This window comes from Gymnoscopelus braueri (genome assembly GCF_963280865.1).
Source record: "Gymnoscopelus braueri genome assembly, chromosome: 2".
NCBI lineage: Eukaryota > Metazoa > Chordata > Actinopteri > Myctophiformes > Myctophidae > Gymnoscopelus > Gymnoscopelus braueri.
Window position 1 is genome coordinate 44,803,691 of NC_137604.1, and position 72,089 is coordinate 44,875,779.

Sequence of the window (72,089 nt, forward strand, 5' to 3'; positions counted from 1 at the left end):
CAGTAGTATTCACCACAGGGAATCGGCAAGGAATTCACAGGGAGACAGGGTGGAGTGTTGCACAAAGGCAAAGTCTATACACACCTACAGTATAGCATGATGCATACATTTGCATTTACACTAGACACTGAGAGAGAGAGAGAGAGAGAGAGAGAGAGAGAGAAAGAGAGAGAGAGACGACACAGAGTCACAATATCCCGTCTCATCAACGTACCTCAAGAGTACTACAGAGAGAGGGAGAGATGCAGTTTTGAGGTACTGTGTCAGACAGCATGAGTATTATTATTGGGGCGTGCGTGCCTCCTGGTGGAGATTTTTAATCCAATAGCCTATATTGCACTACTTTACGAGTCCTTGCATTTTGCACTTAGATAGCTGACATCTAATGCGTTCCTTTGCACTGTTAATTTGGATGATTCCTTTAGTTTAACATAGTTTTTGTCCAAGTGATATGTGACTCACATCTAGTGGATTGTTACTATAATCATCTTTTCTTTTCTTTTTGTATTTATGGCACCTCTAGATATGCGGGTGACGATGACTCCTTCCACAGTGACAGAAGGACAGAAGGTGACACTGACCTGTAACACCAACTGTTCTCTGACTGACAACCCCACCTACATCTGGTACCAGAATGGACGGGTTCTAACCCACACACAGAGACAACAGAACTATATGGTTTTAGACCCAGTCAGCAGTCATCATGCAGGAAAATACTCCTGTACTGTCAGAGATCCAGAAGGGCTCATAGGTCCAGGTCCCACAGAAACTCTGAAATCAGTTTTGTTTGGTTTTGGACGGTGTACTGATAATATATAAAAAGACTATATTGTAGTGACTGTCTTGGGGCATAATTCACCACGGGCTCTTTAAGAGAGTGGGGGGGGTCTGATTAGAGACAATACGGAACAGGTGTGTGTTGTTGTGTTGTCAGTATCAGTGAGTTTGTGAAATAAATGGGACACGTTGTTCTGCGTGCCCAAAGAGAGAAGTAGCAGTACATTCCTTCTTGCAATTCCTACAATATGTTAGCTACTCGCCCTGAATTAAATTGAGCCCTATAGACAATTTTTTTTAAATGGCTTCAGTGTACTATAACAATCTATATAGTGTACATATCTTAGTTAACATAACATATAAATTCTCTTTCTTGAAAATATAAACATTTAAAACTAGATGCTCCACAGATTGCCTTAGTGAGTCCATCTGATGCATTTATCCCTGGAGTGGTGTAAAGCTCATCAGTTCAATTAAGCTATTGATCACTGAACAACTCCACTGATGTTTGAGGTTGTTTGTCATGCTCCACAGGACGGAGAACTCATTACACGTCCACATTTCCTGCCCACCTGGATTAGCCCACCCCAGGTCATCAGATCAGAACCGGCCCTATAGGCATAGGTGGTATAAGCCTAAGCGGTCGCCTAGGGTGTCATGACACTGGGAGGGTGCACACCAAGGATGGATTGATTGATTGATTGATTGATTGATTGATTGATTGATTGATTGATTGATTGCATCCACCTGTTTAATTCTCTGTAATATCTATTTGGCAGATCACTTATTTATTATAATATCATAATATTTCATGCTTACAGAGCCTTGACACCAAAGTATGCTTAAAATAGATATGCTCAATAAATATCTTTATTTCAAGTTGTCTGACTGAACTAAAATGAGATTTTTTATAAGCAAATATGTTGGATGGGTGATTTTCTCTGCCCATTTTCCAGTATTGTTCCATAAAGCCCTGTATGTAATTCAGACTCTCATTTACTTTAATTGTTTTAATGAGTACCTGATCCCCCAGCACCATGGACAGTACCTGATCCCCCAGCACCATGGACAAAAATAGCTGCAGCTGCAGGAATTCCCATAGTCGTTCTCCTCATCATATCAGTCTTTGTCTTCCTGTGGGTCAGGACTTTGTTTTCCCTTTACACTTTAATTTAATTGGTCCTCACTAATGGTATTTTATCAAATTATTTTTATTAACGCAAGAACAATGGCTTCCATCATATCATGCTAACTTTCCAGGAATAGAGCACACAGTTTCTTTTTTTGTTTTTTGAATACCTGCAGTTTCTATTAGCTTGGATTCCCCATCGATGATGTCACTGGTAGGCGGGTTTCTGAACTGTCCACAGCCCTGCCTCTGAGACACAGACCAAGTAGACAGAAATGGTACCATATTACAATGAGCATTAGTGAGGACCAGTTATATGAAGATATTACTATATCTGTAGGTTGAAAATGGGTGAAGTTGTGCTTTAAAAGTGTCAAACTCCTCCGTGAGAATATTCAGTCCCATTCCTGATCAACTGTGCAAGCCTGCAGTGACTTTTGACAGGAAGATCTCAAAATGTAAATGTCATCAGGAACAGGACTTGGCGAGGAGGTCGACACTTTTAGGGTCAGATTTCATATGGAAATTGGAAGGAAAAGAGTAATCCTTTCGGGTAATTTCAGGTCTCTCTCTCCCTCAGAACAACCCTGCACTCTGTTTCTGACTCAGATTATGAGATCTTTGGACAGTAGCAGCTCTGCCTCTGCAGCGCATGAGGAATCAATGGAACAGCACGCTGATGTTGACTACACCACCGTCCACTTCACTCGCTATAAGAAGAACCAGGAAGAGCCCTAGTTTTCCACCGTCCAACCACCACGGTCCCAGGGACAGAAGGATGACCACTATGGTGTGGTCAAATTTAAAAGGTCCAATGCTGCCCCCTGACACTGCAACTGCGACAGACAATTTATTCTAATTTGGTGTTTCTTCTTTTAGTTCTTTGTCCTCCTGCTGGTGGTGGTGCTGTCTATGTTCCACTAGTCTTTTTGGGGGGCCTATGATAAATGATTCAATGTTCAAGGTTCAAGGTTCAAGGTTCAAGGATGTACTTTATTGTTATCTTGTGAGGTACATAAGAGTAAAACCTATTTTTGTTTGGCTTCCTTCAGACAATGCAGCAGCTTAGATAATAACAACAACTAGAAAAAGTGCTCCTCGGAGCACAGGTCTCCGCCAGGTCAGGTAGGCTATTGTGGCCTCCTGGTGGCGTTATAATAGGCCAATGTGAAAAGGGTGCCATTTCTTCTTAGGCCTTGCACGACAATCGGACACCGACTGCATTCGTGATTTGAGGCATGTTAAAAACATTTGTTTTGCTAAATTAGACCTGCTGGTGGCGCTATAACAGGCCAATGTTAAAAGGGTGCTATGTGTTCCTCAACATAGTGTGTATGTGCGTGCAAAGTTTGACTGCAATCGGACGGTGCATACATGATTTGCGGAATTTTGTTCAAAACAAGCCAATAATGCAAACTTTAGATGTCAATCTTAGCCAATCAGGATAGAATATGAAAAATCAAACACATCCGTCTTGATCACATGACTAATAGAGATCATGTGTACCGATTTGCGTGACATTTCTATAAAATCGGAAGGAGTAATATAAAGAAATATGTTTTACATAAGTCGGCCTCCTGGTGGCGCTATAAAAGGCAGAAGTAAAAAATGCAAGGCAAAGGTTTTTCCTTGACCTCTAGTGAGTGTGCATACAAAGTTTTACACAGATCGGTGCAGTTATAGGTAAAAACATGAATCAGCCTGTTATAGCGCCACCATGAGGCTGATTTGAAAATTTTCAAATGGTATTTCTTCCTTGGCCTAATGGGAATGTGCGTGCAAAATTTCACGGAAATTGCATGCTGTGTTCATGATTTGAGGCATTTTGTTGAAAACGAAGCACTCCTGCAAACTTTGGAAGACATTTTTAGCCAATCAGGATGGAATATGAAAAATCTGAAAGACCAGTTTCGTTTAATGACTTTAAAGATACTGTGTACTGATTTGCGTGATTTTTGGACAAAATCTGTAGGAGTACTGTCAAAAAATATGTTTTGCACAAATCGGCCTCCTGGTGGCGCTATAAAAGGCCCATGAGAAATATTTGGGGCAGAGGTTCTGAATTGGCATCCAGGGAGTGTGTGTGCACAGTTTCGCTGCGATCAAGCCAACGGTGCCGGAGATTAGCTGGTCACAGACGGACGGACACACGGACACACGGACGGACGGACGGACGGACAGGGGGAAAAACATACTCTTAGTAGAGAGAGGGATCCTTTGAATGTTGTGCCCTTGCGTGCGCCCTGGCCGTCGCCAGACATCCATTGCAGGCGCGCGCGCCGCGGCGCTCTAACAAACCAAGTTGGCATTGCGGGTGGTTTTAGATGGCACTATACACTTTCCCAAACGTGTGTCAAAATAGCAATTTTGGGGATAATGCAACAACACGCCCACGGCCACACCTCCAGCCGCAAATAGTGGAGTCGGCATAATGAATAGCGGGTGTTCTGCCCCCCTACATTGTAGTGGTCATGTTTAGTTAATTGTGTGAAACAGCACCACTCTGTGGTAATATGTGTAGGGTTTCCTATTTTCTTGATTGGCAAGTGACTGCAATTGAGGTACAATATACTACACCTGTGCTGCACAATCAAGGTGCAATAAACTACACCTGTGCTGCACAATCAAGGTAAAATATACTACACCTTTGCTGCCTACAGTCAGTAGTCAAAGTCTCCAGCTCCAGTGTACATGTTGTTTGTCTCCCCTCTTGCTAAAAGCAACGTCTGTGAGTAACTTGGATGTTTGATTACGTGATATTAGGTTATTTTATGTGTTACTGTATGTTGTGTTTGCATTTATACAAATATATTGTACAGCAGCTAAAGGTATATCTGTCTGTAGATTAGCTCTGTTTGTCACATGCTTTCTGTATTGAACAGTAATTTGGAAATGTCTGTAGGCCTATTGTTGTTGCAGTTTCACAAAAAAAGTACCAGTAAACTTCATAAAGACAACGCCTTCTCCGTGGAGTTTGTTGGGAAATGTTTAGCTGGTGGGCTAGCTGGCATCTGCAGTTAGTGAGGCCTACACAGCGGGTATAGTGGGCGCAAAATAGCGTTTAGGGACAGTGCCAGCTCCCTTATCCCTAATTCACGGGTAATGGGACGAAATTCAAATTTAGCAGTGCCAAAAATAGAGCCTTACGCGCCAAATGGATGAGGGTGATCAAGAGAGATAAGGGACCAAGTTTTAGAATAGCTCGTGGGAGCACCTTCGTGTGTAGTGAACACTTTGATCCGGGGGATCTAAAGAAGTCAACCAAAACCAATGGATGAACTCATATAAAACAAGGAGCAGTGCCTTAAAGATTCCACTAGAATGAAGGGGTAATAATTAACACACAACAATGTTTACTTTTACAATAAAGGTCACATTAACTTGTGTGTTAAAGTTAGGTTAAGATATTGCTTTGTTAAAATAGGCGTTAACTAGCTCTATATTCTGATAGAAGGCGTTGTGTTTGTTCAGTAACAGGGGTCAACCTACCTGCTACCAAATGGACGCAACCAAATGGACCCGTGGTCCATGTATTTGTACCACCCACCCATAAGCATTTAAACACCCACCCATAAGCATTTAAACACATTTAAAAAACGTTTTTCCCTCGCCAAACTTTGAAACATTAGGTATTTAGCCCCTTTCCCGACAAGGTACAGTAGCATGACAAGGCTGGTCCCATTGGAAACCAGAGGTTGTCTAGAATCAAATGGTATCTCTATCTTTGGGCTACGTCTAAATTTGAGCGTGTCTCCGAAAGACAGTCTCGCCGATATTCCAGCCAGTCCACCCAATCCTGCAGGTCTCAAAGGGGTAATTGGGAAAAAAACAAAAAAAAATTCTTGGGATCATCAAAATCCCTATATTAGAGGCAAAAATCCAAACTAGAAAAATAAATAAGAAGGTAATGATGAAAATCACGACTATACTGTCACTCCGCGTTATTAATTTATAGAACTAGTGTAGGCTACTGTATATTGATCACATGCACGCCACACACAATAGACTAGTAAGTCTTACCATCTGATGTGTGGATGAAAGCTGTGTCCAGAATAGATCCATTCATTAACCATTCCGACGCAGGACATTGATATTATATTAATCCAAAAGACGGATTTCCCCTCAGTAATCAATAAACTCTGGTCCATCGGATAGCAGCTTTCCACTTCCAGTATGCCCTGGAGCAACATCATCTTTTTACCTCGGTGAGCAATGTTCATTAGAAAAGGCTTATACAGTATCCTTTCCACGTTTTATTAGCCTTTTATTTGGTCATGGGGTTAAACGTTGTAAACTTCTTTATTCTCATTACATAGAGAGCATTTATTAATTATTACGTGATCCATTGTGCGATCGAGGGACTCGCTTCCAGACGGAACAGATGTACAAGTTGTCAAGGCGATGCAACGCCGAGATCTGCACCAGTGTTGCCAGATGTTGTGAGATAAATAAGCAACCAGATCTAGGAAAACAAGCCCAAAAGAAGCAACTTTGAGGCACTAGGCCATTATGAGCCCTTTAATTAAACCTATATACTGTATACATTGAAAATAGCCGATTTAAACTCAAATTGAAAATAGCTGATCTACAAGCTCACAATGCTTTGCGATGCGACGCGTTCTGAGCTTGTACTATTTTCAAAAATATTCTTGAAATAAAATGTGGAATATTTGGATTTTAAAAAACATTAACAGCACAAATCTGGTACGGGGCTCCAGCTGGCACAAAATATTTTCAGATGGGGGTTATAGGGACAAATTAGCCTACATATTAATTTGGGGGTCCATGACATGACAATATTTGAGAACCACAGGTTAAAATTATTAAAGAATTGTGAAGCAAGCCCAAATAAGCAACTACACCTAAGAAACAAGCCCAAAAAACTGCAACTACCAATAGGCTATATACAAGCAACTTCACAGAAAAATAAGCCCAAATTCGGATATGGCAACACTGTTCAGTACGGTGAAGTTGAAGTTGGATTGTTCATTTCCTGTTGCCTGTTATGGTGTGAAAAGGGGAGTGGAACAATGCAAATGAACTTCTTGGGAACTCGCTTGAGATTTAGCGACCAGCTGGCAGCCGTACAGATTCATCATGACATACACCTGTGATCCGCACGTTTGAGGGATTTACACACCCCTTTGTGAATTGCACGTCAGTTTTAGCTTACAGAAAATACACCCTCCTTTAGGAACTTTATTTACACCTTATTTACGACCAGCTTAGTGAATTGGGGCCTGTAAGTGACTTTTTATTTTATTGCATTAATGCAATGTTATTGTTACATGTGACAATTCATGAGGGAGATATGGGACTATCCTAAACAACGGAGAGACTCGGAGTAGAGACGCTGCTCCTTTATGTGGAAAGGAGCCAATTGTTGACAAAACTTGTAACGTCAGTACTCAGGTACAATGTTTTATACTGACACATGTACAGGATTGTCTTCATTGTTTTCCCTCATAAAAATATGTACAAATTGATATATTTAAACAACATATTTTCACAATTCATAACTATTTAGTTTGAAAGAGTATGGGTTACTATAAAGTATCATCATCAATGTTGATGTATGACAGAACAAGCAAAACAAACTGAAATGCTTGGTCCTAGGTAGAGCACAGACCATCCCATGTCTCCTCCGATGTCATCAAGGTCGCTTATTTTCACCCAACAGTGAGGAGTTTCCCAAGGAGGACTTGACGCATGTGTACTGTATAATCAAGAAGAATATTTTAATTGTCAAGAAGGTTTTATTCGTCACTGACTTATTAACTTATTAAATGTTCTCACTCCTCCCAGTTCCACACCCAACTGAACAGGCCCCCTGGCCAACCTGGGGTCTATTCCACGAAAGCGGAATTAAATTATCCTGGTTTGAAAGGCAAATCCAGGTTTGACAAGCCTGCGCTGTTCAGCCTGGTTTATTCAGTTCCACGAACGCCAAGCCGGGCTGAGAAGGAGAGGTTTGTCGAGCCAGGATCATTAAACCAGGCTGAATGTGAGTTCACATATTCCTATAAAAGACCATGAAAGTCGATAGCAGAATCCTTGAACTTGACCAATCATGGAGCCCAAAACCAGAGCGGCGTTCTTCTCTGTGGCTGAACAGCAGCACTGCAGCAGCTTATGAAATCATACAAGGAAGTAAAATGTATAATAAGCAAGAGAGGAAACACAGCCGCAAGAAATATAGATCCAGGGAGAAAGCGTGGCAAAGTATTGCAGACAAATTAAATGCACAAGTTGTCCAAAAATATGCAATTAATTTATATACAAATCCATAAATATATAATTCAGTTAGGCTTAAACATAAGGAGTTTAAGTGAATGTTGGAATTATAATTACACCCTTAGAATAATTTTCTAATTTCTAATTTCTAAAATCGAAGATCTACAAGTGAAAAGCTTGCCTTTTGGAGGCCGGGGGTCCACGGGGGTCCACGGGGGGCCGGGGGTCAACGGGGGGCCGGGGGTCAACGGGGGTCCGGGAGTACCCGGCCCCCCGTGTACTCCCGGACCCCCGTTGACCCCCAACAAAGGTCCGGGGGGTCCGGGGGTCCGGAGGTCCACGGGGGTCCGGAGGTACACAGGGGGCCGGGGGTCCATGGGGGGCCGGGGACCCCCGGCCACCATAGGACAAAAACATTTCGGGCTTGTAGATCTTCGATTTTCGCATAAGAATTGAATAAGTGTGGAAAAACTCATTGGTTTATGATTGGAGTCATTGGACTAACAGCTATTTCACAAAACTTGAAGAACAAGGCACTGGATTAATAAAGATTGGCTGTAATCTGGTCCGGACCAGGCTAACTTCACAGCTAAATTGCCATGGTAACTAAGGCAGGATTGCTTCAATTTTCTTTTGTGAAACAGGATCATGGATAAACATATCCAGGTTTACTGGCTAAGTTAATCTGCCGAGCTAACTCAGCTTTCGTGAAACCGATTCCTGGATAATTTAAGCCAGGATAGCCGTTAAACCCGGTTTAAACCCGGTTTATCCCTAATCCAGGTTTCGTGGAATAGACCCCTGGAGGACTAGTGCAGAGATAACCCTCCCCACCTGCCTTCCTGCAAACATTGCCATTTATTTAGTTTGGAGCGCCAGGCCCAGCTGGAGGCACCATGGAGGATTTGAAACTCTGAGTTGGAGGGCAGGAACTTTGTGAACTCTGTGAACCCTGTACCACCAGAGAACCATATAGAGATTGAAGATCTCACTCACAGTCACACACACACACACACACACACACACACACACACACACACACACACACACACACACACACACACACACACACACACACACACACGAAAAAATGCATCACATGCATGCACCTTGGCCAACTTCCTTCCTCTGACTTCAAGGAGTCATCTTGCCAATTGGACTCCTTGTTGGCAGAGTCCAGGCCAGGAAGATTATCTACTGTACAGTGGCATCCTCTAGGATGCAGGCCTGATGACACACACACACACACACACACACACACACACACACACACACACACACACACACACACACACACACACACACACACACACACACACACACACACACACACACACACACACACACACACTTCTACGGCATGGCTCTGTATAGCGTGTGTATGTGCATGCGTCGGTGCGTGCGTGCGTTGTTTACGCCGAGGTGCTGTGCTTGCGTTGTTCCAGCAAGCCTCAAAATCTAAGTAAAATCCTTTAGTAATGTATGTGATCATCTGTGATGTGTCATTATTGTCTCCACCAGGCCAAAGGCGTGGCCAAGAATATGTTTTGCCCCCTGTCCGTCCGTCCATCCGTGTGTCCCTCCGTCCGTCCATCGGTGAACAGCTAACCGTTGGCCCGATCAAAGCGAAACTGCACGCACACTCCCTGGATGCTGTCGCAGAACCTCTGCTCCACATTTTTCAGATCTGCCTTTTATAGAACCACCTGGAGGCAGATTTCTTTTTTATATTGCGCCTACAGAGTTTGTCCAAACATCACGCAAATTGGTACAAACATCACGCAAATTGGTACAAAGTATCTCTATAGTCATGTGATCAAGACAGACCTGTCCGAGTTTCAGTGTGCTATTTCCATCAAACGTTGCACACACATTCCCACTAGGCCAGGGGTGGGCAACTTTGTAGATGGTGAGGGCCACAAAATTTCCTCAATCACTCTGGGGGGCCGCATTGTTTATCGGCAGGGACCCCCCCCCCCCCGGGTTGACAAAACGGTCCGGGGGCGGTGCGCCGGTTCGGACCAAAATGCCAGAGCTGAATTTTGGTCCCAGCCCGCCCCTGTTTATCAGCACTCTCGCCTGTAGTACCCCATTACTCAAAAAGCCCATAATAGTCACATATGTGATAAATAAGGGATATTAACTATTATTATTTGTTATAACTTTGTTTTTATTTAGCATTTAGTAATGCTTCTATCAACTTACTACAGCTGTACTGCTAAACAAAACTTCACATCTCTGAGTATGCCTTTCAGAGTATTGCTGTAACCTTGGCTTAAAATATACAAAAATGAACACTAGAATTATAGTTAATAAGGCTGAAGCCTTATTAATTTATAATTTTTAATTTATAATTTTTAATTTTTAATTTTTAATTTTTAATTTTTAATTAATAAGCGCTCTCGTTTATTTTAATAGAACTATTAAAATAAACGAGAGCGCGCTCTACTGGTGGACTGTTGTAATTAAAATGGTTCATGGAAAGTTGCATGTTTGGAACAGTTGAAGGCAATAGTTCACCATTTCCGATATGTTTAGATTACTTTGTTTTTCTTTGTGATTAAAAAAAAAAACTATTAAAAAAAAAAAAAAAAAACCTTTTTTTTTTTTTTTTTTGATTTTGTCCTGGGGCCGCATTGAGTGACGGTGCGGGCCGCATGCGGCCCGCGGGCCGCCAGTTGCCCATCCCTGCACTAGGCCAAGGAAGAAATGCCACCTTATATTTTTCAAATCAGCCTCATGGTGGTGCTATAACAGGCCAATTTGTGTTTTTACCTACAGTATAACTGGACCGATCGGGCGAGAAACTTTGCACGCACACTCCCTAGAGATCAAGACAGATCGGTCTGATTTTTCATATTCCATCCGAGGGCCACGCTATGAGCTTGTAGATCTGCTATTTTTGAAAATTATTGAGGATTTGTGCAAATCTTTGAATACATATTTTTTAAGCAAACATTTTTAATTCAAATCTTAGCTTCTGGGGGTCCCTGGCTGGAACAAAATATTTTGAGATGGGGGTCGGCTGCCAAATACATTATCATGCATTATTATGCACTAGGCAGAGGAAGAAATGCCACCCTTTTCACATTGGCCTATTATAGCACCACCAGGAGGCCACGATATCCTTGATTCTTCTTTATTCAACTTCTGCACTTTTTCTAGTTACGGGGCCAGAGCTCAGCTCTGGACCTGTTTTAATGTTACCTGTATTCTACTGTTTCTGCCACTTTTCGCAGTTCTGGGTGAACCGTGCTGTCGCTTTTTACGAAACTCGGCCATATGGTAGATGGTCATGAAAAACGATCAAGAAATAATTCTCACAATCTTTCGTCAAAAGGTGGCGCTATAGCACTCAATTGAAAATGCCAACTTTGAACAGGTACAACTCATGCCCTGTTTGACCTACAGCCATAAAACTTCAATACACACATGCGTCTACTCATGATGAACAACTTTTACCCTCTGACTTCTGACCTCTGACCTTTAGATCTCCCACCATTTTGAATTATATGAAAAACAGTTAAAACCTATCTCCTCCTGGGATTTTTGAGTAATCTGCACGAAACGTTTTACACATGAACTTTGGACCTATGCCGACAAACCTGTGCAAACGATTTTCCATAAGTGAAAAAATGAAGCTTTAATGAGCCAATGAATATTGCAGTGTTATGACAATTATTCATCTGCCCCTAACACATACATGCAGACTCACATTTCTTTGAAACTTTGCTTTAATGTTGAGGGTCATTCAAAATATTACTGAAAGCAATCTTACTCCAATTGGTCAAAGGGGGGCGCTATAGCGATTTTTTGAAAGTGCAAACTTTAAACAGGCAAAAGTCATGCCTCGTTTGGCCGACAGCCATTAAACCTGCTTACACATGTGCCTTGACTCATGAGGAACACATGTATCACGTTGACCAGTAAGCTCCGCCCTTAGATTGTCCGCAATTTTGAGCAGTTTGAAAAACACTTAAACCCAGGATTTTTCAGTTATTTGCGTGAAATGGTATCATCTGTCTGACCTCCGTTTTCACTGTATCAGGTCTGTTGGTCCAATGGCTTCCCGCTTAAGTGAATGTTTCACAACATCAAGGTTGCCGGTTCAAGCCTCACTTGCTGGAGTCTTCATTTAAAGTGCATTGCAAACAACAAGACTGTATTAATGAATACATATGCAATTGATAAAGATAACATGAAATGCTTATCTGAGAAGGTATGTTTTTGCAATGTATGACATACTTCATTCTGAAAATAGCCGATCTACAATCTCAAAACTTTTCAGATAGCAACGTGTTTCTGAGCTTGTAGATCGGCTGCTTTCACTGGTTCACTTTTATCTTCAACAGACAACCTCAGCCTGGACAAAGCTATAGCACTATAGGTTGTGTTGCAGCCTGTCAATCCGAAGGTTGCGGGTTCGATTCCTGTTAATGGCAATAGGTTGAGATGTCCAATCAATCCATTCTGCTTCCATCTCTCTCTCTCTTCAATCTATTATGTTTCCATGTCTCTCTCTCTCTTCAATCTATTCTGTTTCCATATCTCTCTCTCTCTCTCTCTTCAATCTATTCCGTTTCCATGTCTCTCTCTTCAATCTATTCCGTTTCTATGTCTCTCTCTCTCGCTCTTGAGGGGAGGCCATAGCTGAGTGGTTAGTGAGCCCACCTAGGGAGCCAGATACGATTCCAGGCCAGGCCAGCAAATGTGTCGATGAAATGAAATTTGTCCCTGAGCAAGCCTCTTAACCCCTAATTGCTCACAGGCCCTCATTGGAAACAAGACCGCAAGGACTTTCATGAACGGACCTGTTAAAGGAATTTTCCTTATCTCTTCAATCTATTCCGTTTCCATCTCTCTCTCTCTCTCTCTCTCTCTCTGTGGGTGAGAGGTGGCATTGCAAAAAACATGACCTTAAGCTCAGTCTTCTATGTTTCTATGGCTTATTGTGCATATTACTTATAGTTTTGTCTCTCTTTTAATGTATGACATACTTCATTGTGAAAATAGCCGATCTACAATCTCACAACTTTTCAGATAGCAACGTTTTGTGAGCTTGTAGATCGGCTACTTTCACTAGTTTTCGTTCCGAGGAGACACAAAAATGCCTTTATTGGTAAATGGTTTGTGAACCGGTGATCTAGAGTAGTTCGAGACACAGAGGCCTGGTTCAAAATGGACGGAAATATTTATAAATATCAACAGACACTATCAGGGAGGCCATATATCTAGCTCAATGAGAAGAAAGGCAGTCTTGGAGTCCGTAGGTCGCTGGTTCGATCCCTGTCCACGACAATGTATTGAGGTGATCATGATTTGGCATTATTTGGATAACACATAGTGTTTCTTGAGGATAGGCTTAGGCGTTGTTTTACTGAGGTTAGGGTTAGTGAAGGTTTAAAATGCTTATGTTAATTGCATGGTCTTCTTTCTCTCAAGTTCAGTCTTCTATGTTTCAATGGCTTATTGTGCATATTACTTATCATTGCTTCTTTCTTTTTTCTCTCTTCATTCCCTGGCCCCGCTTATCGCTGCTTGCAGCTATATTTATTATTATTATTGAGTCCCATTGAGATTCAATATATATTTTACATGGGAGCCCTATTAGTAGCAGCAGTACAAAAAGTTGAAACTGACACAACATCGTGTGTGCATGTTTAAGATAATCCTATAAAATAATCCTATAAAATAAGATTTTCCTGTAGTGTTTGAGGCAACCAGATTTCCAAATGCTTTAAGATTTAAAAATTCATGTCTGGGACCAGCTTAAAGATACCTCTTTAAGCTGGTCCCAGACATGAATTTTAAAACCAGCTTAAAGAGGTAGCTGACCCAAATTTTTTTCTTCTTTCAATTGCTCACCCCATAAAATCATGGAGAATTTGTTTTTGTCGCATTCCTGATCCATTGACCAATATTCCAATATTTATAGTTATTTAAAGTAAATAGGAGGCCAATCTTAACAAGAGCAATATTATATTTAAATGATTTGCTTATAACCTGGACAGTAGCAGGCCTCTCAGTGATTACACTGAGTTGTTTTGGAGTTTATATTTTTTTGTCTCTGCCAGGCCTTGCGAGAGAGTATGTTTTTACCCCCTGTCTGTCCGTCCGTGTGTCCGTCCGTGTGTCCTGTCCGTCCGCGACCAGCTAATCTCCGGCACCGTTGGCCCGGTCGCTGCAAAACTGTGTACACACACCCCCTTGATGCCAATTCAGAACCTCTGCCCCAATTTTTTTCACATGGGCCTGTTATAACGCCACCAGGAGCCAATTTGTGCAAAACCCATGTTTTGATACAGTACTCCTACAGATTGTATCCAAACATTGCGCAAATTGGTACACAGTATCTCTATAGTCATGTGATCAACACGGATCGGTCCGATTTTCCATATTCCATCCTGATTGGCTAAGGTTGGCTTCCAAAGTTTGCAGGATTGGTCCGTTTTGAACAAAATGCCGCGATTTCCGTGAAATTTCACACGCACATTCCCACTAGGCTGAGGAAGAAATTCCATCTGAAATGATTCAAATCAGCCTCATGGTGGCTCTATAACAGGCCGATTTAGGTTTTTAACTATAACTGCACCGATCGGCATGAAACTTTGCACGCACACTCCCTAGAGGCCAAGGAAAAACATCTGGCCTGCATTTTTCACATTTGCCTTTTATAGCGCCACCAGGAGGCTGACTTATGTATATGATACATTACATTATGATATTAAGCCTTAAAGGTATCATGACATTCATTTTCACTTTTTTTATTTTCAATGGTTTATTTGGGGTTTTATGACCTCAATTACACCCAAAAAAACTGAACTTAGAACATTCAGTGGATTTTCTGTGGTCTGGGGTTTTCTGAATAATTAGGCTGAAAAGTAATCTGAGCTTGGCCCTTCGACAGTGAGGTCACAGTCGATTAATCCCGCCCACTCTCCTCCTCGCCCCTCCCCTCCCCTATCCTTTCTTTTTGGGGGGGGGGCGGAGCAGAGGCGATGATTGACAGGCAAAATCCCTCACCAGCGACACCCGCAGGCAAAGATTTATTTTTTCATTTCAGTTGAAAAGGCTTTAGAAATGTGAGAGAAAAACACCTGCCATGGATCACTGGAATGGAATTTTCACTTAAAACTTTTTGTACACTTTTGAAGGACCAGGACAAAGACTTTGAATGTGGTGTAAAAGTGAATGTCATGATACCTTTAAGATGTTTTTCTCAATTTTACGCTTAATTTTACGCAAATCGGTACAAATGATCTCTACAGTCATGTCATCACCATGGATCTGTTTGATTTTTCATATAACATCCTGATTGGCTAACATTGACATCTAAAGTTTGCAGGAATGGCCCGTTTTGAACAAAATGCCACAAATCATGAATGCAGCGTCCAATTGCGGTGGAACTTTGCACGCACATTTGCACTTCGTTGAAGAACAAATGTCACCCTTTTAACATTGCCCTATTATACTACACCAGGAGGCCAACATTTTTCTTTTTTAGATTACTCCTACAAATTTTGTCCAAATATAGAGCAAATCGGTACATTATCTCTGTAGTCAAGTGATCAAGATGGTTCCGTCCGATTTTTCATATTCCATCTTGATTGGCGAATTCCGAACATTGCTGGCCCACAATAACCTACCTGACCTGGCGGAGACCTGTGCTCCGAGGAGCGCTTTTTCTATTTTTGTCTCCGCCAGGCCGAAAGGCATGGCGAGAGAGTATGTTTTGCCCCCTGTCTGTCTGTCTGTCCGTCCGTCCGTCCGTCCGTCCGTCCGTCCGTCCGTCATTCTGTCTGTGGACAGCTAATCTCCGCAGCGAAACTGTGCACACACACTCCCTGGATGCCACAGCAGAACCTCTGCCCCAAATTTCTCACATGGGCCTTTTATAGCGCCACCAGGAGGCCGATTTGTGCAAAACATATTTTTTGACAGTGCTCCTACAGATTTGGTCCCAAAATCTCACAAATCGGTACATAGTGTCTCTATAGTCATTAAACGAAACGGGTCTTTCAGATTTTTTATATTTCATCCTGATTGGCTAAAAATGGCTTCAAAAGTTTGCAGGAGTGCTCAGTTTCGAACAAAATGCCTCAAATCATGAACACAGCATGCAATCTCCGTGAAATTTTGCACGCATATTTCCACTATGCCGAGGACGAAATGCCACTTGAATATTTTCAAATCAGCCTCATGGTGGCGCTATAGACCATATTCACATGGCGGCCATATTGGAATTTAACATTGAAAGTGCCGCCACCCGGGGTGGCTACTTTCATTGACTTCATAGAAACATGGCCGCCGTGTGATGTGTCATGTGATCATCACGGATCTGTCCGATTTACCAGATTCCATCCTGATTGGCTAAGATTGTCTCCCAAAGTTTGCAGGATTGGATCATTTTGAACACAATGCCTCAAATCATGAACGAAGCATGCGATTTCCTTGACATTTTCCACGTAGATTCCCACTTGGCCCAGGAAGAAATGCCACTTGAAAACTTTCCTAACAGCCTCATGGTGGCGCTATAATAGGCCGATTCACGTTTTTCCCTATAACTGCACCGATCTGCGTGAAACTTTGCACGCACACTCCCCAGAGGCCAAGGAAAAACATCTGCCCTGCATTTTTCACATCTGCTTTTTATAGCGCCACCATGAGGCCGACTTTTGCAAAACACATTATTGGATATTACTCCTACAGATTTTCTCCAAAAAACACGCAAATCGGTACACAGTATCTCTATAGTCATGTGATCAACACGGATCTGTCTGATTTAGCAGATTCCATCCTGATTGGCTAAGATTGGCTCCCAAAATGTGCAGGATTGCTTCATTTTTAACACAATGCCTAAAATCATGAACGAAGCATGCGATTTCCGTGAAATTTTCCACGTAGATTCCCACTTGCCCCAGGAAGAAATGCCACTTCAAAACTTTCCAATCAGCCTCATGGTGGCGCTATAACAGGCCAATTGACGTTTTTACCTATAACTGCACCGATCTGTGTGAAACTTTGCACGGACACTCCCAAGAGGCCAAGGAAAAACAACTGCCCTGCATTTTTCACATCTACTTTTTATAGCGCCACCAGGAGGCCGACTTTTGGAAAACACATGTTTGCATAGTACTCCTTCAGATTCTATCCAAAAAACTAAAAAGCAAATCAGTACACAAGTGTCTTTATAGGCACCGTTGGCCCGGTCGCTGCGAAACTGTGCACACACACTCCCTGGATGCCAATTCAGAACCTCTGCCTCAAATTTTTCACATGGGCATGTTATAGCGCCACCTGGAGGCCGATTTGTGCAAAACCATTTTTTTTTTACATTACTCCTACAGATTTTATCCAAACTTCATGCAAATCGGTACACAGTATCTCTTTAGTCATGTGATCAACACGGATCTGTCCGATTTCCCATATTCCATCCTCATTGCCTAAGGTTCACTTCCAAAACTTGCAGGATTGGTCCGTTTTGAACAAAATGCCTCAAATCATGAACGCAGCTTGCGTTTTTTGTGAAATTTCACAAACACATTCCCACTAGGTCAAGGAAGAAATGCCACCCTTTTTCACATTGGCCTGTTATATCGCCACCAGCAGGTCTAATTTAGCAAAACACATTTTTGGAACAAAATGCCTCAAATCATGAATGCAGTGTCCGATTGCCGTGAACGACCTAAGAATAAATGCCACCCTTTTCACATTGGCCTATTATAGCGCCACCAGGAGGCCACAATAACGTACCTGACCTGGCAGAGACCTGTGCTCCGAGGAGCACTTTTTCTAGTTGTTTCCTGAATTGTTTACAATTATTGGAATTCCAATAATTTCATGACAAATTATTGGCTTGACAAATAGTATGGCACTGGCGTAACAAGTTAAGTAAGGCCACTGTCACTTAATCCTTAACCGGCCCATAAAAAAGTGTCTCACCTACGTTATTTCCATTCCTCCTCATCACTACTCATCACATTTCATTTCTCCATTACATTTCAACATAAATACATTCATTAACAGACTCTGCCCTGGATAATTGCACACACAGCTTCTCTCTTCGCTCACACAGCTGGTCCAAGTTTGTTGTCACAGCTTGCCTATCAAATCAAGCAGACACAAAGTAGCTAAAAGCCCAAATCTAGTGGGTTTAATGAATAGGCTATAGTCAGGGCTGAGCACAGAACTAGCTGGGCCCCTAAAAAGGTGAAAAGTGACTGAGCCCTAGCGCCAAGGGGTAGTTAACCCAAAAAACTCTGATCCAATATTCCAATATTTAATTAATTTAAGTAAATAGGAGGCCAAGGCAAAACTATATAAATTATTATAAAAATTATAAACTCCAAAACATTTCTCAGTGTAATCACTGGGAAGCCTACTGACCAGGTTATAAGCAAATAATTTAAATATAGTATTGCTCTTGTTAAGATTGGCCTCTTATTTACTTTAAATAATTATAAATATTCAATGGATCAGGAATGCGTCAAAAACTAATTCTCCATGATTTTATGGGGTGAGCAATTGATAGAAAGAAAAAAAAATGTGGCTGAACTACTCCTTTAAGCTGGCCCAGACAGGAGTTTTAAAAATTAATAAGTATTTGGAAATCTGGTTGCCTCACACACTACAGGAAAATCGTATCAGATTATATACACACGATGTTGTGTCAGTTGCAACTTTTTTTTACTGCTGCTCCCCAGACAGGGCTCCCATGTAAAATATATATTTTTATCTCAATGGGACTCAATACTACTACTACTAATAATAATAACTAGAAAAAGTGCTCCTCGGAGACCAGGTCAGGTAGGTTATTGTGGCCTCCTGGTGGCCCTATAATAGTGAAAATGTGAAAATGTGAAAATGGTGCCATTTCTTCCTCGACCTTTCACGGCAATCGGACGCCGCATTCATGATTTGAGGCATTTTGTAAAAAAAATCGGCCTGCTGGTGCCGCTATAACAGCCAATGTGAAAAGGGTGGCATTTCTTCCTCGGCCTAGTGGGAATGTTTCACGGCATTTGCACACTGTGTTCAGGCATTTTGTTCAAAACGAACCACAAGTACTTTAGATGTCAATCTTAGCCAGTCAGGATGGAATATGAAAAATCAGACAGATCCGTCTTGATCACATGACTATAGAGATAATGTGTACCGATTTGCGTGATGTTTGGACAATATCTGTAAGCGCAATATAAAAAAATGTGTTTTGCAAAAGTCTGCCTGTGGCGCTATAAAAGGTCAGGATTTCACTTGGCCTTTCTCAGTCGTAAAAGGACCCACAAATAGTAGCAGAAGTGATGTCATGATGGACTACTTCAGGCAAGCTGTGTGTGTGTGTGTGTGTGTGTGTGTGTGTGTGTGTGTGTGTGTGTGTGTGTGTGTGTGTGTGTGTGCGTGTGCGTGTGCGTGCGTGCGTGCCTTTGCAATTATCCATGGCAGAGTCTGTATTTATAGTGAAATGTAATGTGATGAGTACAAGGAATGGAAATAACGTTGGGTGAGACACTTTTTTTATTGGCCAGTCAAGGATTAAGTGACAGTGCCCCTACTTAACCTATTAAGCCAGTGCCATAATATTTGTTTTTCTCGCATTCCTAAGCCAATAATTTGTCATCAAATTATTGGCTCACGAATGCGACATTTGAACTGTGACCCTGACTACAAAAACATAAAAAAAGTAACTAAAGCTGTCATATTTAGTGAAGTGTCATGCTCAAAATGAGTGGAGTGGAAGTATGAAGTAGCATACAATGGAACTCAAAATTATACTCAAGTACAGTATTTGAGTATTTACTTATTTACTTCCTTCACTGAATATTAACATATTCCAAATAATGTATCTGAAAAGACAAGCTGTAATGACCAAATGAAGAAACCCAGCACCCACCACCCTGCCAATTGCCACTGACATGGACATAAACCACTATGTAAGCACTAACACACATTATCATGTGAGTGTTGGAAGTATAATTTTACAAGTGTATTAATAGATTTAATAGATAGATTTTGTTTATGGCTACAACAGGAATGAAAGAATGAAAGGCAAATCCTACTTTAACTTTTCTGCATAGCATGCAATGAACACGTAATATAAGGCATGCGTTGCAAGATGGTTGACATGGATGGTTGCAGAGGAGTTCAGAGTTCCATTTGGTGGTGAGAGAGACTGCATCTCTCCTTCATAGTCATATAAATGTTTTAGAGATGTTAGCTATTCATAGTCAGACTATTATTAGACACAGCTATTCATTTTTAAAATGACTCCTTACATAGTGCCGCATAGCTACAGACATGATCCGAGGTTACAGACACCGAATCATGAGTGGACAGAATAATTGATGTTATGTTGTACAGATTTAAATGATTGATCGTGTATTATTATTTTTTTATCTTAGTGATATGGTTAAGGCCAGATTGGAATTTCATTTTGTTCATTCATTTTGATTAATTATGTTATGATTATTTAAATAATAGTTTGCATTGTATTGTTTTTCTCTCAAAACAAACTGGTCAGGTTACTACTTGACCTCACACCTAGAACTCACCTAACCCCTGCTCATTATAGGGTGGGATGGCTCAGGGTAGAGGACAGAGTACAGCAACTTGCAATGGGCCTGGTCTACAAGATACTCAAGACCACAGAGACACCCATGTACCTGTCAAACTACTTCAATAACGTTAAAGACGTTCAACCCAGATTCGGCACAAACATGGGGTTGAAATGTGGAATGCCCTACCAACAGACATCAAAAAGTGTGACTCTTTAGTTACCTTCCTTCAAAACCGCTATAAAAGAGCACCTGTCTGCAATTTGTAACTGGTCTTAGTAAAGTGTAAGCTTTATTGTGTTTATATTGTATATATATATTGTCTTTACATGTCTCGATGAATTTAATACACAGGACCCAGGCGTGCCTAACTTTGACATTGACTGCAGGAGCACAAAAACCTCCTACTACCTACAAGTAGCAGTTAACCAAAATCTTTCTTTATCAATATATGCTATAATGATTATAACATTGGCACGGCGGCCTGCTAATTCTGTACAAATAAATCCTTCAAAAAGCATCGTGTTTATGTGTTTATGAGTGATACATCTGAGATGATACATCTGTTACAATTTCACTTTACACATTACAATTAACTGAAATTGTTATGTGCGGTTGTGGCTCATACAGTGGCTCATGCAGCATGTTCATCATGAGCAGGGCCGGTCTTAGCCGGCTGCAATAGGGTGGGCAAGGATCTAACTAGTATCATATCAGTTTATCTATCTATCCAGTATCGTCTGTCTATCTGTCTTTCTGTCTGTCTGTCTGTAGAGGGACACATATTGACAAATTCACAAAATTTGTCAAAATTCATACAGTTTGTCTTTTTCCTGTTATTCAAAATATACCAAAAATAGCATATCTACAAGCTCACAATGCATTGCAACGTGTTGTGAGCTTGTACTGTAGATTGGCTATTTTTGCTATTTACGACAAAGTATAACTCTTTTTGTTTAAAGTAACAATTGGAAACATCCATGGTGGGTTGTACTGTTGTTTCCATCAGGTGGTCTTGTTGTGATGGTGTGTCCGACTGTTCCTTAGGTGAGTGAGTGAGTGAGTGAGTGAGTGAGTGAGTGAGTGAGTGAGTGAGTGAGTGAGTGTAGGCAGGGTGAGAAAGTACAGCGCTGTGTCCTCCCCTGCATGGGGAGATGGGGAGGAAGTGACTGGCTGAGGTTATACAATAAAGCCCTGGGTTTTCCCCTACGCATGGTCACATAGTCACAGCCCCCAACCTTATGGTTAACAGTTGGTCTCACGCAAACCCAGTGGTGGAAAAAGTACTCACATTTCTTACTTAAGTAAAAGTATCAGTACTGCAATGTTGAAATGCTCTGTTACAAGTAAAAGTCTGGGTAATCAAAGTTTACTTGAGTAAAAGTACAAAAGTATTCGTATCAAAATATACTTAAAGTAGGAAAGTAAAAGCACTCATTATGCAGAATGTCCCATTTCACAAGTTTTAAATTGTATAAAAATCTTTTCAAAATTGCAGATCTACAAGCTCACAATGCGTCGCATCGCAACGTATTGTGAGCTTGTAGAGTTTAAATAGGGCTGAAGTGGTTAATGTATGTTTTGTAATAATAATCAAAATCTACAAAGTAACAAGTGACCAAAGTTTTCAAATAATTGTAGTGGAGTAAAAGTACAATATTTGCCTCTGAGATGTAGTGGAGTAGAAGTAAAAGTATATACAATTGGAAATATTCCAGTAGCCTAAAGTAAAAATACCAAAAAGTGAGTAAATGTACTTAGTTACTTTACACCACTGTGCAAACCTTACTCAAGTATTCTGTTATGCTATAGCATGCTAGATTTAAAATACATTTTACATTTCATTTCATGTGTTTGTTTGTTTGAGCACATAATATGGATATTCATTAATAAGGACCACAATGGAAAGTCCCCAGGACTTTGTTGTGTTATCCTTTTAGCCTTAAAGTCTGAATTTACCTCGTGCTGTTTACATTTCTGACTAATAAAGTATTCAATCAATCAATCAATCAAAACATGCAGTAAAATACATAAACAGAGAGAGAAATAAAATGATAGGAGTGGGAAGGGGCGGGACTAGATATGTTTTAAACTCCTTCCTATGCTTTTTTCCAGCACTCTGGCGTTATATGTATTCATTATTTTCCGCACATTTTTAGTAGGGGTCCCTTTGGTGGCTTACAGGTCTGTAACACTGAGAGCGTACACATGGAACCAAATGGACCCTTACAGATCTGTAACACTGAGAGCGTACACATGGAACCAAATAGACCCTTTCGGGACAGAATTTGGGGTCCCAAAGATTTAATAAATGGTATCAAATGGGGGACCGTGGCCTAATGCATATCAAACTTTTTAGAAATTCCAAAGGTTGACAATCATTTCAGTTGCGTATACTGTAAGGCACAGCTTGTACTGTATTTTCCTGTGTGTGTGTGTGTGTGTGTGTGTGTGTGAGTTAATGCTAATGCTGCGGTGAGTTGAGAGGAGCAAGTGAGAGTTTTCATTTTTCCCCAACTGACAACCTGACCACAAAACGCCTACTGATTCCAACTGACACACACACACACACACACACACACACACACACACACACACACACACACACACACACACACACACACACACACACACACACACACACACACACACACACACACACACACACACACACACACACACATACACACACTTGCCATGCGCGCAGGAACGCAGGCACACTAACACAATTGTGCTATTCAAAAGAGATAGCCATCTCAAAGGCACTCACCTGGTTAAATAAAGGAGAATAATAATCCTACTATAAATGTGTATGTGCTAAATCTCTGTCTATCTGTATGTATGCATGTGTGTATCTTCTGTAGGCCTATGTATGTGTGTACAATGTTCTGTAGGCCTAAGTTTGTGTGTGTGTGTGTGTGTGTGTGTGTGTGTGTGTGTGTGTGTGTGTGTGTGTGTGTGTGTGTGTGTGTGTGTGTGTGTGTGTGTGTGTGTGTGTGTGTGTGTGTGTGTGTGTGTGTGTCAGTATTTCAGTATTTCACGTACCTCAAGAACCGATATATGGGACCGATTGACTTCAAACTCGGCCTGCGAATCACAGAGGACCCGAGGGAGTAGATATGTAGACTCATAGGATGATGATGAGCCTATGATGACCAGCGACACGTTGTCGGCTTGTAGATTGGCTATTTACGCTATTTTGAACATGTTTGAAATTGTTTGAATTTTATTTTATACTTTAGGGATGCTAGGTTGAATTACTGTAAACACAAAAGGTAGGATCGAACTCGTAGCGAGGACCCCCTTCCGCTCCAAGCCACTCCGTTCGGGGCCTTTCATAGTCCACTTCCTCCCGGGTGCTTCGATCTGTGTTTGTTCCCACTAACAACAACAACACATGTTTAATGCAGTGGTGCTGTTAGCAGAATCTGTCCTAAGAGATCAATGTAAACATGACCTTGATGTTGACCCCTCTTCCTCTGGTTTAAAGTAAAATCCTACAATCTTGTACCTTGTGGACTCACAGGCCTCACATGAAAGCGTCAGCACTCAGGCAGGGGAAGTATATCTGGCTCTGAGAGTGGCTGCATGCTTTTTCATGTCAAGGACCCCCAAATTGATTGAAGTATTTGGCCGCGGACCCCCATCTCAAAATATGTTGTACCAGTGACCCCCAGAAGCAAAGATTTGCGTTAAAATGTTCACTAATGTTCAATATTTTTGAAAAATAGCAGATCTACAAGCTGTGATCTTGTATATCTGCAATTTTTTTAATAGCCAAATTATAAAAGTATTCTTTGAGACAGAATGTGCCTAACTTTTGCAATATTACGCAGGTGAAAGTGAAAGATGAAAGTAATCAATATCCATCTTTCATGATCAATATGTTCAGTATGACTGGAAGCAGATGGTCAGAAGGATCAATTTCTCTCTGTTGCATCCCATAGCTCTCCATAAAATTAACTTAAAAATGCATCAAGTGTTTTAGTCATAGTTCTAAGAGTTTTATGAGAGTTTCTTTCTTTCTTTCTTTTCTTTTCTTTTTCTTTTTTGAGTGAATGCTGCATCCTGTTACAGGTTTGTTTTATAAGATCAGAAAGGTGTGCGCTTAGCAGACTAGTTATTAGGTCACACCACACACACACACACACACACACACACACACACACACACACACACACACACACACACACACACACACACACACACACACACACACACACACACACACACACACACACACACACACACACACAGCAGAAGGTTCAGGAAATACTCATTGTGGTCAACATTGCAGTACTATGCAGGTGGCGTGGGGGGGGGGGGGGGGTACTCTTACGAGCATTATAATGAAGGAAAAAAAAGTTTTCTGTCCACCAGCCTGTCAGTCTGCATGGTGTTATATTTGTTTATATATATTTGTATTATATTTGTGTCACAGTGCATGCATGGCAACACTGGTTGTGTTATTGCTTGCACATGTATATGTGTATTTGCATGTACGGTATGTAAGAATCATGCATGCCTATAATGTCCCTCAAATGCTTCTGCACCTTTATTGAAAGCACATTAGACTTTTGTTATTGTCTCCGCCCGGCCGAAAGGCATGGCGAGAGAGTATGTTTTACCCCCTGTCTGTCCGTCCGTCCGTGTGTCCGTGTGTCCGTGTGTCCATCTGTCTTCGAGCGGCTAATCTCCGGCACCGTTGGCCCGGCCGCTGCGAAACTGTGCACACATACTCCCTGGATGCCAATTCAGAACCTCTGGGCCACATTTTTCAGATTGGCCTGTTATAGCGCCACCAGGAGGCCGATTTGTGCAAAATCTATTTTTTATATTACTCCTACAGATTTTATCCAAACATCACGCAAATCGTTACACAGTATCTCTATAGTCATGTGATCAACACAGATCTGTCTGATTTTCCATATTCCATCCTGTATGGCTAAGGTTGGCTTCCAAAGTTTGCAGGATTGGTCCATTTTGAACTAAATGCCTCAAATCATGAACGCAGCTTGCTATTTCCGTGAAATTTCACACGCACATTCCCACTAGGCCGAGGAGGAAATGCCACTTGAAAATGTTCAAATCAGCCTCACGGTGGCGCTATAAAAGGCCAAATTGCGTTTTTAACTGTAACTGCACCGATCTGCGTGAAACTTTGCACGCATACTCCCTAGAGGCCAAGGAGAAACATCTGCCCTGCATTTTTCACATTAGCCTTTTATAGCGCCACCAGGAGGCCGACTTATGTAAAATACATATTTTGAGATTAAGCCTTCCGATTTTATCCAAATGTCACGCAAATCGGTACACATGATCTCTATAGTCATGTGATCAAGATGGATCGGTTTGATTTTTCATATTCCATCCTGATTGGCTAACATTGAGATCTAAAGTTTGCAGGAGTGGCCCGTTTTGAACAAAATTCCGCAAATCATGAACGCAGCGTCCGATTGCGGTGGAACTTTGCACGTACATTCGCACTACGTTGAAGAACAAACGCCACCCTTTTAACATTGCCCTATTATAGCGCCACCAGGAGGCCTATTTTTCTTTTTTATATTACTCCTACAAATGTTGTCCAAACATCATGCAAATCAGTACACATTATCTCTATAGTCAAGTGATCAAGATGGTTCAGTACGATTTTTTATATTCCATCCTGACTGGCAAATTCTGAACATTGCTGGCCCACAATAACCTACCTGACCTGGCGGAGACCTGTGCTCCGAGGAGCACTTTTTCTAGTTTAATCTATATCCTGATTGAGTTCTCTATCCTGATTGGATAAAATTGGAAATGAAACTGAAACTGAAACGAAAATGCATTTTCTGTTTTATAAAGAGCTGGAGAGACAAGGAGACTCCTTTTACTGAACAAACACTCTATAGCAATGAGTACTATCAGAATATAGAGCTATTTCACACTTCTTTCAACCAAAGAAAATCACTTACCCTACCTTTAACTAAACATTGGAATATTGGATCAGAGTTTTTTGGGTTAACTACCCCTTGATGGTAGGGCATGCTTGGCTGCTTGATTTGATAGGCAAGCTGTGACAACAACCTTGGACCGTATCAGCTGTGTGAGAGAGGCTGTGTGTGCAATTATACATTACAGAGTCTGCTAATGAATGCATTTATGGTGAAATGTAATGCTGAAATGAAATGTGATGAGTACAAGGAATGGAAATAACTTTAAGTGGACACTTTTTTATGGTCCTGTCAAGGATTAAGTGACACTGACTATACACCTACAGTGAAGCCTGTCCCGTTAAGCCAGTGCCAGACCATTTGTTGGAGCTGTTAATAGTCAGGGGATATTAGCAGAAAAAAATCCAATCTTGGAATAAATTCCTTACCAAAAAAAATCTTCACCAATGTGTTTTTAAAGGTGTCTAGTAACACATCTCACAAAGACTGAAATGCAGTTTCCCTAGGAGAATTTTTGACAGCTGCTGAAAGTTGGGGTACCCACCATTTCCCTGCATTTCCATGCAGGAAAAAAAAATCTAATTTTAATTTTGTTTTAAGTAGCATGTGAGGGGTCAAACTAGGGTGTTTTTATGATTCTGAATCCATTGCAAGCATTTGTTTTGCACCAAAACCACTCCTTGGGCTAAAAACAGCCCAATCTCAATGGGCTTTTTACATAAAAAATATACCTGGAAAAGGATGGCTATGGCTGTTTTTAGCCCAAGGAGTGGTTTTGGTGCAAAACAAATGCTTGCAATGGATTCAGAATCATAAAAACACCCTAGTTTGACCCCTCACATGCTACTTGAAACAGAATTGAATATTTTTTTTTTTTCCTGCATGGAAATGCAGGGAAATGGTGGGTACCCCAACTTTCAGCAGCTGTCAAAAATTCTCCTAGGGAAACTGCATTTCAGTCTTTGTGAGGTGTGTTACTAGACACCTTTACAAACACATTGGTGAAGATTTTTTTTGGTAAGGAATTTATTCCAAGATTTTATTAATATCCCCCGACTATAACGACTCATAGGACTCTGAACTGTGACCCTGACTACATAAACATCAAAACCCCCAAAACGTATATAAAGCTTTAGTGAAGTGCCCTCCTCAAATGGAGTGAAGTGGAAGTATACAATGACAAGTAGAGTATTTGAGTATTTACTTTCCTTACTGAATATGAACATGTTCCAAATAATGTTTAAGACCTGCTGTAATTATTTTACCAAATAAAGACACCCAGCACCCCACCACCCTGCCAATTATACTATTTTTATACCATAGCCACTGGCATGGACATAAACCACATAGCCAAGCAGCACTACCAAATATCATGTGAGTGTTGGACGTATAATTTTACAAGATTATTAATAGATGTGAAATGTTTTTTATCGCAATGTCAACAGGAATTAAAGGCCCTTGAAAGGCAACTCCTACTTTTACTTTCTGCCCAGCATGCAATGAGCACCTAATATAAGGCATGCTGAGATGGTTGACGCGTACCCATTGCAGAGGAGTTCAGAGTTCCATTTAGTGGTGAGTGAGACTTCATCTGTCCTTCATAGTCATATAAATGTTTTAGAGATGTTAGTTATTCATAGTCGTATAAATATATCATGTTAGTGACTCCGTACATAGTGCCACATAGCGACAGACATGATACGACGTTATAGGCACTGAATAATGAGTGGACAGAATAATTTGTGTTTTATTGAACAATTTAAATGATTGATTGTGTATTATTGTATTTATAGTGATATGGTTTAGGTCAGATTGGAATTAACTTCATTTTTATTTAGACATTTAAATTATGTTATGATTATTTAAATAATAATTTACATTGTGTGTGTTTTTACCAGATACTTTCTTAATCTTAACCAAGTAATTATTTGGAAGAGTACTTTTACATCTACTAGAGTTATTATTAGTTTAAAGTAACAATATTTTTTACTCGAGAAGAGTTTGTCTAGACTGCCCACCTCTGAATGTACCCTTAATTCATACAATGGAATTAAAGAAGAAAGAAATCTAGCATTGCTTAAGTACAAATTAAAAAAATCATGATTACAAATTGTATTAAATCATCAACTAATGTTAATGTCGTCAAAATGATGTGTTTTTTCACTCTTAGGGGTTGCACTCAAGATTCTACTGCTACTGGTAGTGGGGAAAAGTGAGTGTTCATAATCTTTCTAATAAACCTACAATAAGATACAACCATAAGAATAGTCCTACAATTATCTGCTCAGATCTCAAGTCAGCAAAGGCATCAACACCATTTATTTGTCTGTCTACAGAAAGTCGCCACCATGAGTACGGACGCAGAGATGGAGCAGTATGGCAAGGCCGCCATTTATCTCCGTAAGCCAGAGAGGGAGAGAATGGAGGCTCAAGCTGCACCCTTTGATGGCAAATCTGCAGCATATGTGGCCGATGTTAAGGAGCTGTACCTCAAGTGTAAAATTACGAAGAAGGACGGTGACAAAGTCACCGTGGAATTGCTCGACACGAAGGAGGTATGTAGAGGTGTATCTAAAATCAAATAGTGGCTCAGTAAAAATCACATTACATTCTGAGGTTGTGCTTTTTTTTTTTAGGAAAGAACTGTAAAGGAGGCTGATGTCTACCCTATGAACCCTCCCAAGTATGACAAAATTGAGGACATGGCCATGATGACCCACCTCAGTGAAGCCACTGTCCTGTATAACCTCAAAGAGCGTTATGCAGCATGGATGATCTATGTAAGGTTTTCTACATACTGAGTCGATAGCGAAGAAAGAAAAATACAGTGTACAAGTTATATCATCAAGTGAAAACCATAGAAAAACGAATGCAAACAAACTCTTCTGAAGTTAACTTGCTCATTAGTTGATGCCACTTGAAACTCGTGACTGTAATCCCAGCTCTAGTGATTCGTTGTGCTAGATATGTGGCATGCTCAGTGCTATGTTGTATGATGTTATTGTTCTCTCTCTTCTCCCCTTCAGACCTACTCTGGCTTGTTTTGTGCAACTGTGAACCCCTACAAGTGGCTCCCAGTGTACGACCAGGATGTTGTAAATGCCTACAGAGGCAAGAAGCGTATTGAGGCTCCACCCCACATCTTCTCTGTCTCTGACAACGCCTATCAGTTCATGCTGATGGGTACGTACTACTCAGGACAATGTAAAAACAATAATATAACTATAATGGTTTTGTGGTGTATCCATGACTAAAAGTTTGCTTTACATTTTACAGATAAAGAGAACCAGTCTGTCCTGATCACGTAAGTTTCCCATCTACTAGGCTTTAAAAAAAGAACATTGTACATCAATTCACTAACTGCATTTCTCTGAATATGTGTATTTATAACCAGTGGAGAATCCGGTGCTGGAAAGACTGTGAACACCAAGCGTGTCATCCAGTACTTTGCAACAGCTAGTTCTGGTTCTGGAGAGAAATCAGCGGCCGATAGTGGTAAAATCAAGGTATATGTACAGGTTTTTAACTTCAACAAAATACATGTTTTTGAACATAAAGCATTTGTATGCAATATAGCAATTCAATTTAAAAGAATTCTGACCAAATTTTCTAAAACATTCTAGGGGTCACTGGAGGATCAGATTATTGCAGCCAATCCCTTGCTGGAGTCCTATGGTAATGCCAAGACTGTGAGGAATGACAACTCCTCTCGCTTTGTAAGTATAAATAATGACACTTTATGAGAAAACCTGCAATAATTTCACAGTGTAGATGTAACTAATTGTGCTATATCAAACAGGGTAAATTCATCAGAATCCATTTCGGCACAACGGGTAAACTGGCCAGTGCTGATATTGAGACATGTAAGTATGAAGTTCACAGATGATAAATTATATATGTGTTCATTTGAGGATTACATTTTGAGTTATGTACAACCCATATAGATTATTATTGTTATTATTATAATTGAAATTGTTATAATTATAATTATAATAATAATTATAAGGGTAATTATAATAATAATTATTATCATTATTATCATTATCATTATTATTATTATTATTATTATTATTATTATTATTATTATTATTACTATGAGTTATGTACAACCCATATAGATCTGCTGGAGAAGTCTAGAGTGACCTATCAGCTTCCTGCAGAGAGAGGTTACCACATCTTTTTCCAGATGATGACCAACCACAAACCTGAGATTATTGGTAAATGGAATTACTGATGATGCAGTGAGAACATAAATTAATGAATAAAAACACATGTTCACCATTTTTTAATCCCTTTTAAGAAATGTGTCTGATCAGCACCAACCCCTACGACTTCCCGTTGATCAGCATGGGTCAGATCACTGTGGCCAGCATTGATGACAAAGTGGAGCTGGACGCTACTGATGTCAGTGAACATTTTTGTTTCTTTCTAATACTCACTATAGTGTGAACTGCAGTCAGTTGCACTGCAACATGTATTTTATAAAGCAGTGGTTCTCAAAGTTTTCAGGCCGTGACCCCCCAAACTAATCCTATTTGAACTGGGGACCCCCCCATCCTGACAAGCACTTGGAATTGTAGCAGTTGAGGCATTACATTTAGTTTGACTCGGTTCCACAGATAAATATTGTGAAAATAGCCGATCTACATGTTTTAATTGTTTTTACCTCTTTCTTAGGTAATATTAGACAATTTGGCCAATGTTTGACAATTTGAATAGTATAGTTTGTTGATTACTTTTGATGCAGTAATGGTCTTATTTGTTTTATTTCAACTTACTTATTGTATAGGTCTTAAAAGTCCTTAAATTGTCACTTTAGAAATGTGCAGATACCATGTATATACACTTATACTGTATGTTGGTTTGTTAACTGTTGAGTTGTACACAGTTCTAAATTATGTTTGTTAATCTAATGCTTAATCTCAATCTTTTGAATGCATCTCTGTTTATTGACATCAGGAGGCTATTGACATCCTGGGCTTCAACGCTGAGGAAAAACAGTATATCTACAAGTTCACTGGTGCAGTGATGCATCATGGTGTCATGAAGTTCAAACAGAAGCAGCGTGAAGAACAGGCAGAACCTGACGGCAGCGAGGGTGAGCTAATCTTTATTATCGTCTCCGCCAGGCCGAAAGGCATGGCGAGAGTATGTTTTACCCCCTGTCCGTCCTTCCGTCCGTGTGTGTGTCCGTGTGTCCTGTCCGTGTGTTACCAGCTAATCTCCGTTGGCCCGGTTGCTGCGAAACTGTGCACACACACTCCCTGGATGCCAATTCAGAACCTCTGCCTCAAATTTTTCACATGGGCCTGTTATAGCGCCACCTGGAGGCCGATTTGTGCAAAACCCATTTTTTTATATTACTCCTACAGATTTTATCCAAACGTCATGCAAATCGGTACACAGTATCTCTATAGTCATGTGATCAACACGGATCTGTCCGATTTCCCATATTCCATCCTCATTGGCTAAGGTTCGCTTCCAAAATTTGCAGGATTGGTCCGTTTTGAACAAAATGCCTCAAATCATGAACGCAGCTTGCGATTTCCGTGAAATTTCACAAACACATTCCCACTGGGCCAAGGAAGAAATGCCACCCTTTTTCACATTGGCCTGTTATAGCGCCATTAGGTCTAATTTAGCAAAACACATTTTTGGAACAAAATGCCTCAAATCATGAATGCAGTGTCCGATTGCCGTGCAAGGCCCGTAACATTGGCCTGTTATAGCGCAGGTCTAATTTAGCAAAACAAATTTTTGGAACAAAATGCCTCAAATCATGAATGCAGTGTCCGATTGCCGTGCAAGGCCTAAGAAGAAATGGCACCCTTTTCACATTGGCCTATTATAGCGCCACCAGGAGGCCACAATAACGTACCTGACCTGGTGGAGACCTGTGCTCCGAGGAGCACTTTTTCTAGTTATTACTATTATTATTAATATGTATCATTAACACGGAGGGTTAGCTGCATCTACTAGCTGTATTTACTTACATTCTAAATGGACTAAGCTAAATATATTTTCAATATATTTCCATTATTATTATTGTCTCCGCCAGGCCGAAAGGCATGGCTAGAGAGTATGTTTTGCCCCCTGTCCGTCCGTCCGTCCGTGTGTGTGTGTGTCCGTCCGTCCGTCCGTGTGTTCGTCTGTGAACAGCTAATCTCCGGCACCGTTGGCTTGATCGCAGCGAAACTGTGCACACACACTCCCTGGATGCCAATTCAGAACCTCTGCCTCAAATGTTTCACATCGGCCTGTTATAGCGCCACCAGAAGGCCGATTTGTGCAAAACATATTTTTTGACAGTACTCCTACAGATTTTGTCCAAAAAACACGCACATCGGTGCACAGTATCTCTATAGTCATTAAACCAAACAGATCTTTCAGATTTCTCATATTCCATCCTGATTGGCTAAAAATTTCTTCCAAAGTTTGCAGGAGTGCTCTGTTTTGAACAAAATGCCTCAAATCATGAACACAGCATGCAATTTCCTTGAAAACACTATGCCGGGGAAGAAATGGCACTTGAAAATGTTCAAATCAGCCTCATTGTGGCGCTATAACAGGCCGATTCGTGTTTCTACCTATAACTGCACCGATCTGTGTAAAACTGTAAGCGCACTCCCTAGAGGTCAAGGAAAAACCTTTGCCCTGCATTTTTCACATCGGCCTTTTATAGCGCCACCAGGAGGCCGACTTATGTAAATCAATTTTTTTGCTATTAAGCCTAAATATTGTATGCAAATTTCACGCGAATCGGTACACATGATCTCTATAGTCATGTGATCAAGACGGATGTGTTTGATTTTTCATATTCCATCCTGATTGCCTAAGATTGACATCTAAAGTTTGCAGTGGTGGCTTGATTTGAACAAAATGCCGCAAATCATGAAAGCAGCATCCGATTGCTCTCAAACTTTGCACGCACGATCACACTATGTTGAGGAGCAAATGCCACCCTTTTAACATTGGCCTGTTATAGCGCAGGTCTAATCTAGCAAAACAAATTTTTGGAAAAAAATGCCTCAAATCATGAATGCAGTGTCCGATTGCCGTGCAAGGCCTAAGAAGAAATGGCACCCTTTTCACATTGGCCTATTATAGCGCCACCAGGAGGCCACAATAACGTACCTGACCTGGCGGAGACCTGTGCTCCGAGGAGCACTTTTTCTAGTTTTTTTTATATTTTACCGTTTACGGTGGCACGGTGGTGCAGTCGGTAGCGCAGTCGGTTGCGATTTCGCCTCACAGCGAGAAGGTCCTGGGTTCGATTCCCACTTTGGGCGATGGGGGCATGTTCTCTCCTCCGCGTCATCAGTGCCCATACCCTAGCTGGGGTTGGCGAAAGGGCCTTTCTGTGTGGAGTTTGCATGTTCTCCCTGTGTCCCCTATGGTAAATAAATGTGTTCCTTCCACACGCTACACCCTTCCGGGGAAACTCCACCCACATGTCAGGTGATAAGAAGCGGCCTGCTCACTCCTCATGCATTGAAGGAAGCATGAGCTCAGTTTGGGGCTCTCCCCAAGCTGGCAGAGGGAGAGTAGCACCCAGGATTAAAGCTTAGGCAATTGGCACTGGGTAAAAGAATGGGTTACAAAAATCGTGGTATAAAAAAATTACTATCTCTATGCAGTTGATGTATTAATTTGTGTTTACCTTGCTTACTGTATATCACACTCTGGATTAAGAGCGTCTGCTAAATGCCTAAATTGTAAATTGCAAATTGTATGAACATTTCAGAGGCTGACAAGATTTGCTACCTGTTGGGTATAAACTCAGCAGAGATGCTTAAGGCGTATTGCTACCCCAGAGTGAAAGTTGGAAACGAGTATGTCACTAAGGGACAGACTGTGCCACAGGTGAGTAAATTACATTATTTCCATGTTCTGATTTCATACACACTTTATATTCTCAACACAGCATACCATTAGAACTCTAATATCTTTTTGAGTTGTGTCCAGACTGTCTTAAATCATCTTCTGTAAAAACACCCGGGACAGACTCTTCTCCCTTCTGGCTCCCAAACTGTGGAACAAACTCCCCATTGCAGACTCACTCCCAATATTCCGCCGTAATCTGAAGACTCACCTCTTCAGACTCCATAGCCCGTAGCACTTGCCGTAGAACTTGCCCTAACCTTGATGACCTTGCAGGCTTATGCAAAGGCTAAATGTAATTTCGATGGCATGTTATGTAGACAGATGCCAGGTTAATCTGTAGACCTGGCATCCAAGTGTATAGTTTCAATGTGCAGATTATAGATTGTTTTAGATTATAATGTTTAGACTGATGATAGGTTCTTGGTTTACCTATGATCCTAGATTACTAATGCAATGCATTTGATGCATTACCTCGTGTTTTCCTTGCTTACTGTAAATCACTCTGGATTAAGAGCGTCTGCTAAATGCCTAAATTGTAAATTGTGTAATTCACACCCCTACTAATAACGTTCCTATTTCCATAGGTAATGAACTCAGTTGGTGCCTTGGCCAAGTCCCTCTATGAGAAGGAGTTCTTCTGGATGGTCATTAGGATCAATGAGATGCTGGACACCAAGCAGCAGAGAAACTACTACATTGGTGTGCTGGACATCGCTGGTTTTGAAATCTTTGATGTAAGCATGGACTTGTTTTAAGTGGGAGACTTATTTTTTTGGTCACAATTACAAGAAATTGGGCTAATGATATTTCCACTCACAGTTCAACACCCTGGAGCAGCTGTGCATCAACTTCACCAATGAGAAACTGCAACAGTTTTTCAACCACACCATGTTTGTTCTGGAGCAAGAAGAGTACAAGAAGGAAGGAATTCCCTGGGATCTCATTGACTTCGGCATGGACTTGGCTGTCTGCATTGAGCTAATTGAGAAGGTATTATTATATTTTATTACACGGCTTGATTGGAATGGATGCTTAATTCTGATTGGTCAATCACTGAATTCAGCTGTGTGTTATTTCTGGATAATGACCGATGAGCTCAATAACAGACCGCTGTCTAATCAAAGGCTCAGAGCACCTGCGCTAGTTGATTTTGTGCACCTGCGCTTGTTGATTTTATGTAAACAAACACACAATGTCATTTACAGCTAAACATTGATCTCAAGTGAAGAAGCGAAGACGCGAGAAATAGAAATGCAGTAACCGAAAATTGATTCTATTTGATCAACACGTCCTTGTTTTCCGAGGTGACCGTGTCCGCACGGCGTAACACTTATGGAACACTTTCATTACCGTAAGCAAGGACATACTTTGTTTTCTTGTATCTTTTGGGTACATTTATTAATTTATTTATTAAAGGAATTTCCCCACGGTTTTCTCACCTTTTCTATGATGTTATGATATCCTAGGATGAGTGGTACAGTAGACATTTCATAACTCCGTCCCGGGTCCGTCACAGCTAAAAACGCGCGCCTATGGGCCTTGCGCTAAATCGCATATTTGAATAGCTTTTTTTTTTGTTTTTATTTGGTGAGATCAGACGTTCATAGTGACAGAATACTATCCAACGTGACTGTCTTGAATGCGCCCCACCGAAATTCTCGCTAGACGTGAGAAATCTCGTTTCACTTTAAGTAGCCATTTAATTAGCGGGATAATTTATGTTGTCTAGAGGACGGGCGGGTGGACGGACGTCACAAATGTAACATGCGGAACAGCGAGGCGCACCATTGCCCCGATCCGCACCAAACTTGGCACCAACACTGGTCAGGGGTCTGCCATCAGAATAGACACAACAGGGACCACATGTGGCACCCAGTGGGTGCCACAGGCGCACCCTTAGCCTGTGTTCCTATTGGCTGTACTTTAAAAAGCCATAACTCCACTTCCCAGCTTGCTAAACGCCCCAAACTTGGTAGGTGCTCTTAGACGGTCCAATAAAGACAGGCTGTAATTACTTAATCCCTGCCCCCTCAGTGTTCCTATTGGCTGGGCTTTAACACCCATAACTCCAGTTCCCAGCATGCTTAACACCCCAAACTTGGTAGGTGCTCTTAGGCGGCCAATTTGGACAGGCTGTAATTGCTTAAGCCCTACCCCCTCTGTGTTCCTATTGGCTGGGCTTTAAACAGCCATAACTCCAGTTCCCAGCATTCTTAACGCCCCAAACTTGGTAGGTGCTCTTAGGCGGCCAATATGGACAGGCTGTAATTGCTTAAGCCCTACCCCCTCTGTGTTCCTATTGGCTGGGCTTTAAACAAGAATTATTATTATACTATTATATATTATCATGGACTTGACTGTCTGCATTGAGCTGATTGAGAAGGTATACAATCATTATTATACTATCATATATTATCATGGACTTGGCTGTCTGCATTGAGCTGATTGAGAAGGTATACAATTAGTATTATACTATTATATATTATCATGGACTTGGCTGTCTGCATTGAGCTGATTGAGAAGTTATACAATTATTATTATATTATTATGTATTATCATGGACTTGGCTGTCTGCATTAAGCTCATTGAGAAGGTATACAATTATGTTGTGCTTTAATGGACATGATGTTAATATAGTTTTTGTCATTGACACTTCGTTTGTGGTGATTTGTCTCTTTTGTCTCCTTTACAAAGCCCTTGGGCATCTTCTCCATCCTTGAAGAGCAGTGCATGTTCCCAAAGTCTTCAGACAAAACCTTCGCCGAAAAGTTGCTTGACCAGCATCTTGGGAAGAACAAGGCCTTTGAGAAGCCCAAGCCGGCCAAAGGCAAGGGTGAGGCCCACTTCTCCCTGGTCCACTACGCTGGAACTGTGGACTACAGCATCACAGGCTGGCTTGAGAAGAACAAGGACCCCCTGAACGACTCTGTCATTCAGCTGTTCCAGAAGTCTACAGTTAAACTGCTGGCTGTGTTCTATCCTCCTCCTGAGCCTGAAGGTATGTTTATTAATATAATAATATGATATAATGTGTTCTATCTTCCTCCTGAGTCTGAAGGTATGTTTATTAATAGAATAATATAATATAATGTGTTCTATCCTCCTCCTAAGCCTGAAGGTATGTTTATTAATATAATAACATAATATAATGTGTTCTATCCCCCACCTGAGCCTAATACTATAAACACTCAGAATTTGACAAGAAGGGAGGAATTTTCATTCTGTATATCAAAAAATATTATGTCTGTTGACTTTAACAAATGAAGAAAAGGAGGGATGCGGGAGAAACTGTCCACTCATGATTCTAACCAATATAAACAGATAACACAAAGGCGGGCGGCAAGAAGAAGAAGGGTGGTTCCATGCAGACTGTGTCTAGTGCTTTCAGGGTAAGAATATTTATTCATTATATTCCTGTAAAAAATAGGCATGTCTTTTCATGTTGGAATTAAACAATTTCTGTATCACATGATGTGAGCTTGTAGAGCAGCTATCTTTGAATGGCTGAAGTTTAAAACAGGGCTTAAGTGGTTAATGTATGTTTTAGAAAAATCTAAATCTGTAAAGTAACTAGAATCTAAAGAGTTCCAATAATTCTAGTGGGGGGAAAAGTACAATATTGTCTTACTTTTTACTAATAATAATTGTCTCAATAGGCGAACTTGCAGATGCTGATGACCAATCTGAGGAGCACTCATCCTCACTTTGTGCGTTGCCTGATTCCCAACGAGTCCAAGACTCCAGGTAAACACTGAAAATAAACATTTAAACAAGTGATTGTGAGGTAGCCATTGAATGCAACTTTGGCCAGTGTGTAACTATTTTGTCCTAATAATAATGAAGCAACATCTTTACAGGCCTGATGGAGAACTTCCTGGTCATCCACCAGCTGAGGTGTAACGGTGTGCTGGAGGGCATCAGGATTTGTACAAAGGGCTTCCCAAGCAGAATCCCCTATGCTGACTTCAAGCAGAGGTATTCATTCCTTTTTCCAGCAACTTTTAGTTCCACACCTATTAACGCAAAATGACCCACTTTTACAAAACAGGTACAAAGTACTGAATGTCAGCGCAAAATGACCATGAACTTTAAAAAAACAGGTACAAAGTACTGAATGCCAGCGCATGTCCCGATGGCGCGTTCATGGACAACAAGAAAGCCTCTGAGAAGCTTCTTGGGTCCATTGCCGTACCTCATGATGAGTACAAGTTTGGACACACCAAGGTAAACACACTCCCAATCTGGTTTAACATTATCCAGAGAGGATTAAAAGTAGATTTTACGGTTGTTTAGTTGCTCAATGCTCAGTGTTTGTAACATTGTATTCAGGTGTTCTTCAAAGCTGGTCTGCTGGGTGTCCTTGAGGAGATGCGAGATGAAAAGCTGTTTGCTCTGGTCACCATGACTCAGGCTCTCGGACGAGCTTACGTCATGAGGAAGGAGTTTGTCAAGATGATGGTTAGGAGGTAATATGAAAACATCAATTCAATATTAAGTACAATTTGTAAGTAAACGTTGTCATTGCTGTTCAATAAAACAAAAGTAAAATGTCAAATCATTATAATAAAAATAGCAAAAATTGCAGAGGAAGCTTTTGATGACGGTGGTAAGGAAAAACACTCCCCCGCAGATACGGGCTCTAGGACGGGTGGCCATCTGCATTTACCTTCCCGGGGGTTAACAACAATAATACCATCAGCAATAATAACGACAACAACAGAAACAACTATGACACAATAATAACAGCTTTAATAACAGGCTGCAGTCGTATTACATGGAAACCCTCGATCTTCAGCTAAATCATGATCCATTGAAACCACTTTCCACAGAGAGGCCATTTACACCATCCAGTTCAACGTGCGCTCATTCTGCAATGTGAAAAACTGGCCATGGATGGGGCTGTACTTCAAGATCAAGCCTCTACTGCAGAGCGCCGAGACTGAGAAGGAGCTGCAGAACATGAAGGAGAACTATGAGAAGATGAAGACTGACCTGGCTGCTGCCCTGGCCACGAAGAAGACACTGGAAGAGAAACTGGTGGCTGTGGTGCAGGAGAAGAATAACCTTGCACAGGCAGCGTCATCAGTAAGTAGCTACACTTGTACAGGAAATGTTGATAATATTTCATATTGTTTATCTTAAATATTTTTTCGAATGTAGAATGCAGATCAGACCATGGCAGAGAATGTCTGGTGGTCGAACGGCTGTTGGCATCATTGTATAGCTACATGGCTACCAGCACAAAGGCCTGACCCAATTTGTGGGGGAGGTTGAATCTGTATATGCCACTGCTCCTCACCCACGTAATACTATAGTATATTGTTTTGGACGAGGTTGATAGCCTCCAGCTTCTTCCTTGTCCTCACCTCCGCTACCGCCTCCGTACCGTCCAGGCTCTGACAATGATAGAGCCTGCCTTTTTCACCAGCTTGTTCAGTCAGTTAATGTCCCCTGTGTTAATGTACCCCCCCCCCCCCCCCAGGAAGCAGCTGCAAAACAAATCTCATATGTCTCACCCAGAACAAATGCTGCAACAAGTTCCCTCACTTATCTTTTTCATTGACAACCAGGGAGATGAAGCATTGAATGATGCTGAGGAGAGATGTGAGGGTCTTATTAAAAGTAAGATCCAGTTGGAGGCAAAGGTCAAAGAAACGACTGAGAGACTGGAGGACGAGGAGGAGATCAATGCTGAACTGACTGCCAAGAAGAGGAAGCTGGAAGATGAATGCTCTGAGCTCAAGAAGGACATTGATGACCTGGAGCTCACCTTGGCCAAAGTGGAGAAGGAGAAACACGCCACTGAAAACAAGGTTCAACATTATACACTCTAGCCGTCTTATCAAGTTATAGAACAATAATGATCCATTCATGATTACACTCAAGCCGTCTTATCAAGTTATAGAACAATAATGATCCATTCATTCATGTTATTCAGGTGAAGAACCTGACTGAGGAGATGGCCTCTCAGGATGAAGGTCTTGCTAAGCTGACCAAGGAAAAGAAGGCCCTCCAAGAGGCACATCAGCAGACTCTTGATGACCTGCAGGCAGAGGAAGACAAAGTCAACACTCTGACCAAGGCCAAGACCAAGCTGGAGCAGCAAGTTGACGATGTGAGTTCATAAAGTCAATTGGCTGTTTTCAACGTATACGGTATGTTTATTGTGGTACTGAATTATAAGACAAATATATTGTTGTGCAGTTGGAGGGTTCTCTGGAGCAAGAGAAGAAGCTCCGCATGGACCTTGAGAGAGCCAAGAGAAAGCTTGAGGGTGATCTGAAACTGGCCCAGGAATCCATCATGGATCTGGAGAATGACAAGCAGCAGTCTGATGAGAAGATAAAGAAGTAATGTGGACCACAATATGAATAATTGATATGAATAATAAATAATATGAATACAAATAAGAATATGAAATGCCATGGATAAAAACTACCACTAAAATATGATGTACTGTATTCCACAGGAAGGACTTTGAAGTAAGCCAGCTTCTGAGTAAAATTGAGGATGAGCAATCTTTGGGGGCCCAGCTGCAGAAGAAGATCAAAGAACTCCAGGTATTTATTTTATTCATCTTCTTTAAAATCATTGATAATAAGTATGTGAAAATTTGGATTTTAATATGTTAATTTGAAAGGCTCGTATTGAAGAACTGGAGGAGGAGATCGAGGCAGAGCGTGCCGCTCGTGCCAAGGTTGAGAAGCAGAGAGCTGACCTCTCCAGGGAACTTGAAGAGATCAGCGAGAGGCTGGAGGAGGCCGGTGGAGCCACCGCTAGTCAGATCGAGATGAATAAGAAGCGTGAGGCTGAGTTCCAGAAGCTGCGTCGTGACCTCGAAGAGTCCACCCTGCAGCATGAAGCCACTGCTTCTGGTCTCCGTAAGAAACAGGCGGACAGCGTTGCAGAGCTGGGCGAGCAGATCGACAACCTCCAGCGTGTCAAGCAGAAACTGGAGAAGGAGAAGAGTGAATACAAGATGGAGATCGATGACCTGTCCAGCAACATGGAAGCTGTTGCTAAGGCAAAGGTAAAATAGAATGCTTGTGCGTAATTCTTGACAAATATAAGAATGACTAAAACGAGGTAATACATTGTAGGTTACTTCAGTGATTGAATATGTCCAATGTTAATCAACAGGGAAATCTTGAGAAGATGTGCCGAACCCTTGAGGACCAACTCAGTGAAATCAAGGCCAAGAGTGATGAGAATGTTCGCCAGTTAAATGATATTGGAGCTCAGAGAGCAAGACTGTTGACGGAAAATGGTAAATGTTCATTGTAAAGTTTTTATTAAGTTTTATTATTATTATTATTAGCCTGGTAAACCCCTCCCTCCGGATATCTCATTTCCATTTGATATCAGGAGTGAGTCTGGCATGGGGGCCTGTTTGGCTTTTTGTCTGTGGGCTGGATTTGGGCGGGAGTAATACAGTTGACTGACAACCACTTCAGCCAATCAGCAGTTTGTTCCCCTTCAGCCAATCAGCAGTTCGTTTCCCCGACCACCAGACAGGGGGACTTTTGAAAAGGCCATGCCGAAAATAGGTTGCTTTATTCGGATACATACGTGTCACTGCCCGCCCCTGCCGGTTCTCTGAATTTTTATTTTTAAATAGGCTCTGTCATAATTAATTGACCACATATATGAAGTTAAACAACTAAATTCTATCCGAATGATATCTTAAAAGTAAATTCCGTGCCTCAAAAACGACGTTTCGGAAATTTAAAACCGAAATCAAAACAGCGGACAGAATTTCAATGGCCGCCCGTTCAATTTTTGTCGGTTGCACTCGGTTCCATTCGGGTTCACCCGGGTTCCACCTGATTGGCCAACCTCCGCTGTCAATCACAGAACAATGAGCGAGAACGCTGATAGACGAGTCCATTTTATGGACGAGCAAGAAACGCCCATACAGGCGCTCAGGCCAGACTCCTTCCTTCCTGAAATGCAAAGGAGATTTCCGGAAGGGGGGGGGGGGGGTTTACCAGGCTACTACTAGCCTAAATGGTTTGTCAATGGTACTTGAGCAAATTCCATAATAAGAGATAATGCTTTGATCAGCAGTCATCCCAGGAATTTAAGGAATATGTATTCAACAAAGATTATTTAAATGTTTGAAACTAATATTCAAATTTCTAACTAGGTGAGTTTGCTCGTCAACTTGAGGAGAAAGAAGGTCTCGTCTCTCAGCTCACCAGAGGCAAGCAGGCCTTCACCCAACAGATTGAGGAGTTGAAGAGACACGTTGAAGAGGAGGTTAAGGTAAGGAACAGCTTTCTTTTTTTAAATAGGCTTATAGTTGTCTTTTTGTAATTGTATCCAGCTGACATTATTTTGGCATTTTTCTTTTGACAGGCAAAGAATGCCCTTGCCCATGCTGTGCAATCAGCTCGCCATGACTGTGACCTTCTGAGGGAGCAATTTGAGGAGGAGCAGGAGGCCAAGGCCGAGCTGCAGCGTGGAATGTCCAAGGCCAACGCTGAGGTGTGTCAGTGGAGGAGCAAGTATGAGACTGATGCTGTCCAACGCACTGAGGAGCTGGAGGAAGCTAAGTAAGTGATCAGTGTTTTTACAACATCAGGTACCACTCACTATACGAAATATTGCTCACAATAATTTGAATCCATTCAAAACTGATCAACAGGAAGAAGCTCGCCCAGCGTCTTCAGGAAGCTGAGGAGCAAATCGAGGCTGTGAATTCCAAGTGCGCCTCTCTGGAGAAAACCAAACAGAGACTCCAGGGTGAAGTGGAAGACCTCATGATTGATGTGGAGAGGGCCAATGGTTTGGCTGCCAACCTTGACAAGAAACAGAGGAACTTTGATAAGGTGCTTTGACATACATTATTTTACAACAAAATCATTCTTGCCTCCTTAAACTGGGGTACATGACACATTTTGTCACAAATGCTGTGCAGGTCTTGGCAGATTGGAAGCAGAAATGTGAAGAGTGCCAGGCCGAGCTGGAGGGAGCTCAGAAAGAGGCTCGTTCTCTCAGCACTGAGATGTTTAAAATGAAGAATTCCTATGAGGAGTCTCTGGACCACCTGGAGACCATGAAGCGTGAAAACAAGAACCTGCAACGTGAGTTTTATCTTTTAATAACAGTAAAAAAAAGAAAACTTTCAAATGCAAATACAAATACAAAATAGCTGCTGATTGGAAAGTTCCTCATTCATTATTTTCAATCAACTGCAGAGGAGATCTCAGACCTGACTGAACAGATTGGTGAGACTGGAAAGAGCATCCATGAGCTGGAGAAATCCAAGAAACAGACGGAGACAGAGAAGTCAGAGATCCAGACAGCCCTGGAGGAAGCTGAGGTAAATCTTTTAGGTTCTACATGTCTATATTTTAGATTTCTTTCAACACGTTTTATATTCAAACAGTGTAGCAGTATGATCGATGGTACATTAAAAGGTCCTACAACCTTTTGATCCTGTATTTCATTTTAGGGTACTCTGGAGCACGAGGAGTCCAAGATTCTTCGTGTCCAGCTGGAACTCAACCAGATCAAGGGTGAGGTCGACAGAAAGCTGGCAGAGAAGGATGAAGAGATGGAGGGGATCAAGAGGAACAGCCAGAGGGTGATTGACTCCATGCAGAGCACTCTGGACTCTGAGGTCAGGAGCAGAAACGATGCCCTGAGAATCAAGAAGAAGATGGAGGGAGACCTGAACGAGATGGAGGTTCAGCTGAGTCACTCCAACCGCCAGGCTGCTGAGGCCCAGAAGCAGCTGAGGAACGTCCAGGGAACGCTTAAGGTGCAAAACATAGTAGTTAGACACATATTCAAATAATGGAACTGCACTGCACAAGTCACATTCTGATGTTTCTCTTAACGTGATCACCTCAAATGTGATTTATTTTAGGATGCCCAACTGCACCTTGACGATGCTGTCAGAGGCCAAGAAGATGTGAAGGAGCAAGCTGCCATGGTGGAGCGTAGGAATGGCCTCATGGTTTCTGAGATTGATGAGCTGAGAGTGGCTCTGGAACAGACAGAGAGAGGCCGCAAAGTGGCTGAACAAGAACTAGTGGATGCTAGTGAACGCGCTGGCCTGTTGCACTCCCAGGTAAGTCAATGGAAAAACTCTCAATATATTTAACATACAAGTCATGCATACTTGCATTGCTAAACTGAATCTTTATTTTAGAACACAAGCCTTCTGGGCACCAAGAAGAAACTTGAAGCTGACCTGATCCAGGTCCAAGGCGAAGTGGATGACAGTGTTTCAGAAGCAAGGAATGCTGAGGAGAAGGCCAAGAAAGCCATCACTGATGTAAGTTAGGATGACCGCCCCTTATCCAATATACCAGGACAATTAGACAACCTTATGGCATGCTTAATGTAAACATACAATACAATACATTTCGCTCATGGCATGCAGATGTTGAACACCTTTGCAATAGGCTACAACAAAGGATGTATTTTAGAATTAAATACTAAACTTATCTTATTCAAACAGCCATGATGAAGGGAAAAAAGGAACATCACTATTTTCAGTCTTTATATCAGAAATATGTGCTCAGGGAGACAAAGTACATTCTGAACCCAGCATTCCGAGGTGCTGGCTTCAGGTAGATGGTTCAGAATGCTACAGTGCAGACTGAACTGGTACAAGAATCTATTCATTCCATCCTCCATAAAGATATTTACTTAGTTTGTTTCCTTCTGGTCTTATGACACTAGTATCTGTTTATTGCCTGTTTATTATAATGTTAATGAGAGATTTTAATCTACATACCATGTTTGTATATTGTGATTTTCTTGGCAAGTATGTTGTGTGATGCAGCATATTTTTTTCCTTGCGGGTGAATGAAGTATATTTCATCTTATATTATACAAACATTACTTTCCAGGCTGCTATGATGGCCGAGGAGCTTAAAAAGGAGCAGGACACTAGTTCTCACTTGGAGAGGATGAAGAAGAACCTGGAGGTCACAGTCAAGGACCTGCAGCACCGCCTGGACGAGGCTGAGAACCTGGCTATGAAGGGAGGCAAGAAGCAGCTCCAGAAACTGGAGTCTAGGGTAAGATATGTAGTTCACTTCAACCCGGCTTATAGTCAATGAAATAAGAAGACATTATTTCACAGTGCATAATTCAATTGTGAAGGTGCGGGAACTGGAGGGAGAGGTTGAATCTGCACAGAGAGGAGGTACAGACGCTATTAAAGGTGTCCGCAAGTACGAGAGGAGAGTGAAGGAGCTGACATACCAGGTACTGTATATCATGTTCACTTAAATAACCATCATGCCACTGGCTAAATTAATATATTGCATGAACGTAACTAATGTTATATATTCACTCTCACTTCAGACTGAAGAGGACAAGAAGAATGTTGGCAGGCTTCAGGATCTGGTAGACAAACTGCAGATGAAGGTGAAGGGCTACAAGAGGCAGGCTGAGGAAGCGGTAAGACAAATATACATCTTTAGTTGTGGTCGCCATGTGCATAGTGTTGTTGTCATAGTTTAACTAATGGAATAGCCTCGATCTCCAGGCTTTTATTTTCCTTCGCGTTTTGCTCAAAAATAAGAGCCTGGACCCGCCTGTTGACGTTCCTGGAATAGGAAGTGGTTGATTTCCCCAACCAACCAGAGTGCAGTGGGCGTCGCTCCAAATGTTGTGGCGTCAGGGCTCTCAATGCTGCACATTGGGGGGGAGCGTCGGCGGGAGCACAGATCGGTGAACTAATGGGATCCGGCGGCTTCTCTCTCCGGAGATTTTGACGCGCTAGGGCAGCCTACTTATGGAATAACTAAAAAGGAATAATCGGAATCAGTTATGTAATGTCAATACGACCAACAGCAGAGCATTTTTCAGAGTCCATCTTGCTACTTTCCACAAGCGGCACATGGAATCTCTAGCTTGCCATGTTTCTGCAGTATGGCATGCACACAGCGGAACTGCACGGCACTGCACACATGGGCGTTGTGGAAGCTCTGACCTGTTACTGTAACATGGATGTTGAAAGGAAAGGCATGCTGCTCCACAATGCCACATACTGCAGACGCATGCAGGCAGTGTGTTTCAGGCATAATGGTAAAAGTACATTTGCAAAATGGACTAGAGACATTTCTTTCCTATAAGCTGCAATTTATGGCTCGGGGTGCCAAACAAGAACAAGAAAACAGCCATGATTGTGCCGTTCCAATGAGAACCTGTCTGGGCTTGTCGTGTAATTGAGGCATTAAACTGCGGTTACCAGGCTGGTAGTTGTAATAAAGTAGAGGAAGAGAAGAGACGTCAGGTTTCCAGGTTCTATCATTCATTTATTCAGCATCAAGTACAACAGCATAGCAGGAGAACCAGGAGCCCTTTCCTCCACGCAGCCCTTCGGCCGGTGTAGTGTGACCATTCTGAGTTAGATTTCATTCCCCTTTTATAACACAATAGCTTCACATTTGAATACAGACGGTTCATGTGGGGTGGGGGTCAGTGATAGCCTCCACCTGTTGACCAAGCTCTTTGATCAGTGCCTCCATCTGATTAGCAGCTGAATGCCAAGAACCCAGACCAGGTGTCTCCAGGTTAAACAAAAGGCAATGTAAATTGTACTTCACAGCTATGCAGAGTGTCCCTGATTACCTAGGCAAACGCCAGGCTGAGTCTGAGTCAACAACACATTCTTATTCTGACTTTAGTACAATAACTCCTATCTGATTTTACTTGCACAGTCATAAGCAATAAGCAATAAGGGCCAATATACCATAGGCTCACTCATAAACATGCTGCATGGGCCACTGTATTAGCCACAAACACATTACAATTGCCTGAAATTGTCTTGTTTCGACTATATCATTGTAAGATTCTCTTTTCAAATATTGAGGCTTTGAACCATCTCTATCATATTGTAGGAGGAAGCAGCCAACGTTCACCTGTCCAAGTGCAGAAAGGTTCAGAATGAGCTGGAGGAGGCTGAAGAGCGTGCTGACATCGCTGAAGGCCAGGTCAACAAGATGAGAGCTAAAAGTCGTGACTCCAAGGTAATACATGTTCAAGGTTGACTGACTATCTTTAAATAAGATTGTAACAATCTGCCTTTTAATCTGAAAGGATAATTACTACTAAAAAGGAAAAACAACGAGATCGGTGGGTGTTTTAACTGATACGATTTTTTATATAGAAGCCTTTGTATAAATTGACAGAACACAAGGTGTTTAAATCAAATAATATCACTTTGAAGTTACTTCTGTCCCTGTTACTCTCCCTGATAAATAAAATAAACAAGGAAACAAACAAATAAATCAAAAACAAACAACAATCACTTTAACTGCCCCTCCCACCCAAACAAATCCCACTGTCACTTGTAACCCGGCGGGTCACAATGTAAGATACAAACAATAAACAAGTGCACACGGCGTTTAAGAGTCTGTCATGCACGCACGCTGCTTAAATAAATAAATAAATAGTCCCGCGACCGCTCTCTTCGGATCGCGCACCCGCGACGCAACAGTTCCTTTAATCCTTTTACTCCAAATGAAAAGAAAAGTCTTCTCCGCCCGATGCGGCCCAAATAATAACTAGATAACGGGGTACCCCTCTAATCTGTATTCCAACACGAGCAGAACGCTCGGGTTGATCTCACCGGTTTCGGCTGTCGGCTCCAATCCCGACCGGCGTCACACCACCACGGCGCTCGGATCCCACGGCCCGACAGAAACGGCAGGTTCCTATCCGCTGGGCTCGAACGTCTTTTAACCTTGGCTGCAGCTTAATGTCACATTTAAACGTACTAAATGGTAAACTGGCGCTTCAAGGTCTCTCCTTTCTTCCTCCGTTCAACCTGGCACAAACGGTTTGGTTCGTTCAACCCCTCTGTTGTGTACCACACCCTGTATTAATAACCTCGGGTGGCACTAATGATTCAATTATCCCCCCCAATCAGACCCATTACAGCTCACGTGAATAGGACAAGTTCATATTTTCTCATGGCTTCAAACATGTTACATATAGTATCTTTTACAAATATAATAACATGCACAGGTCGAGTGGAATACTAATAATAATAATGTGCAATTGTCACAGTCCCCCCCCCCCAAGCTGGAAGCTAATTTTCAAGTCCTACCAAAGTAGGGTTTGAGGTTGACCACATTAAGCGTATCCACTTTGTCACTATCTTTCCATTTCACTCTGTAATTTATGGGGCCTGTCTGACTCGTCACTATAGCTGGACCTGACCATTTTGGCGCAAGCTTCGACGAGTATGCATCAGATGCTTTGGAGAGCGGATGTGTCCTCACCCAGACCAAATCGCTCGGCTGGAACTGTACATGTTTCCGCCGGGCATTATAATACTTGGCTTGTCTGGCTTGAGACACACCCACCCTTCGTTTGACCTCTTTGACCATGGCCTGCTGTCTTTCTAGGAGATTGTATGAGGGTTGTGAGGGCATTGGTGGAGATGCTAACATACGCTCCAAGGGTCCGTACAACCCACGGCCCATGGACATTTCAGCAGGTGTATGGCCAGTGGTCTCATGCATTGCAGTGTTGATGGCGTATCGGAACTCGGGCAACCATTGATCCCACTTGTTGTGCTGGTCTCCCACGAATGATGCGATCATAGTCTTGATGGTCCGGTTTGCCCTCTCCGTGAGGTTGGCCTGGGGGTGGTAGCTGGTGGTGAACTTGTGTACCACACCCCAGGTCTTGCAGAGATCGTCAAAGACATTTCCGGTTAGTTGTGGTCCGCGATCCGAGATCAGGTACTTAGGGACCCCCCATCGAGTGAATATTTCATCTTTAAGGATCGCACTAAGCCTCGGGGCTTTACCATCTCTCAGCGGAAACATTTCCACCCATTTGGTGTAGTAGTCGATGGTGACCAACAACATGGTGTTTCCCTTTTTGCTCCTCGGGAACGGCCCCATCAGGTCGATCCCGAGGGCCTCTCCTGGCTGGCTTATCTGGGTGGACTGCAACATACCGGATGGTTTTTGATTCTCTGGCTTGTACTGCTGGCAAACTTGACACTTCTTAACATAGTCCCACACCTCTCGGCGGACCGTCGGCCACCAGGCCACCTCGAGAACTCGAAGTAGGGTCTTTAGTCTTCCTAGATGCCCACTCATGGGGCGGTCATGGAAGTACTCCAGGAAACATTGGACAAGGCTCTCGGGCACCACCACCTGATACTTCAGTCCGATGTCCCTGGTTGGTTGCCTCCGATACAATATTCCCTGAATCTCCTCGAAGCCTATCCGATCGGTCCGCTGGTCCGACAGGTTGAGATTCTCCAGAAGATCTCTGACCTTAGGATCCGCGCTCTGCGCTTTTGCTAGATCATCTAGCGTTGTGGGTAGTTCCGAGTTGCCAGACACTGCCACTACTGTACACACTGCCTGCTGCCCAGTTGGAGTCACCGCCCGAGATAAGGCGTCGGGGACGATGTTCAGGTGACCCTTCCTGTAGTATATGTTGAATTGGAACTCTTGAAGGCGTATTGTCCAGCGAGTGAGTCTAGACGAGGACTTAGGGTTCTTGAATGCCCAAGTGAGGGCAGCATGGTCGGTGTACACGTCGAACTCCACTCCTTCAAGGAAGTGTTTCCACTTTTCCACCGCCCACACGACCGCAAGACACTCTCTCTCGGATGTAGAGTAGTTGCATTCGGCTCCTCTGAGTCCCCGAGAGGCATAAGCAATCACCTTCTCTAAGCCGCCCACCTGCTGGGTCAGTACGGCTCCCAACCCGACACTACTGGCATCAGTATGCACCTGGAACGGTAGTGACATATCGGGCTGGACCAACACAGGCGCCTCCACTAGAGTCTGCTTCAACTTTTCAAAGTTTGTCTGGCATTCCTCCGTCCAATTCCACTTCACCCCCTTCCGCTTCAAGTGATTTAACGGCGCGGCCAGGTCTGCGAAGTGAGGCATGAATTTGAAATACCAGCCCGCCATTCCGAGAAATCTCTGCAGTGACTTCAAGTCATGGGGAGCTGGATAGTTCATAACGGCAACGGTTTTGTCTGGGTCCGTCTCGACCCCCTGGGCAGAAACGATATGCCCCAGAAACTTCAGCTGCTCTCGGTAGAAGTGACATTTCTCAAGATTCAGGGTGAGGTTGGCGACATGAAGCTTGGCGAACACAGCATCAAGATCTCTCATATGCTGCTCGGGACTTGGAGAGAAGACGATAATGTCGTCGATGTAGACGAAACAGCACCTTGCCTTGAGATCACCGAGCACTCTCTCCATCAATCTCTGGAAAGTAGCCCCAGCATTTTTCAGTCCAAAGGGCATGGTTCTGAATTGATACAGTCCGATGGGTGTTATGACTGCGGTCTTGTGTTTGCTCTCCTTATCCATAGCAACCTGCCAGTATCCTGCCTTCAGATCCAGGGTGCTAAACTGGCATGCTCCATGCATTGATTCCAAGATGTCGTGTATCAGAGGCATGGGGTAGGCATCCAGATTAGTTTTGGAGTTGAGTCCTTTATAGTTCACACAGAACCGGTTACTCCCGTCCGGCTTCTTGACCAACACCACCGGTGCGGCCCAGGAAGAGTCAGAGGGTTCCAAGATCCCCTTGGTGAGCATCCCCTGTACCTCATCCACGATGATTTGGCGTTTGTACGGTGAGACTCGGTAGGCTCTACATCGCACCGGCATTTCATCCGTGGTGTGCACCTTATGGGTGGCAACATTGGTCTTACCTAGTTGTCCCGAGCACACAGACGGCCATCTCTCGAAGAGACATTCCACCTCGGGTGGAACATTTCGGACACGGTGTAATGGCGGGACACCAACACTGCCCATCAATGGCGACACCGGCACAGCGAGATAGAGTTTTGCCGAGGACAGGGCGGGTGAGGCCTGTGAGGCAAAGGGATAGTGTGTGTAGCCCTCAGGACCCCACACTCCGTAAGTCTTTTCGCCAAAGTTGAGGACAGTTTTGGTCTTCAGGCAGAAGTCAAGGCCCAGCATCAAAGGGAAGGTGAGATTGTGGTCGTCTAGGACGAATGTTTCCACAGACCACATATGACCATGCCAGTCGTAGATCAAACCCACCTTCCCCACCGCTTGGTGCTCCTTTCCATCCGCCAGGATGAACTTCCGGTCATCACACTTCCTCAGATGTTCCCCCACTCGGGATAACCGCTGCCAGTTGCTTCTCCTCATCAGGGTGTATGAACAGCCTGTGTCCATCACCGCTTCAAACTCCACGCCTCTGGTGGAAATAGGCACAACTAATAGGTTCATCCACTCCTCTTTGTCAGGTTGCCCCAGTTTGACATCCATGCGTGCCATCTGAGCTCCTTTCCCTGTCGGCGTTTTGACTCCTCTGTCACCGCCTTGTTTGACTCCCTTGTCTCCGCCCTGTTTGCCTCCCTTGTCTCCGCCTTGTTGATTTACCTTCTTCCAGTAGGCGCTGGAGGAAGAACAATCCTTTTCCACCTGGGACCCAACCTTCACCAGTTGATCCACCGTCTGAACGTGTCCGCGCAGGCACCCAGCAATCCTCGGATTACAGTTGTTGAGAATCTTCCTCACCAATTCACTTTCAGTGATTTCCGGCTTCCACTTCAGACAGAGCGCACGGTAGTCATAGGCAAAGTCTCGTAGACTTTGGGCGGGAAGTTGCAGCATGTCACGCAGCTTCTCTTCCACTTCCGATTGATAATCGGTAGGCAAGAACGCGACAAGAAACGCTTCCTTAAACTCTGCCCAAGACTTACACTTCTGCCTCTCGGATGTCCACCAACTCCTGGCGGACCCCTCAAGGACACTCGAAAGCGTCCCCATGAGCTCCACATCTGACATGGGCCTAACGGAGAAGAAGTTCTCACATTGCTCCACAAAGTACATGATATCCGAAATCTCCTTAGATCCGTCATACTTAGGGAATTCCATCCTGATGGCGGGTTTAGAGTATCGGTAGGCACTGGCGGGCTGAACAGGTGGTGCACTAACGGACTGGTCAGTAGCTGCAACGGGGTGCTGCCCCCCAGATGGCGTGATGGATTGACTGGAAGAAACGAGGGTGGGCAGGTCATGAGAGGCCATAGTGGGAGCTACCTGAAGTGCACTGACGGGCTGACTGGCTGGTACAGGGACGGATGGACCCTGCGAGGCACCCGTGGGCGGTACCTGAGGTGTACTGGTGGACTGTCGGTAAGGAGTACTTGTGGGGTGACGGCGAGGTGTATGTGTTCCATAGAAACTAAATTCTGGGCGAGGTGAAACATGGGCCCTTCTGAGGTGAGCGGTACTTGCTCTTTTTATTTTCGAGACCTCATTATTCCATTTCTCATCCCTCCTCTGTAAACACTCAACAACCCCTTGCTCTAACTGTTTGACTGTGTTCCTCACAAGCACCTCCATCTCGCCCATCCTACGATCCATGTACTCCCTCAGAACCTCTTCCCGGTTAATAGTACTCTCGCTCGCTTTCTCGAACTCACCCAGCACATGCTCCACATGACCTTCCAAGGTCCGAATCTTGTCCTTAATCATGGCCAAGTCCCGCTGTATTGGACCCGGGCCCTCAATTTCCTCCTCTTCGTCCTCCTCATCCTCGTCTTCCTCATCAGAGATGTACAAAGAGCTAATGAGTGACGTGATTTCACCTACAGGATTACGGTGACGTTCAAATGATTGGCGATCTGGAATATTAACTTCCTCCTCGCCCTGAACAGCCTCCTCTACTATCTGTGCTAGCTGTTCTGGGTTTTCCCCACTTTGTGCCATTGTTTTTTTCAGAAGTTTTTTTTTTACAGTATATTATAAAATGTTACCTTTTTTTTTGCTTCTAAATCAATTCTCAAATACTGGCTTTCAGTGTCTACTTTAAAACCCACGATCCCCGTACGGGCCACCACATGTAACAATCTGCCTTTTAATCTGAAAGGATAATTACTACTAAAAAGGAAAAACAACGAGATCGGTGGGTGTTTTAACTGATACGATTTTTTATATAGAAGCCTTTGTATAAATTGACAGAACACAAGGTGTTTAAATCAAATAATATCACTTTGAAGTTACTTCTGTCCCTGTTACTCTCCCTGATAAATAAAATAAACAAGGAAACAAACAAATAAATCAAAAACAAACAACAATCACTTTAACTGCCCCTCCCACCCAAACAAATCCCACTGTCACTTGTAACCCGGCGGGTCACAATGTAAGATACAAACAATAAACAAGTGCACACGGCGTTGAGGAAGGTCTGGAGCTCTCTGCTGGAACTGTTGCCCCCGCGACCCGACTCCGGATAAGCGGTTGAAGATGGATGGATGGAGATGGACACGGCGTTTAAGAGTCTGTCATGCACGCACGCTGCTTAAATAAATAAATAAATAGTCCCGCGACCGCTCTCTTCGGATCGCGCACCCGCGACGCAACAGTTCCTTTAATCCTTTTACTCCAAATGAAAAGAAAAGTCTTCTCCGCCCGATGCGGCCCAAATAATAACTAGATAACGGGGTACCCCTCTAATCTGTATTCCAACACGAGCAGAACGCTCGGGTTGATCTCACCGGTTTCGGCTGTCGGCTCCAATCCCGACCGGCGTCACACCACCACGGCGCTCGGATCCCACGGCCCGACAGAAACGGCAGGTTCCTATCCGCTGGGCTCGAACGTCTTTTAACCTTGGCTGCAGCTTAATGTCACATTTAAACGTACTAAATGGTAAACTGGCGCTTCAAGGTCTCTCCTTTCTTCCTCCGTTCAACCTGGCACAAACGGTTTGGTTCGTTCAACCCCTCTGTTGTGTACCACACCCTGTATTAATAACCTCGGGTGGCACTAATGATTCAATTATCCCCCCCAATCAGACCCATTACAGCTCACGTGAATAGGACAAGTTCATATTTTCTCATGGCTTCAAACATGTTACATATAGTATCTTTTACAAATATAATAACATGCACAGGTCGAGTGGAATACTAATAATAATAATGTGCAATTGTCACAAGATTCAACTGAAAATGTATGTTGAATATACAATTATATTCTTTACTGTTGTTACAGGGAAAAGAAGCTGCTGAATAAGTTCTCCAATTCAAGTCACCTTACAAAGTCATAAAATATGACCCATTGTATTATAATGTAATACACTGTACAAAGTCATAAAATATGACCCATTGTATTATAATGTAATAAAGGTGCATGGTTACAATTTTTTTTGTTGTTGTTTCTTGTATTCATTACTTTGTCTTGTCAATACTTTTTGTTGTGTCCACTATACCATTTTATAAACACAAACAAATGAATATGTATATTATCATATGAATTATGATGTTTAAAGCTGGTCAAAACTGAATCCATTCTTTTTTGGTACAGAATTAACCTCTGTAAGGCCAAAGACTTCACAGTCAAAGTGGGTGACAAAGTTATCACAAGGAAAGAAGAAACTACCTACCTGAGTTGTAAAGAAGATCAAGATTTTTGAGCAGGATCTCCTTGTTGGTCAGTAGGAATACACTGAGGGCACTAGCTGGAGCACTCATCCAATGTCATTTTGACTATAAGCATGTACGTCATGGTAGTGTAATCCCCACCTGTACCCTGCTCCTGTGTATACGGTGGACACTTCGCTCTAGGTCCGTGAAGAGTTTTCGATGTACAATGACCACACAACACATCAGACGACACAATATGCTTTGGTTGGGTAACCACTTGGCACCCTTTTAGTGTTTTTAGCAATTGCAGTAGTGCACATGAAATTACAATATTAAACAATGGTACATTAGCCGGCATAAATGAACAATATTTGTTTTCTCCCGCCGTAGAGATGGTGACATTACATTAAGACAGGGGTTCTCAAACTGTTTAATACCACAACCCCATATTTTGAGGGATTTATTTTGGCGACCCCATCACCTCCCCCCCATTATTAATAATGATAATAATTATTATTATCATTATTGTTATTACTACAATTATTTGAAAACTCTAGTTACTAGTTACTTTGTAGATTTAGATTATTATAACAAAACTTATCACTTCACCCCTATATACATTTTGTCCATTCGAAAATAGGCGATCTACAAGCTCACAGATCTTGTAGATCTGCTATTTTCAAAAGGTGTCATACATTTGAAAACTTGTGAAATGGGACATTCTGCATAATGAGTATAGCCTACTTTCTAGTTTTTGTACTTTTACTTAAGTACATTTTCATTCCGGACTTTTACTTGTAACAGAGTATTTCTAGATTTTCTACATTGCAGTTGATACTTTTACTTGAGTAAAAAATGTGAACGCTTTTTCCACTGACTGTATGTCCATGTCCAACCACAAGTTTATTGCCAGGGACCACCATATAATATTTGTGGTGTTAAAATGTTTGCAAAAACATTCCAAGTTTTTCACATTTTGTCAAAAGTTTTTGAAAATAGCAGATCTACAAGCTCACAACGCGTCATGATGCGACACGTTGTGAGCTTTTAGATCGGATATTTTCATAAGCTGATGTAGGCTATATAGGGTTAAAGTGGTTGAACTGCTGGGGGCCCCCTGGAACACTCCCAAGGACCCCTGACAGTGATGCACTGGACGTACGCACAAATGTCTTATGTTGTAGTAGTAGGAGGTCACTCACTGTATCTATCTACGTTATCGTTTAATGTTCTCTCATGTAACACACACACTCACATTGGATAATATGTTATCCAATTCATTCTTGTTTTTCCTTTGCTGGTATAACGCACTGACTTTTGTATTATATTGTGCTTTTTTTTTTCTTTCTAAGAACCTTAACTAACGTCCATAAATATATCATGCACAGCATTGCTGCTATGCTCACACACCTTTTATATCTTATCTCAGGTACTAGTGTAAATATGTAGATCCATTTTTTTTTAAATCTCCTTTTCCACTTGCCCCCCTCCCCTCTTCTTCCCCACCTTCTTCTTTCTATGGAAATAACGTTACGATGGGAATTTCACCCACTTTTTTGCTTCTGTAAGCCTGTGATGTGATGTGACAATAAACCTGATTCTGATTCTGATTCTGAAAATGTGATGAGTTTTAGTCTGGCAGAATAAGGATAACGACAAAACGAGTGCCTTCATTTGTGACAGGTAAATGCGTGTAAAAACAGCTCAGTCAGTAATCCTCCTACTCTAATTGACGGCCAAACTCATGGAGGCTAAACAACTGTATGAAAGCACTCTCCAAGCACACACATGGCCTAACTAACTCCACATTTCTCCCCAAATTCTGCCTGTAACACCAGCTGCTTCAAATACCGTTACTCTACTTGCACGATGTACAATTAATATGAAACGCATTATGCCCCAATACTATGCAAATCACTTCGCCAGCTCGCAATTTACTTCCGGATGGTTCGTTTCACCAAACTGAGCACCTTTGCCACATCAGTCAAACGGGAAAGAAACAAGCGCTGCCGTGGTCTATGCAAACGAGCCCAAATGCGCTTCCAAATAAGACCAAAATCGATTATACAAAAGGCAGACCTGGCAACGCAGGCTACGCCAATCATGTGACAGAGATCCACAAGCTATGGGGCAGAGACGCCATGTGCCATACCGTATCTTAGCAACAACGAAAGCGCTCATACTCATTGGTCGTGTCATCCTGAGGCCAGTTTCCAGACAATGGCATGGCATCGCAGAGAGCTTGCTTGCTGTCGCCACTCGCCATTACAGGCAGACGGCAGACGCAGCAACAACAGGGCTCAGTGAGAGTAGGGCGAGCTGAGCTGGACAGTACAATCACCCTCATTTCTCTAATATATCGCCCTGTCATTCATATTGTCAAGACTTTTATGTCACTGCAGCCTGCTACTAATATAACCAATGTTTATGTCCACTACTGTGATAGCGTTCGTTGTATTTGAGTGATTAGTGGCTAACGCACTTTTACCGTAGCATGTAGCTAACGCTAACGTGGTTGTCGTGGCTGACGCAGATGTGAAATCACGTTGTCAACAATGACAGTTAGTGTGGTGAATGTTACTATTCCTGCTCAGTTAGTCCATTGTAGATGGTGCGCCCACATAAGCCCTAAATCGCCGTTAGTTGGGTTACATGACTATTAAAGCACTTTGAGCTGCATTTCATGTCATGAAAGGTGCTATACAAATAAAGTTTATTATTATTAGCCAAGCGCGGCTAACGCTAATGCACTTTCACCGTTAGCATGTAGCTAACGTGGTCAACGTGGCCTGATATACTTGTATTCTGTTGCTGCTGGTTGTTGCTAATAGTGTCTAAAGCATGTACAGTGGTAGCCAGTTGAGATCATCACATTGGGTACCCACTAGATCAGTACCTCTCAGGTACCCATCAAAGCCACACCCCTCTGGGGGGGTGGTTTTGCCTTGGAGGGAGGAGTTTAGCATTATTTTTTTCCCCACCGTGCAATACAGTAAGTGGGCAGTAGATGGCAGGGCCGAGCAACTATTGGTTGTGGTTTACCTACTAGTCTACTTGTTCTACTGTAGAAGCCTACTATAGCAGTAATTATACTTTAAATAGTGTAATTTCTATGAGGTGTCCATAACACCATACAGACAATTTAGGCTATTCTAAACCAAGTCCTATTTGCACTGCATTTTTTCTTGTTAAAGAGACAATTTAAAAAACACGTGTGTGTAAAGGGTTTACACACACATTTCAATTTGTATTTAAAGTGAAATATCCCTTTAACTATATTCTACAGTTTAACCCAGTGATTCTCAACCTTTTTCATTTCAATTTCATTACAGTATGTATTTCATATCTATTGCTTTATTTAGGCATTTTGTATCACAATATATATATTTTCTTTTAATAAGGGTAATAATAATAATAATAATAATAATAATAATAATAATAATAATATCTATCTATAGGCATCTCACTTCAGCTGAAACAGTGAAGTGTTACTTGAGTAAAAGTACAAAAGTATTGGCATTAAAATATACTTAAAGTACCAAAAGTAAAAGTACTAAAATGTTTGAAAATAGTCAATCTACAAGCTTGTAGATTGGCTATTTTCAAATGGTATAAAATAGGGCTAAAGTGGTTAATGTTTATGTTTTATAATATAATCATTTATATCTGCAAAGTAACTAAAGTTTTCAAACAATTGTAGTGGAGTAAAAGTACAATATTTGAACTCTGATCTCACTCTTGGAAGTCAGTCTCACTAGGATAAGGATAATTCCTTTTAACAGGTCGTTCATGAAAGTCCTTGCGGTCTTGTTTCCAATGAGAACCTGTGAACCATATGCTGAGATAGCCTGGAATCGAACCTGGGGCAACCAGGGCCTCTGGTTCCCTAGGTGGGCTCACTAACCACTCAGCTATGGCCGCCCCTGATCGACCACTAACCACTGCACTAGTGGTGTGTGTGTGTGTGTGTGTGTGTGTGTGTGTGTGTGTGTGTGTGTGTGTGTGTGTGTGTGTGTGTGTGTGTGTGTGTGTGTGTGTGTGTGTGTGTGTGTGTGTGTGTGTGTGTGTGTGTGTGTGTGTGTGTGTGTTCTTTGGCTATTCAAAAATAGCAACTCAAACTACAAGCTCATAGCGTGCCACACTATGACTTTTTGAAAAATAATCTGAAAATGTATGCAAATCTTTTAATCTATATACACATTATAAAATCAAATCTTTGCTTTTGGGGGTCCCTGGAACAAGATATATTGAGTCTTTGACTGTGAGGTGGGTGTCGTTAGCCCGCCAGACAGCCAATACACTATGCATTCAGCAGAGGGACCCTCGCCTATAGTGATGCAAATGTCTTCATGGGCATGGGATGCCAGGGTTGGGGGCCAGGGTTGGGGGTTGGGGGTACTTTATTTTCCAGGGAAGGCTAGATTTTCCAGCGTAAGACAACGATTGTAATTTAGCCTTCTTTAGCTTTTGCAAAGTAGAAATACTCTGTTACAAGTAAAAATCAGGAAATAAAAATAAATACTTGAGTTAAAGTACAAAAGTATTGGTATCAAAATGTACTGGTAAAGAACTCTACAGAATGGGAAAACAGTGCGTGTGTGTGTGTGTGTGTGTGTGTGTGTGTGTGTGTGTGTGTGTGTGTGTGTGTGTGTGTGTGTGTGTGTGTGTGTGTGTGTGTGTCTGTCTCTCTCTCTCTCTCTTCTAACAATCGAATAATAAAGTGAAAATCCCCCCCTCTCTCTCTGTCTTCTTGTTTTTCTCTCACTGTATCTCTGTATTTCTCTCTCACACAGACAGTAGAGTTCTCAACGGGCCTGAAAATTAAAGCCCGGCTCTAACTGGGCCCGACTGCGAATAATAATGTGGTTACTGTGAAGATATGAACCCAACTCAGTTTAATTTGTGGGAGAATTCGATAAAGGAGGACTCACAGCTAATTTAGAAGCAAGGAAAATTGACATTTGATGCGTATTGACTGTTTACTACTATAGTTACTTTACTGTGTGTGTGTGTGTGTGTGTGTGTGTGTGTGTGTGTGTGTGTGTGTGTGTGTGTGTGTGTGTGTGTGTGTGTGTGACTTCAGCCCTAAATATATTTCAGCCGATTGAAAATAGCAGATCTACAAGCTCACAGTGAGTTTGTAGATTGTAGATAAATGTGGAAGGAGATATAGTCACTGTGATGCTGCTCAGTGTGAACGCGCCACCCTGTGGCTGAATGGCCACACTACATGTTGAAATTAGATACAATACATCTGGGGGGCGTGTCTGAGAATCTGGGGGTGTGGCCGAAAAAGGTACCTGTGTGTGAAAAAGGTACTGTTTTGAAAATGGTGAAGAAACCAACTGGCTACCACTGTATGTGAATGCTTATGTCCATTACTGTGTTGGCGTTAGTTGGGTTCAAGGATTATTAGCCAAGAGCTGCCTATAATGGGCCGTTAGCGTGTAACTAAGCCAAGGCACTCAAACGGCTATGTTAAACATCTTATCAACAACCTGTATGAGTGGTCAATGTCATCAATGCTAACATTAGCCCGTTGAACAGTGTTATTTTGGTGTATTTTGTGGGTTTTTGTGACACAATGTCACGTCCAAGGTCCAAATGATCACCAGCCTTGGAGAGACACAGTGCGGCTGCAGAGTTCATGTGCAACCTCTAATAAGTCAACATGTTGAAAAATCTTTAGAAAACAGCTGATCTACAAGCTCACAACAACTCGCAAAGCCACGCGTTGTGAGCGTGTACACCGGCTATTTTAAAATAGCCAAAGTATATAGGGATACAGTGGTTAATGCAGGTTTTGTAATAATTATATACATCTACAGTTTACAAAAGGACAATATTTGCCTCTGAGATGTAGTCGAGTAGAAGTACAAGTACTGAAAATTTAAGATAATCCAGTAAAGTTAAAACCCCTCAAATTTGTACAGTACTTGAGTACAAACAAATGTACATTATCTATCCATCTATGTATCCATCAGCATAAAACGAAACGAATATTCTATCTATCTATCTATCTATCTATCTATCTATCTATCTATCTAACTATATCTATCTATATCTAGCCTGTCTGTCTCTCTGTGAACACATTACTTAATAAGATGTATGATGATTCATTATATTATTCTATGATTATTAGATAATGATTATACGTGCCCCATGATTATTATAAGATCATATATCTTAATCAAATATAATAATCATATGATATAGAGCTGAGGCCGCGCGCAGCGCGGCCGAAGTTCTAGTCTTTATTATAGGCTAAACCTAAGGGAAATATGTTCCCTAGTGTCCAGGTTTGTTCATCTTCTTACACATGCTACACATACGTGCAATGGTTCAATTTGATATTTTGTTGTTAAAACAAAAAGGTTTTTGTGAAAATGTTAAAGCTCTAATCTCTGATAATCATTGCCATAGAGTGTTTGTTCAGTAACAGGGATCTATCTGTATCTCCAGCGGTTTAATAAACTGAAAATATGTTTTTAGGTTGACAATTTCATCCCATCAGGAGAGAGTATCCTGATTTGATGTAGGCCTACTCAGTGGTGGAAAAAGTACTCAAATGTTTTACTTAAGTAAAAGTATCAATACTGCACTGCAGAAGTACTCTGTTACAAGTAAAAGTCCGGAATTCTAAATTTACTTGAGTAAAAGTACAGAAGTATTGGCATCAAAATGTACTTAAAGTACAAAAAGTAAAAGTACAAAAATGTTTGAAAATAGCCGATCTACAAGCTTGTATCATAATTTATATCTGAAAAGTAACTAGTAACTAAAGTTTCCAAGTAATTGTAGTGGAGTAAAAGTACAATATTTGCCTCTGAGATGTAGTGGAGTAGAAGTAAAAGTATTGGAAATTGGAAATACTCAAGTAAAGTACAAATATCTCAAAATTGTACTTAAGTACAGTACTTAAGTAAATGTACTTAGTTACTTTCCACCACTGGATTTGACAGATTCTATTTTTCATGAATGTATTTTGTATTTATATGCCATGTATTTATTGTTGGTGTGCCATGATCGCTTTTGTTAAATACATGATTGAGTATTGAGGCAGAATTGTTTGTTGCACTCAACTGTAGAAGAACAACAGTGGTAACAGTTAGATCCATGGTTGTTTACAATGCATGTTAAAATAAAAGTTGTTTAAGTACAGAATTCAGCTTGATCTATAGTATATGAGGATGGCGCTCACCATAAATAGCTGATCTCCAAGCTCACAATGCGTTGTGATGTGTTGTGAGCTTTGAGATCCATTGCCAGCTGTTCTTATCAATGATGGACAAAACCTCCTAACTCCACTTGCACTGGATTTGGGTAAAGTGGTGATAATATAATGACAAATGCAAGTATCTGATAATATATAAAGTCACAATACCAAGTTTGATGAGGCAGTATTGCTTTGTTTTAAAAAATATAAGGTTTTCTTCATTTTCTGGAGAATTGATATTTTGTTTTTCATTTCCTGAACAATTACCATTTTGGATTTAGCTGGTTCCGGCCGAACAGCAGAGATATGAAAAATCAAACACATCCGTCTTGATCACATGACTAATAGAGATCATGTGTACCGATTTGCGTGACATTTGGATAAAATCGGAAGGAGTAATATAAAGAAATATGTTTTACATAAGTCGGCCTCCTGGTGGCGCTATAAAAGGCAGAAGTAAAAAATGCAAGGCAAAGGTTTTCTCTTGACCTCTAGTGAGTGTGCATACAAAGTTTTACACAGATCGGTGCAGTTATAGGTAAAAACATGAATCAGCCTGTTATAGCGCCACCATGAGGCTGATTTGAAAAGTTTCAAATGGTATTTCTTCCTTGGCCTAATGGGAATGTGCGTGCAAAATTTCACGGAAATTGCATGCTGTGTTCATGATTTGAGGCATTTTGTTGAAAACGAAGCACTCCTGCAAACTTTGGAAGACATTTTTAGCCAATCAGGATGGAATATGAAAAATCTGAAAGACCAGTTTCGTTTAATGACTTTAAAGATACTGTGTACTGATTTGCGTGATTTTTGGACAAAATCTGTAGGAGTACTGTCAAAAAATATGTTTTGCATAAATCGGCCTCCTGGTGGCGCTATAAAAGGCCCATGAGAAATATTTGGGGCAGAGGTTCTGAATTGGCATCCAGGGAGTGTGTGTGCACAGTTTCGCTGTGATCAAGCCAACGGTGCCGGAGATTAGCTGGTCACAGACGGACGGACACACGGACACAAGGACGGACGGACGGACGGACAGGGGGAAAAACATACTCTCTCGCCATGCCTTTCGGCCTGGCGGAGACAATTAGTAGAGAGAGGGATCCTTTGAATGTTGTGCCCTTGCGTGCGCCCTGGCCGTCGCCAGACATCCATTGCAGGCGCGCGCGCCGCGGCGCTCTAACAAACCAAGTTGGCATTGCGGGTGGTTTTAGATGGCACTATGCACTTTCCCAAACGTGTGTCAAAATAGCAATTTTGGGGATAATGCAACAACACGCCCACGGCCACACCTCCAGCCGCAAATAGTGGAGTCGGCATAATGAATAGCGGGTGTTCTGCCCCCCTACATTGTAGTGGTCATGTTTAGTTAATTGTGTGAAACAGCACCACTCTGTGGTAATAATGTGTAGGGTTTCCTATTTTCTTGATTGGCAAGTGACTGCAATTGAGGTACAATATACTACACCTGTGCTGCACAATCAAGGTGCAATAAACTACACCTGTGCTGCACAATCAAGGTAAAATATACTACACCTTTGCTGCCTACAGTCAGTAGTCAAAGTCTCCAGCTCCAGTGTACATGTTGTTTGTCTCCCCTCTTGCTAAAAGCAACGTCTGTGAGTAACTTGGATGTTTGATTACGTGATATTAGGTTATTTTATGTGTTACTGTATGTTGTGTTTGCATTTATACAAATATATTTTACAGCAGCTAAAGGTATATCTGTCTGTAGATTAGCTCTGTTTGTCACATGCTTTCTGTATTGAACAGTAATTTGGAAATGTCTGTAGGCCTATTGTTGTTGCAGTTTCACAAAAAAAGTACCAGTAAACTTCATAAAGACAACGCCTTCTCCGTGGAGTTTGTTGGGAAATGTTTAGCTGGTGGGCTAGCTGGCATCTGCAGTTAGTGAGGCCTACACAGCGGGTATAGCGGGCGCAAAATAGCGTTTAGGGACAGTGCCAGCTCCCTTATCCATGCGCGTCAATCCCGGGGGGGACGGGGGGGTTTTGTCCCCCCCTAGCTTCAGATTGGACCCCCCCAAGTCAGATTGGACCCCCCCCAAGTAATTTAGGATAATTAAAAAATACTTTTTTAATTTAAGTTAATAGAATCCGAACCCGCTTTTGAAATCATGACATGCACTAATAAACACTAATTTATCCCCCCCCCCCGTGTAAATCCCAAAATGGTTTGATCCACAGCGCCGCATTCTCGAAATTCCTCCTCACTGCACGGTGAAAACACTCGCCCCAAAACACACTCACCCCTATTTTTTTCGCCGGCCGAGGCCGCCAGATATACCCGGGGCGAGTGTGTTTTGGGACGATGCGTTCTTGTATTGTATCTATCGGCCACACAGCAACATCCAACATGTGGTTTTTCACCGGGTTTGATTACGTTTTGGGGAGAGAGCTCAACAACATAACGAGACACGAGAGGATACAAGAGCTATCTGTGCTAGCTGCAAAGTGTGCAGATTTAAGCAAGTATTTTAAAACAGTGAAAGCTACCGAGGAAAAAGAAACAGAGAGTGATAGACCCCCGCCGACTCAAACTAACGACGAAAACGGGAGTTTATCATCAAATCCAAGGATTCGTAGTGTATAATTATAAACAAACAACCTCCTGGTGCTTCCAAGTTGGGGGGTAGTTTGACCAAAACCAAAGGTATTGAAGAGGAGGATATGGATAATGTTACGGTCATCAGAGATCAAAGGATTTAGCAGCTGCCATTCTGATAATGTTAGGAGAATGGACTGACAGGAGTGACACTACGATCAGGTAAGACCATGTATTATGCAAGTACATAATGAAGTTGACCAAAGTTTCTCAGGTGCATTATATTTGTTATTAGTGTCTGTCTATCCTCTGAAACAAACCAACTCCAAGTGCGGCTGCATCAGTGATGAGTAAGTTTACTAAGTTAATATAAAGCAAACTTCATGTTCTGAACAAAACTCACACGTCTCTGTGCCAAACCTTCTATTCGTTATACTTTACACTATTGATAATCGTAGATGGTTGATGCTCAATTCCTCTGCTCTGCTCATTATTTGAAACAGCCAGTGGTGGGTAAAATAAAATGTATATTACTCCTACTTGGCAGTTGGCTGTGCCTCGGCCTGTGTTTTGCCTTGAGGTGATCAGGGCTACTCATCCCCAAGTCATTTAGAATAATAAAAAATGAATGTTAAAATAGTATTTTGATATTAAATCAGTAAAATTAGGCAAAATAACATAACCCTAACCTATAGGCATGTAACGATTCACTCAACTCACGATACGATTCGAATCACGATTCGAGGTTCACGATACGATTTGTCACGATTTTCTCACGATTTTTTTAGCACATTTATTAAAAACCTTGATTATTTATTTTACAAAAATCATGTATTTTTTAAAAACTATATTTTCTCTTTTCCTCTTTTTAATATATGAAATTAAATAAAGCCTTTTTATTCATGAGGTACATGCATTAACTGACACATTAAGACATATACTTTTTTATTTGTAAAATAATATTTATATATTTTATATATTTATTTATATTTTATTTAAATATATAAGTCTATAAATAATAAACCTAAATAAATAAATGGATTTTGAAACATCTATCCCAGATGAAATAAATTATAAAGAAAACCTCTTCAAATAAACAAACTAAGGCTTTGCCTTGGGATTTACAAGTTATTTTTTTTAATCTCTGCTACATTCTCAGCATTCTGTATAAAACAACACATTTATGTAATAAGGGAAACTGTTTTAAACTGCTCCAAATGAGATTAGATAAGAATTAATTGATTAGTAGTATCAATAAAATTCGCTATATATCTGAAAGACAGTGTTGAAAGGAGTTTGACGTTGTCAGCAGTCTGATACAATTGTTAAATTAGATTATTATTCATTGCACTCTACAGCCTAGCAACGTCGTCAGACGGGGGAGGGGGTAAACGGTATAGTTTGGGCTATTCATCAATCAAATAAACATGTTTACATGCGACGCACATTTCCCTCTTTATGCAGTGCGATCGCCTAGTTGTTTAGATTTCATAGCCTGAGAGGACGTGAACCCCACTCTGCCGTTCATAGCCTGCCGTTGAGTGAGTGAAGTAGAGACCAACGAGGCAGCTATGGTGGCCCTGAGGGGAAAAAACTAGTAGGCGGATAACAAGGGAGGGAGTCTTGACTCGATTGCGCCCTCTGCTGGTTGCATCGCGATGTCATATTTTATTGCATCGATTTAAATTGTCACCACTTTGAATCGATTTAAATCGATATACGATAAATCGTTACATGCCTACTAACCTAACCCTAAAACCAAAATAAAGTAACCAAAATCCAAGAAAGAACCCTCCCAAATCCGCCATATAACCAATTTTTTTACATTAGTATAAACCCATTTTGTTTGAATATTTTATTAGGTAGAAATTGTTTTTTGTGATAATAAATTGGTAAAATCAGGCAAAAATATGAATTAAATAACATAACCCTAACCTAACTCCTAATCCTAACCCTAAAACCAAAATAAAGAAACCAAAAACTGGAAAAAAAACGAACCCAATCCGCCCAGAACGCGAAAAAAACGGACCCAATCCGCCCAGAACCGCTTCGCGCGCATGCGCCATTTCGGCGGCCGCGGGGGGTCCCTCGCGCGCGAACCCCCCCCAGCCTCAAGACAGATTGACGCCCCTGACCCTCCCCACCTGCCTTCCTGCAAACATTGCCATTTATTTAGTTTGGAGCTGGAGGAACCATGGAGGATTTGAAACTCTGAGGTGGAGGGCAGGAACTTTGTGAACTCTGTGAACCCTGAACCATATAGAGATTGAAGATCTCACTCACAGTCACAAACACACACACACACACACACACACACACACACACACACACACACACACACACACACACACACACACACACACACACACGAAAAAATGCATCACATGCATGCACCTTGGCCAACTTCCTTCCTCTGACTTCAAGGAGTCATCTTGCCAATTGGACTCCTTGTTGGCAGAGTCCAGGCCAGGAAGAGTATCTACAGTACAGTGGCATCCTCTAGGATGCAGGCCTGATGACACACACGCACACGCACACACACACACACACACACACACACACACACACACACACACACTTCTACGGCATGGCTCTGTATAGCGTGTGTATGTGCATGCGTCGGTGCGTGCGTGCGTTGTTTACGCCAAGGTGCTGTGCTTGCGTTGTTCCAGCAAGCCTCAAAATCTAAGTAAAATCCTGTAGTACTGTATGTGATCATCTGTGATGCGTCATTATTGTCTCCACCAGGCCAAAGGCGTGGCCAAGAATATGTTTTGCCCCCTGTCCGTCCGTCCATCCGTGTGTCCGTCCGTCCGTCCATCGGTGAACAGCTAACCGTTGGCCCGATCAAAGCGAAACTGCACGCACACTCCCTGGATGCTGTCGCAGAACCTCTGCTCCACATTTTTCAGATCTGCCTTTTATAGAACCACCTGGAGGCAGATTTCTTTTTTATATTGCGCCTACAGAGTTTGTCCAAACATCACGCAAATTGGTACAAACATCACGCAAATTGGTACAAAGTATCTCTATAGTCATGTGATCAAGACAGACCTGTCCGAGTTTCAGTGTGCTATTTCCATCAAACGTTGCACACACATTCCCACTAGGCCAAGGAAGAAATGCCACCTTATATTTTTCAAATCAGCCTCATGGTGGTGCTATAACAGGCCAATTTGTGTTTTTACCTATAACTGGACCGATCGGGCGTGAAACTTTGCACACTCCCTAGAGATCAGGACAGATTGGTCTGATTTTTCATATTCCATCCGAGGGCCACGCTATGAGCTTGTAGATCTGCTATTTTTGAAAAATATTGAGAATTTGTGCAAATCTTTGAATACAAATTTTTTAAGCAAACATTTTTAATTCAAATCTTAGCTTCTGGGGGTCCCTGGAACTAAATATTTTGAGATGGGGGTTGGCTGCCAAATACATTATCATGCATTATTATGCACTAGGCAGAGGAAGAAATGCCACCCTTTTCACATTGGCCTATTATAGCACCACCAGGAGGCCACGATATCCTTGATTCTTCTTTATTCAACTTCTGCACTTTTTCTAGTTACGGGGCCAGAGCTCAGCTCTGGACCTGTTTTAATGTTGCCTGTATTCTTCTGTTTCTGCCACTTTTCGCAGTTCTGGGTGAACCGTGCTGTCGCTTTTTACGAAACTCTGCCATATGGTAGATGGTCATGAAAAACGATCAAGAAATAATTCTCACAATCTTTCGTCAAAAGGTGGCGCTATAGCACTCAATTGAAAATGCCAACTTTGAACAGGTACAACTCATGCCCTGTTTGACCTACAGCCATAAAACTTCAATACACACATGCGTCTACTCATGATGAACAACTTTTACCCTCTGACTTTTGACCTCTGACCTTTAGATCTCCCACCATTTTGAATTATATGAAAAGCAGCTAAAATCTATCTCCTCCTGGGATTTTTTTGTAATCTGCACGAAACGTTTTACACATGAACTTTGGACCTATGCCGACAAAATGGTGGGAGCGGATTTTTTCTAAGTGAAAAAATGAAGCTTTAATGAGCCAATGAATATTGCAGTTTTATGACAATTATTCATCTGCCCCTAACACAGACACGCAGACTCACATTTATTTGAAACTTTGCGGTAATGTAGAGGGTCATTCCAAATATCACTGAAACCAATCTTACTCCAATTGGTCAAAGGGGGGAGCTATAGCGATTTTTTTTAAATGCAAACTTTAAACAGGCAAAAGTCATGCCTCGTTTGGCCGACAGCCATTAAACCTGCTTACATATGTGCCTTGACTCATGAGGAACACATCTATCACGTTGACCAGTAAGCTCCGCCCTTAGATTGTCCGCAATTTTGAGCAGTTTGAAAAACACTTAAACCCAGGATTTTTCCGCTATTTGCGTGAAATGGTATCATCTGTCTGACCTCCGTTTTCGCTGGATCAGGTCTGTTGGTCCAATGGCTTCCCGCTTAAGTGAATGTTTCACAACATCAAGGTTGCCGGTTCAAGCCTCACTTAGTGGAGTCTTCATTTAAAGTGCATTGCAAACAACAAGACTGTATTAATGAATACATATGCAATTGATAAAGATAACATGAAATGCTTATCTGAGAAGGTATGTTTTTGCAATGTATGACATACTTCATTCTGAAAATAGCCGATCTACAATCTCAAAACTTTTCGGATAGCAACGTGTTTCTGAGCTTGTAGATCGGCTGGTTTCACTGGTTCACTTTTATCTTCAACAGACAACCTCAGCCTAGACAAAGCTATAGCACTATAGGTAGTGTTGCAGCCTGTCAATCCCAAGGTAGAGAGTTCGATTCCTGTTAATGGCAATAGGTTGAGACGTCCAATCAATCCATTCTGCTTCCATCTTTCTCTCTCTTCAATCTATTATGTTTCCATGTCTCTCTCTCTTCAATCTATTCCGTTTCCATGTCTCTCTCTCCGCCCTTAGATTGTCCGCAATTTTGAGCAGTTTGAAAAACACTTAAACCCAGGATTTTTTAGTTATTTGCGTGAAATGGTATCATCTGTCTGACCTCCGTTTTCGCTGGATCAGGTCTGTTGGTCCAATGGCTTCCCGCTTAAGTGAATGTTTCACAACATCAAGGTTGCCGGTTCAAGCCTCACTTAGTGGAGTCTTCATTTAAAGTGCATTGCAAACAACAAGACTGTATTAATGAATACATATGCAATTGATAAAGATAACATGAAATGCTTATCTGAGAAGGTATGTTTTTGCAATGTATGACATACTTCATTCTGAAAATAGCCGATCTACAATCTCAAAACTTTTCGGATAGCAACGTGTTTCTGAGCTTGTAGATCGGCTGGTTTCACTGGTTCACTTTTATCTTCAACAGACAACCTCAGCCTAGACAAAGCTATAGCACTATAGGTAGTGTTGCAGCCTGTCAATCCCAAGGTAGAGAGTTCGATTCCTGTTAATGGCAATAGGTTGAGACGTCCAATCAATCCATTCTGCTTCCATCTTTCTCTCTCTTCAATCTATTATGTTTCCATGTCTCTCTCTCTTCAATCTATTCCGTTTCCATGTCTCTCTCTCCGCCCTTAGATTGTCCGCAATTTTGAGCAGTTTGAAAAACACTTAAACCCAGGATTTTTTAGTTATTTGCGTGAAATGGTATCATCTGTCTGACCTCCGTTTTCACTGGATCAGGTCTGTTGGTCAAATGGCTTCCCGCTTAAGTGAATCTTTCACAACATCAAGGTTGCCGGTTCAAGCCTCACTTGGTGGAGTCTTCATTAAAGTGCATTGCAAACAACAAGACTGTATTAATGAATACATATGCAATTGATAAAGATAACATGAAATGCTTATCTGAGAAGGTATGTTTTTGCAATGTATGACATACTTCATTCTGAAAATAGCCGATCTACAATCTCAAAACTTTTCAGATAGCAACGTGTTTCTGAGCTTGTAGATCGGCTGCTTTCACTGGTTCACTTTTATCTTCAACAGACAACCTCAGCCTGGACAAAGCTATAGCACTATAGGTAGTGTTGTAGCCTGTCAATCCGAAGGTTGAGAGTTCGATTCCTGTTAATGGCAATAGGTTGAGATGTCCAATCAATCCATTCTGCTTCCATCTCTCTCTCTCTTCAATCTATTATGTTTCCATGTCTCTCCCTCTCTTCAATCTATTCTGTTTCCATGTCTCTCTCTCTCTCTCTTCAATCTATTCCGTTTCCATGTCTCTCTCTTCAATCTATTCCGTTTCTATGTCTCTCTCTCTCTCTCTCTCTCTTGAGGTGGGCGGCCATAGCTGAGTGGTTAGTGAGCCCGCCTAGGGAGCCAGATACGATTCCCCAGGTACGATTCCAGGCCAGGCCAGCAAATGCGTCGATGAAATGAAATTTGTCCCTGAGCAAGCCTCTTAACCCCTAATTGCTCACAGGCCCTCATTGGAAACAAGACCGCAAGGACTTTCATGAACGGACCTGTTAAAGGAATTTTCCTTATCTCTTCAATCTATTCCGTTTCCATCTCTCTCTCTCTCTCTCTCTCTCTCTCTGTGGGTGAGAGGTGGCATTGCAAAAAACATGACCTTAAGCTCAGTCTTCTATGTTTCTATGGCTTATTGTGCATATTACTTATAGTTTTGTCTCTCTTTTAATGTATGACATACTTCATTGTGAAAATAGCCGATCTACAATCTCACAACTTTTCAGATAGCAACGTTTTGTGAGCTTGTAGATCGGCTACTTTCACTAGTTTTCGTTCCGAGGAGACACAAAAATGCCTTTATTGGTAAATGGTTTGTGAACCAGTGATCTAGAGTAGTTCGAGACACAGAGGCCTGGTTCAAAATGGACGGAAATACTTATAAATATCAACAGACACTATCAGGGAGGCCATATATCTAGCTCAATGAGAAGAAAGGCAGTCTTGGAGTCCGTAGGTCGCTGGTTCGATCCCTGTCCACGACAATGTATTGAGGTGATCATGATTTGGCATTATTCGGATAACACATAGTGTTTCTTGAGGATAGGCTTAGGCATTGTTTTACTGAGGTTAGGGTTAGTGAAGGTTTAAAATGCTCATGTTAATTGCATGGTCTTCTTTCTCTCAAGTTCAGTCTTCTATGTTTCAATGGCTTATTGTGCATATTACTTATCATTAGGCATGTAACGATTCACTCAACTCACGATACGATTCGAATCACGATTCGAGGTTCACGATACGATTTTTCACGATTTTTAAGCACATTTATTTTCGAGACAAATTACTGAAAAACCTTGATTATTTCTCTTACAAAAATCATGTATTTTTTAACAACTGTATTTTCTCTCGTCCTCTTTTCAATATATGAAATTAAGCCTTTTTTATTATTCATGAGGTACATGCATTAACTGTAAGGTACACATTAAGACATATACTTTTTTATCTGTAAAATAATAACTTTAAA

At 41.9% G+C, this 72,089-nt stretch overlaps 1 protein-coding gene across 1 annotated transcript; it reads left to right on the forward strand.

Annotated features, from left to right (window-relative positions):
- Nucleotides 1-28,117: 28,117 nt before the first annotated feature.
- LOC308097764 (myosin heavy chain, fast skeletal muscle-like) lies at nucleotides 28,118-54,651 on the forward strand. Its single transcript, XM_080445781.1, has 41 exons — nucleotides 28,118-28,202; nucleotides 28,798-28,839; nucleotides 28,964-29,182; nucleotides 29,264-29,407; nucleotides 29,654-29,810; nucleotides 29,904-29,931; nucleotides 30,022-30,133; nucleotides 30,251-30,343; nucleotides 30,427-30,490; nucleotides 30,746-30,844; nucleotides 30,928-31,031; nucleotides 31,587-31,725; nucleotides 34,372-34,490; nucleotides 35,096-35,245; nucleotides 35,331-35,501; nucleotides 37,206-37,509; nucleotides 37,833-37,900; nucleotides 38,168-38,255; nucleotides 38,369-38,486; nucleotides 38,612-38,735; nucleotides 38,841-38,977; nucleotides 39,341-39,596; nucleotides 40,082-40,324; nucleotides 40,450-40,626; nucleotides 40,716-40,861; nucleotides 40,981-41,071; nucleotides 41,152-41,541; nucleotides 41,652-41,778; nucleotides 42,658-42,776; nucleotides 42,870-43,066; nucleotides 43,159-43,342; nucleotides 43,432-43,597; nucleotides 43,712-43,836; nucleotides 43,969-44,277; nucleotides 44,386-44,589; nucleotides 44,671-44,796; nucleotides 45,377-45,547; nucleotides 45,633-45,737; nucleotides 45,837-45,932; nucleotides 47,378-47,506; nucleotides 54,500-54,651. Exons 3-41 carry the CDS (start codon nucleotides 28,976-28,978, stop codon nucleotides 54,518-54,520), a joined length of 5,808 nt encoding a protein of 1,935 aa, XP_080301907.1. The 5' UTR covers nucleotides 28,118-28,202; nucleotides 28,798-28,839; nucleotides 28,964-28,975; the 3' UTR covers nucleotides 54,521-54,651.
- Nucleotides 54,652-72,089: the final 17,438 nt, after the last annotated feature.

Bases quoted from the DNA above. Each gene is read 5' to 3' on its own strand.
- LOC308097764 (XM_080445781.1), top strand. From the start codon at position 28,976: ATGAGTACGGACGCAGAGATGGAGCAGTATGGCAAGGCCGCCATTTAT. The intron at 29,811-29,903 runs GTACGTACTACT...TACATTTTACAG, and splicing joins CTATCAGTTCATGCTGATGG to ATAAAGAGAACCAGTCTGTC. The intron at 38,256-38,368 runs GTAAACACTGAA...ACATCTTTACAG, and splicing joins CAACGAGTCCAAGACTCCAG to GCCTGATGGAGAACTTCCTG.